This window comes from Rhopalosiphum padi, chromosome 4 (assembly GCF_020882245.1).
Source record: "Rhopalosiphum padi isolate XX-2018 chromosome 4, ASM2088224v1, whole genome shotgun sequence".
NCBI classification, from domain to species: domain Eukaryota; kingdom Metazoa; phylum Arthropoda; class Insecta; order Hemiptera; family Aphididae; genus Rhopalosiphum; species Rhopalosiphum padi.
This window is the reverse complement of record NC_083600.1, coordinates 49,841,657-49,902,261: the sequence shown is the minus strand read 5'-3', so window position 1 is coordinate 49,902,261 and position 60,605 is coordinate 49,841,657. Positions and strand designations below refer to the sequence as shown.

The window sequence follows — 60,605 nt, the reverse complement described above, 5'->3', positions numbered from 1 at the left end:
AATATTATATATTAGACAAACACGATTTGCAATTATTTGGTGGTATTTTGAAATCGACTGGTACAGTGTACATGTTTTGTAATATTATTTATATTATATTATCGTCATCTCTCTATACAGAAACATAGGTATATTAATATAATAATATTATAAAGGTTCGAGAGAGAGGTCAATGCCCAGATTTACACAAATTTAGTTTGTGCACCAGTGGCCCCAAAATAGGGCACGTGATTTTTTATTCTTATTGTTATTTTATAAATGATTTTTTGTTGACTTATTAATTTAATTTAATTTGTTCTTAATTATTATGTTTATATATTTTTTCTTGTTCTTTAAAATCAATAGAACAATATCTGACCAATAGTGATTTTTTCGCATGTGCTTGTATACAATCTTTATAACTATACTGTACTGTCTATATTCTGGAAACATAAATACATAATTTACATTTTTGTAGTTGCTGTGGCCCTGTGGTAATGCACTAATGCGTTACACTTACACATAATATACATTTATGAAATATTAGATATTTATTCATATGTATTATTGTAATTGGATGTAACTTTTAATTGCAATTATTGAAAATGTAAGTTATAAAATAATACATCACGAATTTAGTAGGTACGAAAAATATTACGTATCTTATTCTTACAAAAACTATGATACGTTTTTAATTTTGTCTGTTACCAATTTTTTATCTATTTTTATCAAATGAATTAGCACCGAAGAATGGCTACAGGCTACAAGTTAAGGATAATAATATTTTAACTAGATAAATGATTAGGTAGCTGATCTGGCAATGCTTTTCCGCTCTTCGATTTATTTAAAATGTAACTGCTTCTTGTAAATTGTCTATTTTTAAAGGTTGTGATGACTTTTTCTATCATGCTTAAGGCATTAATCAATTTTTCATTGTATTTAAAAATAATCCATCATGTTGAAATTATAATTGGTTTTAGAAATTTTTAGTTTTAATGATTTTATATATTAATTATTAAGTACTATTATAGTAAATAGTAAATACTTAATAGTTAATACAGTAAATATACGGTTTTGAATAAAAATAATCTAATACTATAATAATAGTAACAACTAATAACACTATAGTCTATAATAAATTCCTGTTATATTTTTATGAAATAATATTACCTAAATATAGATAGGTACAAGGTACTCTTCATATGATACATGTTTTTTAAATTGAGTAGATATGTACAATGTTTATAAAGTGAGTTAAGATAATGGTTTTAAACATTACGAGTTATTTGTTAACTATTAATTTCTTATTTAACAACCTCGTGTTCACTTAATTTGAATTAATTATTTCGATTAACTTGTGTCCATCTCAGTATATTTGGATGTAATACAAGTTTACGGGTGGCACTAAATATAGTAGTATTGTAGAATGGCTATATATTGTTTTCACAATCGTTAAATTTTTCTCATTATAACATTTTGCACGTCTCGTCAGTTGTTTATTATTTCTTACATATCATCAGATGGTTATTTCATTATTTGCCTTAAAATATTTTCCCAAAAATATCTTCAGTGTCTACTTGAATATTTGTTTATTTAAAATACTTCATCATGTCAACAACTATGTTTTACATTTCATATTTGACATATATATATTGTAATATAGCACTCTTTGCACACTGTTAACATTTTCATTAAAAACATTAAAATGTATTTCTATAATAATTGGTACTTAGCGTATATAAATAGATAATAATATGTCTTTGAAATACCTGAAACCAATAATTTAAAAAATAACCTATTGGCTCATGGTTGTCTAGTAAAAATATGAAAATAATGAATTTATGTATTATTAGATATACATCATAATATTGTCAATAATAAAATTAAAATAATAAAATTAGTAATCTTGTGAATTGAAAACTTTTGTAAATAGTAATACAATAGCTTATCAGTTATAAGTAAAAATGTAATATAATCAAAATATGCATGTATACTTAAAAAGTATAATATAATCAAGTTGCATTAATACTTAAAAAATATTGTCACATTTAATATGCATTTTAATTTGTTTTATAATATATACATTTCCAAATGTCATATTAAACACAAGAAAAAATATGTTACACTTTATATTTTTCTCATGTTATGTTTTCAGTTTTAACACTAGTCATATATATATATATATATATATATATCTAAAAAAATACAATAATGAAACATTTTATTAAAATAACCAGTTAAATTAATAAGAAATATTGTGGTGAGAAAATCATTGAATTTAATACAATAAAATATTTAAATACTTATATGTAAGGCATACAATTTTTAGTTAATTTATCAAATATTAATAGGATTATAAAGCTATCAATTTAGTTAAATATAATAAAAAAAATTATATTAAATTTACCGTCTATTTTGATATCGATTATTTTGACCACGATTGAATCGATTGTTCCTATTATTTTCTCTAGACGTTCCTTGGTATGAGTCAGAATAAGTATTATTACTTTTATATGGATTTTTACCTTTATAATAATTGGAAGAATTTTGATGGTATTTATTATAAGAATCCTGTTGTTGCCCTTGATAATAATTATTACTTCGATTTTGTGAGTAAGGATCATTGTAATTATCTACTTGGTTAGCTGAATATGGATCAGGTTTTTCTGGAGATGTATTGTATTCATTAGATTGCTCTTCAGAAGTATGATATTCATTAGATTCCTCTTGAGATATATTATATTTATTTTGCGAGTCTTGAGATGCACTGTATTTATTGGATGGGTCTTGAGACAAATATTGATTAGATGAATCTTGAGATACATTGTATTTATTGGGTGGCTCTTGTGATATATTGTAGGTATTAGGTTGTTCTTGTGGTATATTGTATTTACTGGGTTGTTCTTGTGGTATATTGTATGTACTGGGTTGTTCTTGATTTTTATTGTATTTTTTAAGCTGATCTTGTGGTTGACTGTATTTATTAGGCTGTTCTTGTGGTTGACTGTATTTATTAGGCTGTTCTTGTGGTTTATCGTATTTATTAGGCTTTTCTTGAGTATTGTATTTATCAGTTTGGTCTATTAAAAATGTAGTGGATGTAGATGGCTGTGGAGAATAATTAGTGTCATTTTTTTTAGCTGAATATGGATCTAAGGAATATGAAGTGGTATGAGGTTCATTGTTAGGATTTTTGTAAAATGATTGGTCAGGAGTGGTTTGCTTTGTATTGGTAGGTTCTAACCCATAATCAGATTTTATTTCTGGTAAAAATTGTTTTAAACTACTTAAAAGTTTCTGTTGCTCTTCAGTGATTTCAAAATTAACAGTCATGTTTTTCACGTCTTCATCTTTCTGTTCACTAACTTTTTCTTTAACAGCCTTACAAACGTCTGATAGTTCATAATTATCATCGTCTTCATCATCTTTAAACATAGAAGTAACTTCTTGTAAGTTAGATGGTCCCATATCAATGTACTTTCTCAATTTTTTCACTTCTTCTGGTTTTTTTTCTCCTAATTTTTTTAAATAAGTTATAAGTCCATCTTGTTCATCAGAATTCAAATCTCTGAAATTTTTTAATAAGTTAATTATATCACCCTGTGATAGTTGATCTAAATTCATTTTGTCAACTTCTTCTTTCTTATCAACTTCTTCATAAGCAGTTTTCAATACATCTCCGCCGTTATTTATGTTTGCTAATAAGTTCTTAGCTCCTTGAATATTATCTCCAGACTGTGCCATACCCACAACAGCATTTATGAGAGTTTCTAAATCATTTTGTGATACATCCACTTTACCTTGTGCTAGTAATGCTTGAGTTATTTGCTGAGCAATAGCCATTTTATCAATAACACCAACTCCAGGAACTACAATTGGAGCAGTTTTAGGTGTAGATGTAGGTGTAAGTATAGGAGTGGATATAGGTATGGATGTAGGTGTAGAATTTAACATGCTTGATGTAGGTATAAACTTGGGTGCTAACTGCATCAATTTTTCAATGTTGCGAATAGAAAACATGGTAGCATTTACTAAACTCCTTTTAACAACTCCTGCTAAAAGTTGTCCTTTAAGTTTTTCCTTTACTGTTTCAAACATTACACAGTTGTCTGGAGTTAGCAGTTTAATTGAAGATTTTGGTTCTATTTTTTCCATTACAAGACCTTTAGATAACAAATCAACTATTTTAGGTGCTAATAAACCTAATTGACTTTCCAATACGCTCAGTTGTCTCAACACAGTAATAACATTTAATGGATTTTCAATTTTAATTTTTTCCCTAGGTTTATTGTGATCATTGATTTCATTTATTGAATCCTCTGAATCTGAATTAATAGGAGATGCCCCAGCAACTCTAGGCTTTCTATCGTTAGACGATTTGTTAACTACAATATCAGAGTCTCTTTCTAATACTTCGGATCCTGGAATATTATGCCAACTATGTTTTAAATCTATTGATGACTTTTTATCTTTTAAGGGAGGAGAATCTCTGGAAGGAGATTCTGAAGAACTTTTATCCATATTAATATCACCTAGTATTTTATTTTTCAGTTTTTCCATCTTTTCATTAACTTCTTCATCATGCATTTCCTGTGTGCGTTTACTCCATGAAAGGATCCACTCAGGTTTAAAATCATAAGTATTTGGATCTTTGCCCTCCATTTGCAATTCTTTAAAACGTCGATTCCAAAACTTTTTCCATTCATCTGGATATAATGGATGTTTTTCAGGGTTTTTTTCATGATAACTTAACTTTTTCTCCATTTCAATTTTCATTTCTTCCACAGCTTTTTCATATTCTTGTATCAATCTTTTTCTTTTACTAGTATTCCTAAAAATCAAAACTAATTATAAACATGTATTTATATTGTAATACTAACAAATTAATTTTATTGTAAATATAATTTATATTTATATCAGTTTTATTCTAACCTTTCTTTTTGTGTATGATATTCAGCTGAATACATATCTGGAGAGTAGAACCTAGGTCTACTAGCCGGAGGGAATCTCATAAATGGTCTAGGGAAAGACATATAAGGTGCAGCATAAAACATTCTAGGATGTGGATGTCCTGAGACATAACCCGACATAGAGTGCATAGAATGCACATTTGGTGGAGGGGAAAGTTGTCTTCTGTAAGATTCATCTCTTTCTCTACTTCTGCTTCTATAACGCCTTCTGGTATAAGACATAAATAAATATATACTAACAAATGCTTTTTTTTTTTTTTTATTTGTAATAAATTACCGATGACTAGAATATTTATTATTACGGTTGTAGTAAGGTGAACGAGATCTTGATCGAGAATGTGAACGAGATCTCTGTCTTATCATTACAGGAGTTTTTGAACGGGTACGAGATTTATGACGATATGGACTCCTAGAACGGTGATGTCTTCTAGGTGGTGATCTACGTCTTCTATCTTTAGATTCTCTACCTACAAATGAACAATAATTTATTAGAACTTGAAATATTTTATATTAATTAATTATTTTATAATAATTGACAAATTTACTTGATACACGTTTTCTTGGTCTAGATTCAGTATTTGTTTTAATATCAACAAATTCTATATCAGAATCACTTTCTTCTTTATCATTTTTTGGGCGTAGTTGGGATTTATTTACAGCAATTCTTGGATTTTTATTAAATGATCTAAAATATATACATTTTTGGAATATTAATCAATAAAGAATAATTGAAAGATGTAAAAATTATTTAATACAATTTTACTTACGTTTCAGCTTTAATAGCCTTTTGTTTTTCTTCTTCGTCACGTTTATTTTTCTCAGTTATTTTTTTTAAAGGAACTTAAAATAAGTAATTCAAAATTAAAATATTAAACATTTGAAATGAAAATAATAAAGTTATGCTTAATGCTCAAATAATGATATTAAGATTATTAAACATAAAAAATTACTTACATTTTTCTTGTAATAATGAAGGATTTTCAACAAATTCTGATTTTATCATATCTAACATCCATAGATCTTCTGGATTTTCCCTGTGTTAAAGATAAACATAATGTACTAAAAATATTCAACATTTTTTGAATTTTTCTTAAGTCCCTGTATATGTGTTTTTTAAATTGTGTAGCTTACAGTTGTTTTATTTTAAGTTTGACAGATAAATTTTAATTTTAAAATTTTATTATTAAGAAATTAATGATTGTCTCAAAGTATTTATTTACAAAAATGGTAGCAAAATAATGTTTATTTTTCAACTTATTTATACATGACCTATTACTGTTGATTATAGGTATATTGTTATACCTATAGGACCTGCTGAAATCACAGATATACAATATATAAAAAAATGATATGCTCATGTGAGTAGCAATGTACACAAGAATAATTAAGGTTCATAAAATTGATCATGATAAAGGAGTTTGGTAGATAATGATATTAAAGACAATAGATTAGTAAATAATAAAAAATAAAAACTCTCTAGTACCATATAAAATTGAATACATTTTGTTTATGGTAGTAGTTGTGATGAAAACAATTTCAAAGTTATAATGGCACATTACAATATTACATTCGAAATAATTTAATGATTAGAAATCGACATTTGTGAATTCTAAATAGCAATATTATACTGATAAATAATATTAAAATTAAAGAAAAATATTCAGCATGATTTATTTAAAAAATTGTATTTTAGTGTTGCACAAAATAGTTGCAACACAGCCAAATAGTTTTTAAAAAGGTTTAAATGTATTACATATACAAGTGGTAGTAAATTATACATATTATTTTTATATTTTTTGTAACATTAGAATAAGACAATAATATTATTATATATATTTTTAAACAGGTTTATTATTAAAACTTACTAACTATTATCTATATAATAAACCTTAAACAGTTCAACATATCTAATATTTACCTAAATTACTAAAATTTACTTACATGATATGTTTTCCATTATTTACTTGTCTTAAGATTTTTATTTTTTCAGTAGATACATCAAATAGACTTGCATCAATCACTATTGGTTTCATACGGCCATATGTTTCTTCTATTTTCCCAATAACATGAAACACTAATTCTTGAAATCCTTTAGAAGATACTTTGTTTAATTTTTCCAGTGCGCTGGCTAATGTTCTAAAATATCTTCGCTATGGTTTAAAATGAAAAATTTCATCTTTACATAATGAATATTGATAATTTATAAAAATAGTATTTACCAAATATGCCATATGGTGATTAAAGCTTCGCAAATGATTAGGGAAAGTTCGTGGATCACCTCGTTTATCACACAATGCACACATATACCTAGGTTCTTCAGTTGGTTCAGATGGCAATAATTCTAAAATAAATTCTATACCTATTAATGGTATAAAAATTGAATCCAATGTAGCTTGAATACGGGCCAACACATTATCTACTTCATCTTCCATTCCTGGTGGTATTGGTTCACCCGATACCATTGACGGCATACCAACACTTATTCCGGCTATTTCAATATCACCATATATATTTAAAACACAGTACGAGGAATGCTTAACTATATCATTAGTACAAAAAAAAAAACATATTTACTTTCTGAACATGCTCTGATAAAGTTTTTTGCTGGAAAACAAGATTTTCCCATTTCTAATAAATGCATTTTGTTGGTTAAATGCTCTTCGAGCAATGACAAAGTTGGAACTTTGAAAGGATAACAAGCGTGACATGACCATGATCCTGTTGTTTTATTTAAAGTTATTAAATAGCCAGTTGTACCGTTATCCAAGTGAACAACTGTGGATAACAACTGTTCTTCCCGAGAAAGACCAGTAGGTGCCTAAAAAATTTAAAACTTTAAAATATATTTGTTATAATTTTTATAAAAATTAACTGATTAAATGCAACTACTGCTTGATTTTATCACTTTATTTTAACCATTTTTATCATTGATAAAACTAAATTCCCCGCATTGTAAGGTTGTTAATCTTAATTTAATTTATATCGAAACAACAATTATGAATTGTATATTTTTTAATAGCTTTCTATATTATACAATTATAGCTCAATAATTACAAATAAATAATTAAGCGTAAATACATTAGGTAAAACAATTTTAAATTGTTTATCTGTATAACTAATAATTCAAACATTTTATTTTGAAATCAATTAAAAATGTTAACAACAGATAATAAAAATTCTTTCTGACATATTAATACAATAAAATCATATTCTATTTATTTTTCTAAATAACAATTATCTCAAGTAAAGTTTGTATACAACAATATAATAATACCATACAGAGTATATCACAATGATCTGACACATTCATACGTAATTTTAATGTAAAATGGTCATATCTTCACGATATATTGTTTACATGTTCAAAAATGCATTAAATAAAAAGCACAATTCAAATATAACTTAAATAAGACATATTATAAAAGAAGAGGGTAAGATCAGACAAAAAGAAATTTTTGATAAAGCCATTTATTAAATTATAGATAATAATTACCATAACAAATTTATCATAGGACTGAAGAGGATTAAATTTAATTTCTCTATTACAGAATTAGCTTTCTTGGTTAACATTTTTATATAATATCTGATGATTCTGATCAATAAAGGTAAAAATCCCTTTTCAATAGGAATATAGAAAATATAATTTTGTATGCTATACCAAAGTCACAGATAGTATCAACTTCAGGTAGACTAGGTAGAGAATTTATATCAATATAGTATATTGAATTAATTTTGTTATAATAATGAAAGAATGACACTTCAATGTATTTAGAAACATTTAGGTCTAATTATTATAAATATAACAATTTAATGCACAATATTATCATATTGCGATTGTAGTTAAAAACGTACTCCATTAACAATACAGCAAGATTTGATTGATCTAAATAAAAAGATATTCATATTTGAATCAAACTCAATCCATTTGTCTTCAAAAAGAATATTGCAGGAGCAGTGGCACAAATAGGAATAATGTTTAGAAGGGGCTCAAGCCTTATTAAGAATATTATATATTTCATTAAAGTATTAAATATAACTGACATTTTTAATAAAAAAATAATTTAGTCACAGAAAAAAAAAATAATTGTAACAATTAAAAAAAAAAATTATTCTTGAATCTTGAAAATTTGTTAATTTTATGTTTTAATTGCAGGTTTCAATGTTTGTTAATATTACTGTTTTCACTGCTGTCAAAAAATATAGAAGATATTCCCTTATTACGTCACAATTTCTTCAGTTTGAGTAGATTAGTTCAATAATATTAGTAATATAGATGCTTTTACTTTCAATTTCAATATGGCTTGAATATTCTAAGGTACTTCATTCCATCTATTGTTTAGAACTAATATGTTATCATTGTTTATAAACAATCAGTATTTATAATCAATGATATTAAGTTTGAAAATTTAAGTATATAAAATAACTAACAATTTAGTTTAAGGTATTTTTTTAATATTATTCCAGATTATAAATGAAATAACTAAAACTTCCTTAAAAATGTTATTGTGAGGTAAATTTTCTTATTATAAATAAATATTAGTAAAATGCTATTGATAACTATTATCATTTATATTTTTAAATATACTTAAAATAAATCTAATATAGTTAAAAGTATAATTGTTATTAATTTAAATCATACAGTTAATTAATAAAATATATATGTATATTAGATACAATATCAGAAACAATATTATCCTTTAGCGAAACAAATGGGTACAGATGAAATAGTAAATACACAATTAGGCTAAATGTATTTTAATGATTAATTTTTGATATATTTCTTTAAGCAACCAAAAATTATTACAATGGTTATTAATAATATTATTCACACTCAGAATTATATATAATAAGTCTATTAAATTAAATTTATTAAACAAATCAATTTTTTAGTAATTATTCTAAGCTAATAAATATATAAGGGAAATTCATAAAATAGAATTCATAAACTTGTATGATAATTTATTCGAAATAAGATTTTAAATTAATTACTAAATTAATTTTATCTAATCATTACTAAAAAATACTTTTTGAATGATATAACATAACGAGTATGTAAAAAATTGAATACATAAATTACATTTAAAGTACAATAAACAGATTTAAAAGTATAAATAATAATAATATTTTAAGTGAAATATTATTATATTATTTACTAAATTTATAAAAATAACAATTCTGAAATAATAATAGTAAAATAAAAAATTTAATGTTATGAAATGCCAAACTAAATACATCAATATTTTATGTAGAAAGTATACACGCAACTAATTTAAATAAACAAACATTATTACCTTAAATGTTGAACGTACTGGTGGCGGAGATGCTGCTTTTGGAGGTTTGACAGGAATAAAAGGTTTATCGATGACAACATTCTCATCTTCTTGGAAACTTGACTCAATATCAAAATCATTAAAATTTTGATAATGCATTGAAACAGCAAAATTGTAAAATAAACACTTGATAAAAAACAAAATGTACCCTCAAAAATAAAATAATTTAGGTAATCTAACACTGCACTCAAGATCAAATTTTATTAGAACGCGTGCTCTTCTAGTCACTTCAATGGAAGGATGTTTCTTATGTGGCTGATTTTAGATAACTGAAAAATAACAATATATTTTACTATTTATAATTTAATAAGAATTTAATAACTTATAATTTAACATTTAATCCATTCAAGCGGATAAAACCTTTTATTATATAAACATACAGGTTTATGGATCAGATTAATTTTTTGATTTTCAATAAAATAATTGTTATTAGTTTGAAGAATTTATAAAATTACTAGGTATACAAAAAAAAAAAAATCAATTTTTAGTGTTTTTAAATGGTAACCTATTATCTTAAATTAATATTCTAGAACTAGATACTTTCCTAAATATTTTAAAGTATAAATATAAAACAAAAAATACTTTATTTTGATTCATAAATAAATACCAATTGATTAAAAATTCAATGTTTTAATATTAACATTTTTAAAAAAATTAATTTTTGAGAATATGAAATTACATTGCAAGGTTATTATTTAAAAAAATATATGCATTTACCATAATAAAAAAAAGAAAAAATATTTGATATTGTTTTTCTAAATTTTATAAATACTTCAAGCTAAATGAAATCATAAAAATTACCGAGATAATTAGGGCATTATTAATTATATCACTTTTTACATATACATAATTAAAATTAAATTAATAAATAATATTTAATAAAAATAGTATTAAAACTATAAAATTAGCATGGCTGTCCTCAGAAAGTCAGAACTAATTTACCTTAACTCTCTCATTTTCTCCTTCATAGGTATGACATTAATAAGCAATACTTATTTTAAATGATATTTAAGACTTAATTTAATTCATACAATATGCATTACAGTGTACAATGACAAATTCATAAAACTCTACATGTTAAATAAATTATGTTATTTTTATTATTAAAAAAGACAAGTGAATGTAATACAAATTTAATTATTTAGATTTAATATTTAAAAAACTTTAAGAATGGAATTTTTTTTTTATGCATTAATGTATAGGATTAAATATATTTTAATTCTCAAATTAACTTTATAGTTAATGTCTCGAAAAAAGAATTTAAAAAAAACAAAATTAAAATTTACACTATTTTAACACAAAATATTTAACAATTTATTATTTTTAATTGGACACAGAACATAAAATACAAATTCACAATGTTTCTAAAAATATATACTATATATACATTGATAAATTAATGTTTTGTGTCTTTTTCATACTTACCTTTCCTTAATATCCAAAGTGATATAATGTGTTGTATTGTAAGGATATTTAATAAGTTTAAATCACTTCAATTTTTATTTTTATTAAAATCATAGTATTTAATATAAAAACATATTAAATAAAATTAGTACATAATATACTCAACAATTAATAATAATGGATAAAATAAACCCTGGAGTAATAAATTATACAAAGGTAACTATATACAATCTTATATTAATCATATGGTATCGTTAAAGACGTTTAAGTACATTAATATAATCAATGTAAATTGAAATCACAAAATAATCTCTTCATAAATACCTACAGCTACGTGCCAAATTTCCACCAATAAAATAATAAAATATTTTATAATAAATTAAAAAACCTAATAACACGTTAATTGCAGAAGAAACCAAACGGTATCAATTAACATTGTTTGCATATACTAAATATATATATACGCCAATTGGCATCATGTACTTTGTTATTAAATGCATTATAATGGTTAGCGTTAAATTTAGACTATTAGATTTTGTTAGTGCCCTTTAAAGTATTTTTATGGGTATTATTATATAAGTATGTGCATTACATAATACATTTTTATACATTGATATTTTAATATTTAATATTTTTCAGGATCAAGACAAATATATTTAAGTATGATGCAGCTAACACGATAAGTCATCCCATAAGTATAATATAATTTTTCTTCCTCGCAATATTCAACTAAAATTAAAACTCAACCAGTCAAGGAATTTACTTTACATACACGAAAAAAAAAAAATAAATAAATAATAAATATAAAAAATAAATGTCAAGGTTATGTAAGTGAATTGTGAGATGAATAATATTTAAATTTATGTTAATTGTATTAATAGTTTATACTTGTATCAATTTTGCTCAATATTTAAAAAAATAGATCAAAAATAATATCATTGATTATAAATACTATAATCAACAAAGAAGGTTAGAAATTATAGCTTAGAAAAATAGAAAATATTTTAAAATCTACATTGATAAAAATAATAATATCAATGATAAAGTTGTTGAATAGTAATGAGGAAAGAATGATGGCAAATAAAAATTGTTGAAAAAAATATTAATCCTAAAGCTTACATATTATCCAATGATGATAATTTATTTTTGATACGTGGATAACTACACTACTGTAGATAATACTAATAATTTTAAATAAATATGTCATACATTTTAATTTATAGTGTTTTAATAAAATAACAACACAAAGAACAATACCATTCCCTATATAATATACAAAAAATAATATTATATTGTACAGAAAATTTAAATCTAACACTGTTAATAAATTTAATTATAATGGGCATTATTTAGCTATAGTAATTTAAATACACAAGTACCCATTAAATTTGTTTTTAATTTTAATAAATTTAAAAAGGTACATCAAATAATTTTAGTACATACATTCATATTGTTCCAAGATATATTAAAATTAACCATATAGTCAAAATGTAATAAACTAGATTTACTCTATGTTGTACCTGATAGTATGAATTAACCGTTTACTTACCTTACAGGAGGTTGATCTTCAAAACTTCTTTACTACCAATTATTAACTGATAATTTCCAAAAATCTTGATAAAAATAATTTTTAAAAAAACAAAGTTACCAAATACTTTTCTGGTTTAAGAATAACATTTTTATTTTTTAAATACATCATTAGTACCAATAATTATATTTATCTTTGTAAAATTTTACTTCAAAATATAATAAGATATAATAATATCTGCATCTAATTTTCAAGTTAACATTTATCTTTATTGTTACACAGAATTAAAAAAAAGTTATTATTTTATAAAAGAAACTGATTTATACAATTTCATTTATAAATAAATTTCACATAATTGACCATAATTATAAAAATAATTTATATACCAAGTAAAAATATGAAATAACCAAAGTTATTTTAATAAAAATGTATGAACAAATAATATTAAAACTTTATACAATAAATTTAAACGAGATCATTTATTTATTAGAAATACTGAATAATATGAAATTCTTAGTTTTTTGGTTATGATACAGATAAACCTACATAATATATAAAAATTTGTGTAGGTATTCTATATTCAAAAGTAAGAAAATGTGAATACAAAAATATATTCATAAAGAGTCAAAAATGTGTAATTATTAATTGTATAATTATAAATCACAACTGACAAATTGTTGATGTCACACTCATGGAAATATGGAATTTAGTGAAAATCAATCTAAGACAGTAATTGCCAAATTTAAAAATAATAAAGAGGGTGAATTTTATGGATAATGTATAATGTAAAATACAGAGAAACCTCTAAATATTAGACACTTTCGATCGCTCAAATTTTGTATGCTTTTTGGGGGTGTCTGATATTCAGAAGGAGGGGGGAATTGTACATTAATTAATAAATATGCATAACAATTATTCTATATAATAATAATATACATAATAGAATTATTTTACATATTTGTGTTATTAATTATTTAAAAATGTATGAAAAAATTCAGTTAATTTATTTTGTTTAAGACTGACACAAAGTAAATGAAGTACAGTTCTATATATCAATAGAAGAAATGTGTTTGCGTATACCTTTCACCGTTACCAATTTTATTCTAAATTTATGATAAAAATGATAATGTTAAAATACTATAGAAATTCTCATTATTTCAAGGTTTTATTATAGATAAGTAATAAGAATGTCTATTAATTGGCAGTATTCACTTTTTATAAGTGTTTGTTAAGAAAGGTATCATTTTATATAATAAAAATAACCGTATATTATTTAATCTATAATATGACTAATAATTTATTGATTATATGACTCTGGGTAGTGTTGCTAATGATACATAATAATATACTTATATCATATAGCTTCAATATGTTGTATTTTGTTTTCTATAGGTCGGGAACCAAGCTTTTATATAAATACATAAAATATAAAATTTCATAATAACCCTAAAGCATTTGGTTTAAGACCTACCAAGACAACACCTATTCCTGAACTAATAAATTTACATATAAATTGACAATAGGTATCATAATGTGTTAAGATAGACATAAATTACCTAGGGTGAAATAGCTACAGTAAAATTTCTTTTTAATTGTGTAGGTATATATTACATTGTTCACATGCTACCATTTCAATCAGGTAACATGTTTATTTTAAATTTATACCTACCGAAACTGAATGGCTGAAATTTTTTTAGGTAAATTAACCAACCGTTACCTTACACTTTACAATATTTTAAACCAATATAACAGTGTTTGAAACAAACTATTCAATGTCTAAAACGTATTTCATCTCACCTGATTGAAAGAAAATATAATAAGTTTTACTTACTTTGCAAGTTAAGTTTACTTCTGGTCGAAAAATATGTAAACACAATAGTTTTCACGTTTTAACTTTAAATCTACACATTGTTACCCACGACTATGTAACATTTAAAAATAACAGACATCAGAAAAAAATCCTCAAATCGGTCGTGTTTGTTTATTGTCTACCCGCAAAAAATAAAGGATTTTTCATGATGAACAATTGAAATCAATTAATCAAGACACATAAGCACAACAAAATATTATTATACTTGAATTATTTTGATAAACAACAAATTGTAAAACATTAAAATTCCTTTACTCTATGCGTTGTGTCATATTTTACTGTAGGTAAGCAATAAGCATTTCATGGTAAACGCCAAATGGTAATATCGAAGAACTGCATTATATTCACAGATAAGTATAATATTGTATATTATTGTAATTATCTGTGATATATCAAATATCAATCATGGCACGAGTGATCTAACGAAAAGTGATAAACGTTTCGGCAGCTCATACCAACCGCAGTTTAAAACAAATACAATATTTAGAAGTTGGTATAGCTTATCAAAACGACCATCACGATTATCAGTTTTCGGCGGGATAATATTATTTTTTATTTTCGACGATTTCAATATCCATTTTCCACCCGACTACCCGTGAATCGGAGAATTCCAGGCCAGACCGGCTTGATGTACTGATCGGGCTGTGTGCACCTCATGCTCTTATCATGGCTGGGTAAACTTTTTTAGGGTTTGTAATTGATTAATAAATTATATTATTTTGATACTGATACAAAGCTTTACTAATATTATTACTGTACAGGAGTCGTGCTAGTCTTGTTTTTCCAAATTTTCACACGTAATTTCAGCTGTTTCTGAAAGTCAACAATTCAACATGTTAAAGGCTTTGTCAGTTTGTCACAGGTTATATGATATAATTATAATTTATAACCCTATACGGCTAGGCTCCTGTAGCCTTATACTTACTAGATTCTAAAGTACACTTTATTATCGAAGTCTGAAGAGTAATAAACCAAAAACATACGGTTATGTCATTATGCGCCATTGAAACGGTTGCTACACACTACACAGTACACTCACAAAACTAGGAAATAAGTAACGAATAATTTATCATAACTCTATTCAATCGTTGCTTGTTGGGATTTATACTATTCATAGAGCAAGAGTATATTATCTTGTTTCTTGTCCATCTTAATTTGTACTTACATACTTAAGTTGTGATTCTTGACGAGAGGGGTGAGATTGTGGTTTTTTTATCAACAACTAGCAATCTAAAGATAGATCTAACCATAGACTAATAGACATTATAGACATACAATTAATGGATTTAACTTGCACAGTAATGTTGTGTATGATACCACAGAATAGATTAAATGATACTATCACAATGATAATATGATAACAGCTGAATAACACTTACAAGTTACAACCAAATAACTAATAAGAATTTTAAAATTGGTTTTTTTAAGTGTTTTGAGTAATTTAGTTTAAAAATTAATTTTTTAAGTTCATTTTGTATTTTAGTTTTTATAGGTAAATTGTAACTAAGAAACTTATCACCAAAATGTCTTATGATTTCAAGAAAGAAGACGATGTTAAAGAATATATTAAAAACTTAGGAATTGAATATAGATTTGGTTGTTTCAGTGAAAAAGATGCACAAAGTAAATTTAGAAATTGGTATTTTATTATTATTATTTTATTTTTATGTAAATTTGAATTTGTTTTATTAAATGATTTGTAGCATGTCAGTTACTTGGTGATTACTTAGAAACTATAGAAAACAACCCGGATAAGGCAGCCAAAATATATAAAGAAAATTGCGATGAACGAAACTTTGGTCGCAGTTGTTATAAGTATGCTTCATACATAGAAAAAAATAACTTGAAAAATCTCAAACCAGTACTTCCTGAGGTATTGAGAATATTTATTATAGTGAATAATATTATAAAACTATCCAATAAAAGTTTTTCTTGATGTTCCATTTGCTATTCAACATTATAGCTGTGAAAATATAACTTCTTATTTTTATAGATGATAAGATATTTTAAGAAAGGCTGTGAATATAACTGGTCTGATGGATGTTTTGCCGCAGGAATGAAACTCCGTTATCATAGTGACTCAATTACTGATGTTGACGAAAGAACAAAAAGTTTACTTGAAGCAAGTTTTTTAAGCAATACTTAATTGAAATTAAATTTTTTAAATAACAAAATCTGTCTATTTTAGAGTCTGCAATACTTAGAAAAAGCATGTAACAACAAGCATTCAGAAGCATGTTATGTAGCCAGTAATATTCATTTTGCTGGAATTGAGGAAATTGGATTGGCACCTAATATGTCCAAAGTCTTAGAATTTTCAATAAAAGCTTGTGATCAAAATGAATTAAAAGGTTGTGTTAATGCATCAATTATATATAATAAAGGAGATGGTGTACCTAAAGATTTGAATCTTGCTCAGAAGTATAAAGAACGAGCATTAGATATACAAAAACAAATCAAAGAAGAAAAAGGTGTGAAGTTTAGTTAAATGATTTTTTTTATAATTGTTGTTAGTTGTCATTAAAATTCAAAAATGTTGAGTTATATATTTTATTATGACATTGATTATTGTTATTCATATTAAAAAAACGGTTTATCTACTGTTTATTAAATATTATTTTCGAAGAAAATGTCAATTTAATTAGAACGAATACTTAATGTATTTAATTAATTTTATGACAGAAAATATCTATCAAAATGTAATAACTATACATTTATTTTTTAAATTTTATGATTGTATTAGAAAGTCAATCATAATAAATGTATTTTTATAAAATTTATTCTGTCACAAATATCTTCAACAATTAAAAGAGGAATAAGTAGATAACAATTTACTCTGCTATGCAGTATATTTGTCATAATTGATTAAATCACTGTTATTTGTTATATTTAAATTTAATAAATAATGGTATACAAAAAAAGGTTTTTGAGTAAATTAAGATATATCAGTCTATATTACAATATGTTTATATTGTTATTATAGAATAGGTTTGTGGTAAAAATAGGCAATAGCACTAAATCAGTGACGGTTTACTTGTAAGATTTTTTTTTTTGAGGGGGTGTCAACATTTTTTTAATTAAGTTTGTTAACAAAATTTAGATTTTAATGTTAGGCCTCATAAATATAACACAACTGCCACTATACTAAATTAATCGAAATGCTTTAAAAACTTCCTTGTGTATATAAAATATTACAATTAATAATATTTGTAAGTTTTAAATCCCCACTGAAAATATTTTTGATACAACACAAAATATGTAACTAAAACTGTTATTCTTTGTTTAAATCTTTAATTTAATTTTGTTTGAATTTGAATTTAAAATCTTTATAAAAAAAATTGTATGTATATTTTTTAACACTTATAAAATTAATATATTCACGCCTATCTATAAACTTATTAAAACTTAATAACAAGTCATAGTTTATTAAATCATAACTTCCATAATAAATTAAGTGTTATTCGTTCATACAGAAATATATTAATGTAGTATTTAAAGTTAAAACAATATAAACAGATTATAAAACAACTTGTCAAATATAATGAAAATTAGTTAAACAAATTCTTCATTGCTGTAATTTATATTATTTATAAAATAGTTAAATCTGTACAAGTTAAAACTAATTAACATTCAATTATTTACAAAAAAAAGTATACATATTTAACATAGTAATTTTGATGATTGTCATGATAATAACAAAAAAAACAAAAAATAAAAACATTGCTAACAGTTTTTATTTATCTCTTATTCTTCCTTCTATTAATAATATTGGGCCTTGATGAAGATTGTTCAATTTCAGCAGACTTCATTTTCTCATCAAATTCCTTACAGATATCATTAAACATTTCACCATTTTTAGTAGCCATCATAACAATGTGTTTCTCAAAAGCTTTGGGTACTAATGTTTTCAAAATCTTTAAGTCTTCATTGCTCACTTCACCACGATCCAATCCTAAAGTAAAACCCATAGTTTTTAAAATTTCAGTGTCATCAACCATACTGAATTTATCATTGAAACTCATTTCATATTGTTTTTGGTCTTCTGATATTTCTATTTCAACAGATGTATCTTCATTTGCACTAATAGCCATAAAAGGTAGATTGACAAATGTGTTATGAGGTGGAGGACCAAATTCATTTTCCACATCCTGATTACGTTTTACTAAACGTTTAATAGCTACTTCTTGCATAATGATCTCTTGAAGAGCTAAAAGTTTTCTTTTTACACTATTAAGGCGGTTTTCTTTTTCTTGAACAAGATATACACTGTTTTGTATGGATCCAGTTGGTAACCCTTTCCAGGTTATATCTTTTTTATTCTTAGCAATTATATCTAAAGCCATCAATACATTCAAGGCATCATATACTCTGCGTCTAATATTTTTTTGATCATATAAAAAAGTTGGGCTATCTCTATTGCCAACACATTCAGCAACTAATTCATCGGCTACTTCTTTATATGTGGTAACCATTTTAGTCTTGACTTTATCACACACCCTTTTGGAGAAATGTCTCAAGCCTTTGTTAGCTTTTATAGGCCTAACTTTAAATGGGCTTTTTTCGTTAGTGTATGTTGAACGAAATTCATTTGGAGTTAGTTGCATGGGTAAATAAGAAATCTTGGTAGAATCTAGAAGTTTTTTAGTAGTTTTGGTCATACGTCCTTCTAATAAATCATTTAAAATGTCTGTTCTCACAACAACATCGGAAGAATTGACATCATTATGAAATTTACTTTTACTGGGTTCTTCATGTCTCATGTCTTCTATGAATTCTAAATCGCTACCACTAGATTGATCTAAATCATCACCACAGACAACAATAACCTCTGGATCATCTTGGTATTCACAATTTACTTCCAAATCATCATAACTTGAATCTGACATAAGTTCATCTTTTATTTCTGATGAACTGTCATCTAAGAACTCAGGAGAAACAGTGATGATTTCAGTATTGTTTTCTTTTAAATCACTCATTCTAATAATTTTTCTCATTGGCTTCTGTTGTTTTTCAATAAGATCTTTCACTTCTGGTTTTCTATAGCCACCATATACACGTTTTCTAGTTGGTAAACGAATAATTTGAGAGTTATTACTTGGGTTTTTTATCATATACTTTTCTGTGTTTGACATATTGTCAATTTGACTGAATAAAATATCTGTAAAAAAAATGTAAAATAATTAAATAACATAAATAACATTTTTAAATTTAGTCTAACTCTAAAGTATAATTTTTGATTTTGAATTCTCATTAAGTATAAAAGCTTACAATATGCTTGACAGAGATATAATACAATTGTATATAACAGAATTAATTGTGAGGTTTAATGTTGGACAATTTCAGTGTTTGACAAAAACTGCAGATGAATGATGTCTGTAACATGTTGGTGGTGACTATGGTTCTATATAGCTTATTTAGGGTATATTAATATCGTGCATGCCAATAAAGTCGTGAAAGTTGTCTATATATATATGTATGAAAAACCACCCGGTTTGAGCCCCTACAAATACATGAAGCGGCTAATTATCGCAGGGACGACTGTAAATCTGGGAGAATCAGCGACTCTAAGGCTTAGGCGGGATGGGCCCAACAGACGTGACAATTGAATTCGAAAAAAAGCACGCGATCAGTCCACCCCAAGACGATGTCAAGCACCGGTTTCGACTTACTTGGATGCGATGTGACGGCTCGACTGCATAGCCCAGGCGCACATTGACTCTGGCCGGCATTCAAACACACCTGTGCCGTTGCGTGTTGCGACGGATCGGCGATGACAGGTCAGGACTGTCGTCAAAACTCGGAGTATCGACACGGAAGTCGGATCATATCCCGGACCCGGACGGCGGCGAATTACGAACGTGCAAACAAATTTCCTCGCATTTCATGGAACAGTAAAACCGGTAACCACGACGGGCGCATACAACTGTTATCACACGTAGTCCGGGACGGACGATATTCTATTATCAGCTATCATGGTCCGGGGAGGCCCCGCCGTTATCAGCCAGCCGAAAAATAATAATATCACGATGCCGCGCGAGTGGTCGTCGATGTTGTTGTTGTTGTTGTTGTTGTTTACGCCGCGCGCCGCCAACTTTTCACGCGCACGCACAGCCACCGTCCGACCTACGACGGGGGAGGGGGAACGGGCGCTACCAGTACGCCGCCTGCCACATAAAACCGAAACCTAAAATGGCCGACCGCCGTACGGTCATAACGATTCCGCAGTCGCCTTTTTCGTCGGAACATTACGCACCGTGAGCTTTGCACGCCGTTCGGACAGCACAAGGAGCACCGATCACGAAGTCCCGGCACAGTGGTGAGTACAGCCTGTTCGCGACCGCGTCCACCGTTTTCCGGTCACCGGCGTTATTTTTTGGTTGGTATGGGGACCGGGCGGCCGTCGGCCAACACTGGGACGACAATGCTGTACGGGCAAATGTTTTTTCATATTGGCAACTTTGGTTCCGACCGTTACAGGTTGTCCATTTTTCGGCAGACACGGACGGACGTTATTTTTTCTCGCCTGCGCCACTACAATATAATCGCGCTTGTTAATACTAAATGTGAATTTCGTAATTCGCTCGGTGTCGGCCGACCGCGCCAACTGCCAAGTGACCTAAGCTTTCCCGGGCAACCGGGCCGTCGCGATTCCAGACGATTATTTTTCCAGCTGAACGCGACGTCTCCGATGCCCGACGATTTTCGGGTTTGTTTTCCCTCGGGATGTCTATGCATTTGTATAATTAATTATTATTTACTATTAATTCCCGCCGACGACTTGGGTGGGTTGTGTTCGGCGACAATACGCGCTACGTGAAGTCGAACTGTTGGTGTCTCGGCAGCGTATTTTTGGACAATATTAGTAATTCGTTTAAGGGTTTTTAGACAAACCGGACTACCTATTGGTCTCCTGAGCTTTTAGGTTTATTTTTGCGATTCTCGTCACTTCGAGGAAGGTGTAATATTTGTTTTATATTATATTATGTGTGGTTAATGGAATAAATGATACTGTCCTAATTATACGGTTGTTTTTTGTATTTCTCGTAGGTAGTTGATACGTATTCGATCGATTTATAGAACCCAATCTAACATTTTTAAATGATTAACTATAAAAAATAATATTATCATGCGATAAAGTATAAACGATCTCATGCAATTTCTTCCAATGATATAATCAAAAAAGTCCGCTTGGCGTTTACTGTCGGTGACTAGTGATTAATAATAGTTGTCCAGTTTTTTCCCTCCAAAAATTTATTTATTGGAATATTATTTTGGAAAAATGACAATTATAATTTGTTAAAATTTGTTTTTAACCCCTAATAATATTATATTATGTATGAAAATAAGAGCAAATAGATATGAGTTAATAATACTTACATTGTATCAAATTTACATGAATCTATGTCATTTAGATTTTAAATAATTTAAATTACTATTTAGGTACCAAAACTAATTGCATTTTATTTTTTATGATTGCCTAATCAGAACAGTATAGCTTACTTGTTTTTATCATCTTAAATTCATTAAATTATTGAATTAAAGGTTAGTTTATGGTGATTAATTAATTGAATTTTTGAAATTTTTTTTTAGAAACTAATTTGCAAGTTATTATGGCAACTGATCTAGAACATGACAGATCTTCAACAACGACATCAAATACTTGTTTAATTTGTGATGGTAGCACAGGAGTGTCAGCTCGAAATGCTATCTCTATATTTCAGCACCGTGTATCATCTTCAGATCGTACTGTAGTTAAGGTTATTGATGGTGTCCTTGGTATAGTCCTCTCTTCTGAAGATGTACACTCTATTGTTGTGTGTCGTCGATGTTTCAAAAGTTTGAATGAAGTTGATGAACTTGAAGATCGGTTAGCTGACATAAAATTAGAGCTTACCTCTCAATATCAACGTACACTCAAGTAATGAAAAGGAAAATAATATTTTTATTTTTTTTATTTTAATATATCTTCTATAGTAAACAATTTTTTTCTTCTAGGAGTAAATCTGAGGGTGTAGATATACATACTATAGACACTATTGATACAGAACATGAAATTGACACACCAAAACCAGTTAAAAAACGAGGACGGCGTCCTAAGATTAAGGAAGAATCTATTGATGTCCATATTTCTAACGAAGACACATTACAAGATAATATTGATATCAAAGAGATGGAAAAGCAGCAAAAGTGTTCATCAGTAGATAATTTAATAGAGATGTTAGAAGATGATTGTAAAGACAATAATGATGTTTCAATTGATATTGAAGAAGAGTGCTCTCAAAAACTGATTCAGCCTGCCGATATAAAACAGGAAGCTATAATTGGAGATTTAGAAAATATTGATGAAGATGATGATCTAGATGATAGTGCAATACTTGATGACGATGATTCAGATTATGAAGGAAATGATGATTGTAAAAATGATGGTGCCGAATCTAGTAGTCCAAAAAAACAAAAAATGACTAAAAATACCCTAAAGAAAAAAACTCCTGAAATTCTTATACCGCAAATGGTAAGTTTATATGTGCATTTCTTTTATGGAAAGATTAACTATCTATGTTTTATTCTTATAGTTGGTTCATCACGATGGAGAAGTTTACACTTGCCTGTTGTGCAGTGTAGATAATAAATTTACTGCAGATGCTAGAGGTATTGTGGTTCATGCAAAAAATGTGCATCAGATTAAGTTATTTATTTGCGATATTTGTGGTCAAGAGTTCCTTAAAAGGTAATTAAGAAATACATAATAGTAATTAATAATTATACAGGATTACATAATAGGATTATTAATAATAGTTATTATGTTTTATATGCCTTATATTACAATTTAATGTTTTGTTATATTTTTTTTTATATGTTGAGTGTTTTGTTCTAGACCTGAACTGATGAAACATCTTGAACATCATGCAAATAGTGAAGATGGTAACTTTGTTTGTGACATTTGCAGTCGGGTATTTACCAATGTGCGTATGTTCAGGGTACATAAAAAAATGCATATGCCACAATCTAAAAATCATACTTGTGAAACTTGTGGCCGACAATTTGCGTAAGTAAAACTTATTGGTTATATTTTTTATTTCCCACAATCTATGTAAAAATTAATTATTTTACAGATCTCGGAACACATTAGAAGAACATAATAATACACATACAGGAGTGCGTCCATATCGTTGTGAGATATGTGGTAAAGATTTTACTTCCAAGTATACATTCAAAGCACATGAAAAGGTACATACCAATCGTGAGAGAAACTTTACTTGTATAAATTGTGGTAAAGCTTTTCTTACTGAGCAAAATCTGATACATCATGAGCGAACACATTCAGGGCTTAAAAATTATGTATGCCAAAAATGTGGTAAGTGTGCAATACAATTAAGTATATATTTATTTTTTTATGCATAAATAAAACTCATCAAAAGATAATGATTATCAATTTTAAGTATATCTTAAATATATAATTTTATTTCAATAGTAAGTTTTAATAATTATGACTAATATTTTTTTTTTCTATTCTAGGCAAAGCTTTTGGTACTGCACGAAATTTAGAAGTGCATTATGTTGTACATACTGGGTACAAACCATTTATTTGTCGTATGTGTGGCAAAGCATTTGCTAGGAAAGCTGAGATTAGGGATCATGAGCGTATTCATACTGGTGAAAAACCATACCAGTGTGAATTTTGTGGAGCAACATTCAGGTATAATTTTTTAATAATGAAATATTTCTTATCAAACAATATTTATATTTTATTTTTCATGTATATAGTCAAAGAAGTAACTTGCAATCTCATAAACGAGCTACCCATTATGATGATAAGCGTTATAAATGTACAGATTGTGGTAAAGGATTTAAGAGACGTCGCTTATTAGATTATCACATGAAGGCTGCACACACTGGAGAAAGGCCATTTAAATGTGAAGTTTGCCAAGCATCATTTATCTACCCAGAACACTTTAAAAAACATGCACGTATTCATACAGGAGAAAAACCTTATTTATGCGAAGTAAGAAATTGAAACTAGAGTAAAACATATTTCTATTCAAATTACTTTATTGATATTTCTTAATTTAATTTATCAAATTAAGGTTTGTGGTAAAGCGTTCAACAGTAGAGATAACAGAAATGCTCATCGTTTTGTACATAGTGACAAAAAGCCCTACGAATGTTTAGTTTGTGGTGCTGGATTTATGCGAAAACCATTGCTTTATAATCATATGACTCAAGCAGGACATTTGAATGATACTATTGTCGTTAATCAACCACGGCTAGCATCTAGTCCTGTAACCATACAAGAAATTCAAGAAGACATTCAAATGCCAGGTACAGATTCTGAAATGGAATTGGCTATGGTGGTTGATTCTGATGGAAACCAAACAGCATTGGTTAGTATTAAAATTAATAAACCAATTTAATAAAATAACTATAACTAATAATTTAATGTAACAAAAATAAAAATTTAGCGTGACATGACTGAAGAAGAAAGAAAATTGTTTGCGGGAGAATTAAAAGAGCACATACTTTTGCCAGGAAAACAAGAAGACCTTGGAAATGATTTAAATTCTGTTGAGCAAATACTTGTTGATAATAAATTTCAAGTAATTAACCATTTGCTATTCAAGTTTTTGTTGTTTTAATAATTTATCTTTTATTAATATCTTATTTTATAGATCCAATACACAACGACTGACCAACATGGTGATGTTCATACGATGTTGAACATGGATCATCATGGGGATGACGGTGATGTGGATGTTGGACACATGGAGACTGTTACTGTTAGTGTTGGTGGACAAGAACATCGTCAATTAATAGTGCCAGCCACTCGCCACATTACATTGAATGAAAGTGATGCTGCAGCATTTGCTGAACATGCTACTATTAATGGCGAAAATGTTCAAATAGTACAGATTCAAATACAGGACGATGATGGAGAAGACCAAAAACATTGGTTTAATATTATTCAACCACAACAAGGATAACAAAAAAAATTCTAAATACTATAAAAATTTAATTATTTAAGACTATGGTTAAGTATGTATTTTAATTATATTACAGATATATATATATAAACAATGATGGACAGAAAAATAATTTTTCAAGTCTTTATATTTATCTTCATTTTAACTAAGTTTTAGCCTATGCAATATAATGATTTTTATTTTATGTTCATACTGTTAACAGTAAATACGTTTTCTGTATTTATGAATTTAATCTGTTAATCATTATATAATGGGATTATAGTTGGTTAACTTTAAGTTCATTTTAAGATTTTATGTTATTTTAAGATGAACTTGACTTACTGTTGCACTTAAGATTACCCTTTTGTGATATAACCTCCTGTACTTTCCTTATTTTTAATTGTAATGTAACTTAAATGATTTAGAAATAAAGTTATTTTGTTCAATTTTATACTAATAATATTTTTTATTTATTTATAATTTATATTACTTATTATTTTTTGTATTAGCACCTGCAATTGTATGTTTAATATTAATTGTAAATTAAAAAGAAAAAAACTATTAAATTAAAAATTGTTTTAATTTAGATAAAACATTAATAATCAATATATTATACATTTGATCTAGTAATTATATGCTAATCATGTAATCTTTTGAGAAATAAAATATATTTAAATTTGGTTATTGTCATTTTAATTACAGTTCTTTAAGACTTAAATTTTATAAAATTGTGTATTTGTGTTACTAATATAATGATTGAATGCTGTACCTATACTGCTTTAGAATAAAATAATATGAATACAGAGAACATAAAAATTATTGTTCAATTTCAGCTATTTCAAGTATATTGCATAAAAGAATATAATTTATTGGATATTGATAGTCTTCACCTCAAGTTATTGATGTTAAAACATCTTTATACACTCACTACCAAACCAATTGTGGTTCTAGGATTTTGTGCAAACAAAAACGAGTTACAGTAATGAAAAATAGTTTTGTCAAATAATCAGTGCTCGACTTGTCAAAATTAAAGTAGGGGGACTCTGTTAACTTTTAAAAAAAGAGCGTCCCCATCACTTGTTAAACGTTACTAAGCCGTGGGGGCTACGCCCCCACACCCCCTATACCACTCTTTAAATCATATGAAAAATATTTATAAATAATCAAACTAAAAAAAATGACTATAAATATTATATTTTATATTTTAATAACTATTATTTGTTTATAACAAACTCAAAAAAGTAACTAAATAAAAACCAGTTGATGATAATTATTTATTTAAATAATTCCATAAATTATCATAAGACGTATCTTTCTTATCTTCCAATTTTAATCTTTTTGCACAATAGTTTTCTGCTGCATCTCTTTTACCTTTTAGTATCCAAGATTTTACGTAGCTAATTGGTATAAAACTATTAGTGGGTGGACCTACACATTGTATTAATAACAATGATGATAATGACAATAATGAAAAATATTCATACAACAAATATACAACAATATAACAAATATCCATCGGAACAAATATAATGTGGAACAATTTGTAATGATGATTTAAGATAATTAGTTAAATATCTTAATAATTATTAAATCTAAGGTAAGAAAAATTATTATAATGTTATCACGTGCATTTTGATAAAAAATCAGAATGATGCAGCGTCCCCTGCGTTCCCCTTAAAAATAAAAGTAGGGGTACGCTAAAATTTCTCAAAAATTAGTTGGGGTACTCCGTCCCCCTGCGCCCACCCCCCAAGTCGAGCACTGCAAATAATAATGACATTGGATAACAATAATGAGTATGAAGGGACAAAATGTTAAACAATACACAATTTGTGTAGGGTTTACCTATAGAGTTTTGACACGGGGAATATGACGAAACGCGTTTTTCAGATATTGCAATTCGTAATGTGTTTGTTATAAGTTATAAACATCCTTGAAAGAACGCGTTTAAAGTGTAACTAGACACTAACCCGCAAAGATCTGGTTAACTATTAATAATTTTTAAAAAAAAATTGAGCTTATATTTTATGCATAACGTGGTCAGCGGCGCTAAATTAGTTCGCGACTTTAATTTATAATATTCTGTAAGTTATGCCAGATATAATGATAGATATAATCTACAAAACATATTATAAGTACCTATAATAAATATAAGGCATAGCTGATACATAATAATATACCTATTTTCAATATTTTCATTATCCTGCAATTACCTAAAACATTTTGCAGCAGACAAAAATCACAGTAGATATAAGCATAGATTAAATATACTAGTATATTTAATCTATGATATAAGTAACTAAAGACTACTTAATAGATCTATGGACCATGGTCGTAACGACTAACGTCTAACAATATATTATTATATTGTATTATATATACTTCTATCGATATACACTCGATAAATTTTATAGATACCGACGTATCGTAAATAATATGTTGGACGTTGGTGCCTTGATGATGGAGGAAGGGTTGATATTTCTCCATCACTATTTTTCATTGCATAAAACACAAAAATATTTAACCAAACATAATATACCAATACCAATATATAAATATATAATTTAGGTTCATAAATTTATCTCTGGAAAGTTTTGAATATGTTACTGGAATCAACGAACCAACGTATGGACTATGGCTTCGTTAGCGACTGTGAATATGCATTGCAACTGATTCCGCTTTTCTATAATTGATGCTATTAATAAGGGGGCCGGGGGGATTGCATTACTATAGAGTATAGAGTACCATTGACCAACTAAACTCTGGACTATGAATTCTTCAATCAGTATTCAGTACTAACAAGTAACACTATTGTCCGGCTGTTTTTAATTTTACTCATGAAGGCTATAATAAAATGTCATATAATATATAAAAATAATCAGGGGTAAATAGTAGGATTGGTATACCTACTATTTTTGTTACAGATTTTATAGGACAAAGATCCACATATTAAGCTGAAATGGTTATTACTTATTAGCTGTTATTGTATGAATCAAACAGCGACGATCGAACATGTCTATAAATGTCGAATGATCTTATTTTACTGATTAACTAGCTGAAATAATGAAGATAGATAATTGAAAATGTTCTGCATTAAACGATTATTTTCAGAAATTAAATTCAACTGTTTAAAATAAAAAAAAATTGTATACCTAATAGTATGCATAAATGCCATAAATAAACAAAATTAAAGATAAAAATATAAATTAATATACTTATGTAGAGATAGAGTTCAACCGATTAATCTCGATTACAAAATACATAATAATACATAAAAATAAAATAAAATCGTTTTGTATTTCTCGCTTACTATTTACAAATTACTACTATAGCACACATTTTAACCGAATACTACGTACGCTGGTTCTAACTGTACCTATATAACAACGACCTACCAGTCAAGCACGTATTCATGATCAAATTTCGAGGGGGGGGAGTTAACATATTTATAATACATGAATTAAAAATACGTTACAAACTTTATAGTTAGTTTGTTTCTAGGTACTTTAAGAATTTCTGAGGGGTTTGAACAATTGGATATTGAATCGACGATGATCGAACAAATGAAAACGGGTTTTAAATGTTTTAATACAATTAGGTAGGTACCTACTAAGCAGTAAGCGGAGAATATCTGATTAACTGTTAATTTTTTTGTTAATATGTTTGTATTTTAAATTTTATATTTAATTAATTTTAATTTTAAGGATCGACATTTTCAAATCTGGTTTGGATTCTCAGTCTCCAAAATCGAGAACATTAATAACATTTTCGCTGGAGTTCCCCAGTTTCTCCCTTTCTGTTTAATATTTATATTTTATACTATTATACTTCAGACCAGCCTATTTTCGTATGTTTAATCTGAATATCACTGTTATACAGGTCTTAATATTTTATAAATAATAAAACTCAGTGTCTCGTTAGGATAAAGTACCTAATATAATAAAAATGTAATAGTAGGTACCTACTATATTATTATATTATACTCAACAGTATAAGTGTAATTGTAATTCCATCTGTTTCAACGAAATATAAAGGCACCTATACTTAGAAGAGAATATTGTGATAGGTATGTTTGGATACAATATTATTAGCTTTTAGTTTTAATTTTATGTATTAAATAATAAAATTAAGTATTGTCCATACGAATGTATTTCTTATACATACGAATTTGGATAAATTAATCTAATATCTAATATCTTACAATATACCTACATAAACGAGGCTATTAACCTAATATTAAATGAAACATAAAAATTTAAAAAAAATTTAATAATTACATATTTTGGCGATCAGTGATAATCGATAGTGTGATTTGTTATTTATTCCAAGCCGAGCGAATATAATATTTTTCTTTTATGATACCGATTTCAACCGTTTTTCTTTTCATCATAACATTCATAACTATAGACATATGAATCATATTATGTCTGTGATCACAAATTCACCACCCACCGTGCAGCAAAGAATTACGTCTGGTTAGTGTTTACCGTACATATTATTTAATATATTATATTACAGCAGCAGAATGGCTTATATTCGCGACTTTAGACACTTTAGTGGGCTGCGGCCCTGTGGACACGTTTCTAGACTCCAGAGGCCCGACTCATTTGTAGACTCGACAACATATTGTCTTATTGTTACTAGACAATAGTTAATACTAATATTTTTTTTTTTTTTCAATTTGTCTCTATTTTGAAATATTACGATCTATACACAGTTTGCACAATGAGTATTATATTTATATTATTAACCTCGGTTAGGTAGCGCAGACGCGCAAGATTATGATTGTTAATTGTTACAGTTTTCGTGTGTATGCTGAGGTTTAAAGTTTGAAGTGTTTGAATGTTTCCGATGTCAATGTAATTTCTACCACTAAACAAAATAGATCGATAGTCAATTACAACGAATATCGAAAAGTACGATAGTCGATTACAACGATAATCGCGTGGGAACCATTTTAAATCGCGGTGGTTATATTATTTTGTTTCCCACCACTACCTTATATTGTGTATTTGTACATTATATTCTGTGGTGCTACTACTGCGAATGCCTCGTGAGTAAGTTAGCGTGATGTTAAGTGATAACGATAAGTGATCACCCATTTACCAATTTTGTTTTGTAACTGTACGGCGCACGTTGCTATATAGTTTTACTACGTTAATTAATAGTTTTGCTGTCCAGCGTTCCTCATTGTTAACCGCGGAATTATAATTTTTAGTCGTTGACTTATAAATTTATATAATATAATTTCAAAGTGATTTAGTTGGATCCATATTGCATCATGTCATATGGGAATGAAGAAAAGTTTGATTCAATGCTTCTGGCATTGGCTCAGCAGCACGAGAAAGGAGTAGAACAAGTAATTAAAAATAAAATAATAAATTTAATAATTTGGTAACTTTTCTTTTTAATTGGGTTGCTTTTGTTGCTGTGAAAAAAAATCAATTTATTTACAATAGCAAATAAAGTTATTAAATTTGATAATATTATATTTTAAAAAGTACCAAGTCAAATGTTTTTGTTAATTTAACTTGGATAATTGTACTATATAGTATTTCTTTTCATATGAATTTGTGACGATGAAACTTCTTTACTTAAATTTATATTTTTGTTTCATTACTCGGGTATAATATTCTATTATTGATTTTTCTATTGTTAATTCAATACTGTTGTTGCTATAGTAACATATTTTAAATAGTTAAATTGATAATTAAAAAAACATTTCCAAATTATATCCATAATTTATATTTATATTTATTATTTATACAATTTATCAAACAATATATTATTCATATTGATGAAAAAATAAATAGGTATTTACTAGGTGAGGGTAGTAGTAGATTAATATTTTGTGAGGTAGGGGGGTTCCACTTAATTAACCAACACTTTAGAAACACTTAAAACTTAAAAAATACTTGTCCAAATTACAATTTTTATGCATCGATATAATCCAAGAGTTAGGTTTCTAAAATGTTTTATTTAAAATTGTTCATTATATTATTCTATTAATAAATCTTTATGTAAATTATTTTTTTATTTTGTTTTAGCTTTTGGATACATTTTTCAGTTTTCTAGGTCGGAAAACTGATTTCTTTATTGGAAGTCCAGATGAAAACGCTTCCGAACAAGTACCTACATATATTTCTAAAAAAAGCATTAAATTTAAAATTAAAATAACTATCAAAATGTATACTATGTTGATGTTTTAGATGTTAATGTCAGTATTTAATAGACATCGTGATATTGCTTTAAAAGAAAAAACGCGCACTGGACGAAAAACGAAAATTGGAAGCATTAAAAAGATTACAAAAATCACAAAAGGAGAAAGAATTAGAGACTAAGCCAAAATTAAAAGAATTAACTGATGAAGAAGCTGAACAACTCCAAAAAGAGTTAGATTTGGTAAGAAACTTAAAAAAAAATACATGCAAATATCATATTATGCATATCTATACTCTATTTCAAACAAGTCTGGAAAAATGTACAACGATAATGTGTCTGGTTTCGCGCTGGTATGTCATGTAATCTGCCGGTGGTCTAACCGCCAACCCATCATAAGTGCTAATAACTGTAGCCAATGACAGCAGACCTGCCTGTGCGATTTTTTCCTGGCATTTGGAATAGACTATATATTACATTTTATTTTATATTTTTCTAAAACTTCAGATACTATTTCATTTATTTTTTATACCTAATAATAACCAGAATTTTTATGGTTTTAATAATATGCATATTGTATATCATTCATATTTTATATTCTTCCAAACAGCAGAAATCTATTCTTCTTACTTCTTAGCAGGGGCGCCCGCAGAAAATCAGCTCAGTGTGTGCAAATTGAAATGCATATTATATATTTTACATATATTTACATTATTATATAAACATAACTCAAAATTTAATGAAAAAAATTATGAAAATTATGAATCAAATAGTAATGATAAACGTCTGACATTTAGTCCAAAATGATTCATAACATCAGTTTTGTGATTTTCAAAAAATAATGTATCGTCAAATCTATTTTTGTGAATGTGAATTAGTGCTAAACTGCTTAACCTCATATTGGACATTGTAGATCTTACCCATGTCTTGATACAACGCAAAGCACTAAAATAGATAATAATTATAATCAATATTAAATAATTAATATAAAATATGATTTATAATAATATGTTAGGTCTTAGGTACCTAAAGGTTCTTTCAACTGAACAGGAAATTGCTGGTAATGTAAATGGCTATTTGTAAAGCTGTATTTACAGCAGGATAGTATTTAGATTCTTCTAGTAAATCAATTATTTGTGTAATTGGATCACATGGTTTTTTTAGCCATATTCATACCAAGTTATTGCTTCTTCTTCAAAATTATCAAGAAGAGGTCCATATAAGTTATTGATAGATTTAACTACTTCACTGAACTCTTCAATATTCATTTTTTATATTTAAAATTAGGTTTTGTGACCCTACTGTCTCGTATGATTCTCTTTGTGGCAAAGGAACATCTGACTCAGGTAATGGTTTAATTTTTTTTGAAAAAAACTCAATATTAAGTCTTCTTTTCTTTTATTACCTACTCATAATGATAATAATTTTTGTAGCTGAATGACGAACTAATAACTATAACAACTATATTATAGTATTATTAATACCTCTTTAACTCGGTAATTTAAACTTAAAAACCTACTTTATTGTCAAATTGTCATAAGTCAACATTCAAGATGAATCGCAATAACTAGTAATGAACAATGAGTAATGAACTAGACGCTACGCTAGCTACGAATACGTATCGACGCATCATAATGCACGGGGAGGAGTAGGACTGAGGAGAGTGTTACTTGTTATCGAGTATTCTCGATTATCGAGCGTGGTAATTCCCGTATATTTTGTTCAGACATCTAAATATAAATAGATAGTCTAGATAGTAGATATAATAATTATTATACCATACACAGTGACACAGTGTATAAGAATATACTAAATATCGTCATAAGACATAAGGACATAATATTATTCTGTGAAAGTTTACCTTACATGATTTTTGGTTTTTAGAAAAAAAAATCAGAAAAAAAATTGAATATATTATAATATAATATAATAATTTTTTTGTTTATTAAAAAATCTCAGTGGGTGCAATGGCACCCATTGGCCCCTCTCTGCGGGCGCCCCTGCTTCTTAGTAATATTATCCAAAACATTCACAAAAACTGTTTATGGAAACTATTTTACTTATGCTGATTATCTAAGCCAATGCTTAGCCATAGATAATGTTCTTACTTTTAACTTTGATGATACTTCAATTTATTGTATTATTAAAGTTAAGAACACAATTGATGTGACTAATGCAAAATCAACAATAGACCACACACACACATGCATATATTACCAATTTGTGACCAATAATTTGTATTTTTAACCAAGAAGCTTGTAATTTTTATTTATTGTACCAATTACATTTATTGTACAAGTAATTTAAAAATTTGTTTATATGTATTAAATTTTTTATATGACTTATAATGTTTACTCAAGATTCATCATCCCACTTTTATTTTTTTTCAATTCATTTAATTTGTGTTAAAATATGCAGCAATGTTTTCATTTTAAAATAAAAACTGAGAGTAAATTAAGTGTCAACATTTAGAAAGAAAAGATAAACTTCAGATTTATAATTTTATCACTAATTTTATTGGTGTGATGGTCAAAAAGTTGGTATATTTTTGCTGAAAAAATAAATTAAATAATCTTTATTGAATTTCTCTTAGATAATACTATAAGTTATTTTATTCTATTATTATTAAAAAAAAAAATTAATATATTAATTATTAAATTCGAAAATGTTTCAGGAAGTGATATATTTATGATTTGGTAGCTATTATCTGTTTAAATGTAGTTATTGTAATTTAATCAATTTGTGGTTTTAAATAGTTTTATATTTATTTATTCATGTTTTATTTGTTGCAATTGGTTGTTTGAAATTGTAGTTTATATGTTATAGTAAAAGTATCTGAAATCATAATTTTTCTGGTTCCCATTTGAAAAATCACTTATATGAAGTATGTAAAACTTGATGTAAGAAACACCTATACAATTTATATTACTTAAGTTAAAAAAAAAAATTACAAAATGATAGTTGGTGTATGATATATGATATGAATCGATGTCAATACTAATTAAATAATCTTGATATAGTTATTGGCCTAGTTGTTCTAGGGCCCTAACAGTTTATTTTTTTTTCATTTAGTCAGTCGAGGAAAGTGTATTGATCCTAAAGCATCGATTTTGCAAAAAATATTGTAAAAGTGTTTAATAAACATTAAAATTACTTCTAATTAATATAAAATATTATCTGTCAACAACAAAATAAATTATTTAATTGTGTCTATTCAATTCATTCAAAGTTTCATATAATCGCTGTACTTTAATCAAAGTTACAACATCCTTAAAATTATTTAATAAATTGATTTTAATTATATTCTATGTTATGATAAGCAAGTAAATTTTAAAACATAATCATAAATTTAAATGTTTTCTTAAGTTGTCCCTGTTTACTATCGTTAAATTGTTCTTATTAAACTTTAATGGATTTTTTAATTTCTTTTGAATACAATGTGACATGGATGTAATATTGAATATAGTGGAATAATGTATTCATTTATTTATTTTTGTTACTGTTTTGTGAATATAGTCAAATTGGTATTAAAGAAGTGGGTATTTAAATTTTAAATAAAAGTATATAATTTATGTTCTTAAATTTAAAAATGTATCTATATAGTAATACGATAAACGATGTCCTACTTTAGTTATATATTTAGTGCTATTGTAACTGGCTTAGACATCCAAATCTTATAGTTGAAAAATAATATAAAAATAGTTTTGAAACAAAATAATGTATTCAATAAAAGCTACAATTTTTATCAATAAAGATATAATTTTTTATTCCTGTTTAATATATAAAATATGATTCAGTCATTCATAAAATGTAGGTTTTGATAATAAGTATGATGTTGTTGTAGACTTATTGTGTTGCACAAAATATAATTGATATAAAATGTATTTAAAAAAGTATTTTTCGATCAATATTTCTATTAATTGTATAAGTCTATAATTTTAATTTTAAGGTAGTCTGTCAAAATAATTATGTACACTTGATTTTTATCATTTCTTGATAAATTATAATCATTTTGTACTAACCTTGTACCAATTTTGTAACATTTAATGTATCTTGTTAATATTATTTTTTTAATTGTATGTTTCAGAAAAAAAATTTAAAAGCTGATAATTCAAAAAATTCTGTTGAAACAAATGAATTATCACAACCAATTGAAGAAGATGAAGATGATCCAAAAGAAAAAGGAAAATTGAAACCTAATGCAGGCAATGGTTGTGATTTGCCTAATTACAGATGGACTCAAACATTATCTGATATCGAAGTAAGTTTATTTTTTATTTTATTTTTTTAGTTGACTTGTTTAGTAGATAAATTCTTTTTTTCTTCTAAAATATTACATTAGAGGTTGTCATATTTCCCTAACTATTTATAGCTTAATCATAGTTATATTTTGAAAGTGTATATAAAATATCCATATTAATTATTTCATGCATATTTAATTTATTTATGATATAAGATGGTTTATACAGGAGATCATTTGTGTATTATATTATGATTATAAAAAACCAATTTTAAGATTTAATTCATATCAATTTATTTAATTCAATAATTTAAATAAAATCTTAAAGTAGATATATAATTAAACATACATTTATACTTCTTGTCTTCTTATATACTACACGATTTATAAATTATAATATTCCATTTTATTATATTAGTCCATATTTCTTTGGGATCTTTGTAATATTGATAAAGTGAATGACTTAGTTTTTAAGCAAAGTTGCTTGTAGAGTTTATTGCACGTCCTAAAAAAAAAAAAAAAAAATAATATATTATTCATTATTATCTTAATAGTAATATATAAATACAAAATGTTATTATCGATAATATAGCTGCAATATTATAGCTAATAGCAAATAATAATTATTTTAGGTATATAAATATTATTTTTAATAGTTGGATTTTATAATATGATGAGTTAAAACATTTATTAAAACAAATATAAATATAGTCTTCATGGTGGTATAAAATTAATCAAGAATAAAAAAATAAACAAACAAAAAGTATTTTTTTCTAAGATACTGTTAGAAGAAATAGTTGTTTTTTTATATATTTATACTAGAAGGGATAAATAATATACATAATATGTGGCTTATAATAACTGAATTCATGGTTAGTTTTTTTGAATTTGTGTTAGAAATGTATTAAATTTTTCTTTATTGATTAGCGTAAATATCATTAAAATATATATTAAATTATATTTCATAAAGCAAATACTTTTAATGCTCTGTATATTTTTAGCATAATATTTGTAATTCATTATAACTTACTGTGAACATAGTATATGCAGTATACAATTGTTAGGAAGAAAACTATTGTCATAGAAATGACCAATACAGTAAGCTGATGTCGTTCACAACAACATGTGGTAGGCTTTCTAGACTTATGACGATTATGTCCTATGCCATTAACAATTGTAAAATGATTCGATGATGCTACTGATAAAGTATCTGAATCATTGTTTCGATCAATGTATTTGTTATGAGCATCTAAGTTTTCAGCACATAGTAATAGCATTGAAGTTGTAGATGATTTACTCTATAATTAAAAATAAATTAGAATTATAAACATATATCAAATATCTAATTAAAAATAAAATATGTTTTATTTTTTTGATGACAAAATTCAGGAAAATCTATAGTTAAACAAAAATACATTTTGAATAATGTAAGTATAGGAAAAAATATTTTTAGTATGCTTTAAGAGTAAAGTATTTATATTTATCTAGTTAAAAAATTTAGTGCTTAAATTATTTATATTTTTTGTTTCAATAAATATAATATATATTATTATTTATTACAACATTGATAATTGAGATATAATGTTAACATTTATTAAAATTACCTATGTATTAGTAACCAAAATGTAAAACAAAAAAAAAATATTTATAAAACGATGAAAATAGTATATACATATTTTTATATTTTTATTATGTCAAAAATAAAGTTTATTTCAAATAATTTATTGACATTTTTTTAGTTTAGTTAGATAATATAATTAAATCAACTCTTTCGTTAATCATTTTTAAAACTTTGGAAGTGTTATAAAATTATTATTTTTAATATCAAAATAAATAGTTAAATGAAATAATTTTTCATATTTGTAAAATAATTCTAAATAATAAATCTTGTTTAAAATATGAAGCTACTTTTCTTTTTTGATTTGCTACGTTTTTATAAAATTTCAATAATCAAAATGAGAATAGATTCAAATGCTTAACCATATTTTGATATATAAAATATAATTTTCCAAAGGTTATAACTTATAATGAATGATGTGATGTAACATTATAAGGTAATTATTTTTTTAAATCAAGTATTTCCAAACTTAATGCATTCAAAGTGGAATTAATAATAGTTTTTATGATCATTAAATATTTATATTTAAAATAGTAAAAAAATTTTAAAAAAATAAGTTGATTTTTGTTGACGAATTTCAATAATTATAAAAATGTTATAAAATTATTATTATATTTTTTTTATTGAGTTTTGAACTATTTCGACAGCATTGGCCATTATAGTTTTTAGTTAAATTTAAGCACGAGTTATTAAATAAAACGTATACGATTTTCTGTAGATAATTCAGTCATGTATGGTTAGTTTACCTTTATGCTTAGTTGATTAGGCGATGTGGATGAGTCTGGTTGCGATTTGTCACTGGAATTATCTTGTCTTGATGACGAAAACGATGGTCTTGGTATAGACCATCTATACACCTACATGGTATAATAGAGCACTAATTAATATACTATGTTATTTTATTGTATATAAAAATATAGTAACTACTGCCTATGTACAAACTACAGATATAATTTTATGATTATTGAAGATCAAGGTTATTGATGGGCGTCGTCTAAAACAATACACCTCGTCGCGATACCTACCTATAGGGTATTTGTAATAAGTAATAAAGCTTAGATGCGGGTTATGTAATTTTTGAACCGGATTTTTTTCAGTCAAGTTTCAAGGTCCGGGTCATGTATTGCAATTTTCAGGACTATGTAATCTATTTTTTTAACGCCTTCGGGTATAGAGTTATCCGGTTTTAATGTTATTTTCTGATAACGTGCAAAAAAATATTTCTATTATTAAATTTTTTTGATACATAAATATAAATTGTACCTATACTAGTAACACGTAAGGAATTTCATTAATTACTTAGTTATATCTTTAGTCAACTAGTATTGTTTTTTAATTACGATAGTTCGTTTATAAATAAAATAAATACGTACAATATTGTCGTAATTTATGATTTTAGTATTTTTTCTTTTTAAACAGTGCTTAAATGAGCATTTTATTTTAACTTATTTTTTGGTTTAACTCATTAAATACTGTACTTAAGAGTAATTAAAGATTATCTTTTTTAAATATCGGATATTAGTAATTTTTCAAAAAACTATTAAAATTTCATATTATATTTTATAATATTACAAAATGAATAACTGCAGTTATATTTCATGAAATTTAATTATTACCTATTAATTAAAAAATTGCAAATTTACAAATTAAATTATTTATATTCTTTGGTTTTTTTTTTACCATAAATGCTTGATATATACTGATATATTTATTTATTAGAAATATTTTAGGATTGCATACCTATTATAAAAATATAATATATTGTAAAAGGTTTAATCTTCTGAAAAATTATAATTTTTAGGCATGGATACTCACTCAATTGACGATTGTCCACTAATTTGTAAAACAGTTAATAATACCTACTATTACTAATAACAAAAATATGTCTATAAATAGTTATGTTTACTTGTTATAAATAATTAATATGTTGTACAATGTAATGTTGAGTTGTGATTAACAGTTATCATACAGGTTTATGTTTACAATATATACCGACGATTCACTGGAGGCAATGTCATTAATGAGTTGTTTATATAACAATATTGTAGATAGATAACAACACTGTTATAGAATGAAAGGGGTTTATTTGACCATTGTCTTTGTGAAATGAGGATAATTCAAATAATGTTTCATTGCCAATGGTTGTCATTTATTTTTAACAAATGAACATATATAAGATTATTGTCTTGTTGATTCTATTAGATCATTTATGATTATATATTTAGTATAATATATAAATATAATATGTATAATACAAAAGATTTAATAAAATAAATTATTGAACAGAAAAATTTAGAAATCTCACATTTTATTTTATCTTTATGCATTTTAATTATCTATTTACATAGGTGTCTATCATATATTTTGTGTTCAATCTCTCTTAAAAGTACCATATTTTATTATTGAATTATAATTTTGAGACAATTATTAATAATGTAAATAATGTTATTAATAGGTCTACTTAAAAGATACATTAACTATTTTGTCGATGATCATATTTATTTCATTTTTTATAATAGTTTTTTCTTTGTTAATCATTAAAAAACTTATTTTGTTTACGATTTATGTAATACATCATCGAATTTTTTAGTATTTAGAAACTATTTAATAATATAGGTGTAGAATGAAGAGTACCTATATGATTAGATTTTATTCGGAAATTGTATATAAATGCTCTGAGGTTATTATATTACTTACGAAAATGTTGATGTGTGTTGTAAAAATATTTAGACAATATTTTAAGGGGATTAGGAGGAAAGACGAATTTGACAAGAAATCATTATCCTTATGTATACGGCCATGATTAAGATTACGTATATTATACTACACTGTTTTGTATAATAATACACTTAATAATATATTACATTTAAGTTTAATATTTATACCTGAATAAATACATTATTATTAGAATAGTGGGTGGGATATGATATATATTGTATGTATATAATAGTCATGAAAATGTGTGCATCTACGTAATTTATACGTCGTACCCTGGAGTCATGTCATGCAGTCTTGAAATATGCAAAATTGTCTACAGGTACACGCCACATGGTATATATGGTTATTTAGGCTCTAAGAACACGGATACAAATCCGGATACGAAGGCGGATCAATAGAGTTCAAGAGATCTGGTTTCGGGGCAAGGTCATTTATTTTTAAACTTTTATTATTTTTTGTAATAATATATTTACGCAATTTATTCACTAAAATCATGTCAATTTAGACATAAGTGCTCGGTCATTATTATTATTATTATTACAACTAGGTACTACACCACTGATCTTAATTGAAAATTGAATTTTTTGTAATTTTGTATTTCAATACAATATATGGATCATTTCTTGGTGAATGATTTCTTGTACATAATTTTATAAAAGTCGTGGTACATGTGGTATCAAGGTTTTCTCAGTCATGCGTAAATGAATATGTACGTAAGTTTTATTTTTAAAAATATATTAAAATTAAATTATTCTAAGACGTGTACTTAATGTAGTACTATTAGGTTTTTAAATTATAGCTTAAAGCAATTTTTCTATAGTATTTGTAAAATTCCAAAACCAATACTAGTCAGTTATTTGTTAATTAAATCAATTTTTTTTTTAAATAACAGTTATTTCAAGTGAATTGAGTATATTATGTGCAGCTTGTACATTATTGTAGTTTTAAAGAAAAAAATATTCAATTACACAGAATTTGATCTATAAGGATAATTTAAGTGTTCAACTGTTGATTTAATTATTTATAAATATTCTTCTATAATATAATTTTAATAATTAACTGTTGTATCTTGTATATATATATATGTAAAATGTACTTGTATATAAGCAAGTATAACATAAATTTATAGCTAGACATTAAAAATGTTAATAATATTATTATGTGCTTTGAGCTGAGTAAGTTTGGTACATTACTTTCAATATGTGTATATAATTTAATTTAAGAATTTAAATTAAAAAACTCCTTTGTCGACAATTATAGAAACAATGTAATATTATCACTTTATCACTGTTTAGGAGTACAAAATGAAATGAAATTATTTTTAAATTCAGTAATCGTTAAATAGTATTTTTTAAACAAATTATTTTAAAAGTTGAAATATGTCTAAAATATATTCTATATATCTATAAAATCAAAACAAGTGATATTACTTATTCCATATCGGAAATTTATGATTGAATTCTTAATTAGCTAATGGTATAATTAGCCGGTGTCTTTAATATTGTTATAGTTATTCTTTTATTAGAATATTAAAATCTCAAATATTGTACGAATGTAATTAATTATTAATACATGTAAAATAGTAAAGTAATTATTTTAAAATTTAAAATTTTTTTGTTTAGGTTTATTTTAATTATTCATAGTTTTTAAATTATAATTAAATTACGTTTTTAAGTATAATTTATCTTGTAGTAGATAAATTGAATTGTAAGTATAATTTTTTTACTAAAGAAAATCTTGTACAATTTTGTATCATTCATTAAGAGTGATAAATGTATATTGGTTTAATTTAACGAACAGTATGAAAATATTTAAAAGAAGTGTACTTACATCAATAATAGTGTTGTCGATATCAATTACGCTATCTAATTTTGGACTCATAGTTATTCGAAAAAGAAAACTTCCTGCCTCTTAGGGTGGCGGTCTTTTCTTTTTAAAATAAACTACGCTCGCGCATCACTAGATACTCGTGATGTTGATAATTTCTTGTGGCCGGCGAAACATCACATGCACCGCTTAATACAACGCACGAGTATTTTATATGACTGCCATAAAGATAATAACCAAGTCATCTTGGTAGAGTGGGAATATTAGTTGATCTCGTTATTGAACTTCAAATTCTCGAGCTCTCGGTGTTCTATACGACCGCAAATATTTGCTAGAAGTGTGTACCATTGTACCTTAAATATTGTGTTGAATTATATAAAATATAAATAGTAAATACATACATTTCAATTTCATGTTTTTTCCCTAATAAATCGCTTAAAATTATACAAAATGTGAATTTGCTTTTATTAAAAAGGTTTGGGCGTGGCGTCATTAGGTAGATCATCGTATACATTTTATTCAAAAAATAATTCTGGGGTAAGCAAACAGGTACATTAGTAACTATTTCTAGGGTATAATTAGTATATTATATTTTAATACTAATTATATTTATATGTATTAATTCGGTAAGTTCTATTAGTTTTTTCGACAAAAATCACATAAGTTCAATTGATGTACGTTCCATATAATGATGATGAATAAATTCTCATTATAAATAGTTTAAAATATTAATTTTAAATAGTAAATGTCGTATAGGAAATAATAATTTATGTCATTGTAAAACGCAAAAAAAATATGTCTATGATTATTATTTTTAACTATTGTAAAAACAATTTTAAAAGAACTTTGAACCTACCAAATGTCAAGCTTTTTGACCAAAAACCAATTATTTTATCAACATTAATCTAAAACAAACTAAAAAAGTAAACCATTTTAAATGTCTATAAATAGAAACATTACCTAACATTAGCAAAATCTTGGTATTGTGTAAATCTTATTTAAAATATTTATCTATGAAGTTGTTTAGAATTTTTTGCTAATTAAACAATGATTTTTTTATTCAAATTCTAATTTTTGAGTTAAAGACCATATATTTTCAAATTTTTAAATTTTCTAGTTAAGGAGTATCCTGTATTGATACGAGCTTTTGATTTGATAATGTAGTCTAAGTATACCTATTAAAAATTCTAAAAATTAGGTTTCTAATAACTAAATTATTGATGTGAAAAGAGGAGATGAACATGATTGGTAAATAAATATAAAATTTATTTCATTTTAATTAAATGTGTTTTTATATAGCCCATTCTAGTCTAGTATTACAGCATAAGTCGTTGCCCATCGTGCTACAGAACATTTAGCATCATAACTCATGTTATAAAAACGAATTTTATCGTGTATGTAATTTGAAATAATGTTTAAATCGTTTAAGGCAGTGTTTACTAACATTTAAATTAATCTTATTAAATTTGCGCTTCTGTATACCATATTAAATAATGTAGTCAATCATAAAAATTAGGATTTAAAATAAGTGATTCACTAAACCAGCGTATCCCAAACATTTAGGACCACTGAACCCTTGAGAAATAATTTAAAATAATCATTTTTAGTAATTTAAATAATCCAAATACCTTTAAAAAAAAAATAATTTTCTCAAGAATCACATACATCTGGCGGAACTCTTGAGATTATCTTATGGAACCTTAAGGTTCTGCGGAACACACTTAGGGAAACATTGCTCTAAACAGTAAATAATAATTATTATTATTAATTAAGAGTATTAATGTTGTAAAATAAATTATTTTTAAAAACGTTAATACTTTTTAAGATAATTGGTTTTAAGTGTTAAAAATTATTTTTTATATGTAAATAAAGGAAAAAAATATTTATTTATTAATGGATTAAAACTGGTTTGAACAATAAAATATAAAAAAAACATTTGAAGTGTCAAACTATTATTTGAAATCAAGATAAAATCTATTTTTTATTATTATTATTTTATATCTTTTAAAATATTACAGGATTCACTGGTAATTTTCATAGATTTGTATATTAGATTTAAAAAATTTTTTATTAACATAGTATTATTATGAGATGAACATGTTTGCGTATATATTTATTTATTTAATTTTAAATGAGTTTTTAGATGTTATTTAGGTAAATGATACTAATCGTGTTAAAGAAGAAATTTTATTTATTGTGTGATAATTTTATTAAAATTATGAATAGGTAGGTACTGATGACTATCTTATTAAAAATTTAAATCATCAATATATAATTTGGAAATATTGTTATCATTAATTTCGGTGATGGTTTAAAAATAAAAATTCAATTATTTTAATTTTTAATTAATAACCACGATTTAGTTTTATAGGTAATTATTTAAACACAATTAATTTCTATAATATTTTTTAAACAACTAATACTAAGTAATATCATTGATTATAAATACCTGTATTAATAATATTAATAGTATTTATAATCAATGGTAATATATATTATTTAAAATGTAATATATATATCACACTTTTTAAAATTTACCATACTACTTTCCTTCTTTAATGAATCAAATTTTGCATTATACCGATTTAATATGTAAAAATGTGATTCAAGACTAGAGATAATTTAAAATAATAAAGAATTTAATAAAAAAGACAGGTATAATTTATACCACTTGTATGTATTATAGGTACTATTTATATATTATATTGTATAGATAATAAATTTACTGTTTTATTAATAAAAAAAACTTATAAGTTAATAGTTTAATACGTTTTGTAAACCACACCCAACATGGCCGACTGCTTATGCTGAGGGTTTCGTTAAATTAAATTTTTTTTATATATTTTACAATTAGGTATTTGTTTTTGTTTGAGAATTATACAAATTTGGTAAAAGTGCCATATAGTGCCATGTAGCTTCTATATAATAGATAAATATTTTAATTAATAAAAGATATTTATATAATTCTCAATATTATAATTTACGAGAAAACTGTTAAAATTATTGACGTAGATTTTTTTGTTTCAAAAGATTTAGCTGTGAATTTTTCTTCATTGTAATATTTTAACCTATTTTCATGAAAATTATCAACAAAGGGCAAGACTTTTTATAAATTTATCACAATATCTAAGTTAATTAAGGGTATTGAATAAATATGTTTGTGTAATTCAAACTAAAGACTAAGTTTCTTTAAAATGCGCATGAAAAACTTCCAAAACTATTCAATGCATTCATGTAAACAATTCATATTTTCTATAAACGATTAGGAAAATCATTTTTTCTAAATTGTATTATTATATGTATATAAAGTATTGTAATTATATTTCGCCAAGTTTTTGCACGTCAAAAGAACGTGATCCAAAAGGGGAACGTGACATTTATGGATAGACGGGTTTTTGTTTGTTTAGGATCGTTTGTTTTTTGTAATTATCAAACTCTGGTCACGTTATTAATTTTAGCTGGTCGTTCATTTTCACCAATCGGGTTTTGTTTTTCAAAGGAACTCATAAAGTTTATCTTTTATTGATTTGGTTGCTGCAGATATTAAAAAAAAAAAACCATTTATTTATATTGTTTATATACACATTTTAAGTATTATAGACATTTTTGTCTTATAATTATAATATACATGTTACATAGTACGTATAATAACACAATTTATAGAAAGAGATACTCATCGGAACCGTCTTGGGTGTGATGATCACCTTGTAGATATATAGAGGGATATACATGTTATATCGTAGTTCTTATTTGGTTACACCTCTTTGTTGATAAACGAAATTGTTTTATAATACGACCAATCTTTAATAATTAATAATATTATTTTTGTACCGGTCTGTGGTCGGTATTATTATTACATAGATTATTGATTATTCGATTACTTGCCCCTCAATCTGCTATAATAATATCAAACTATATTTTATGCATAAAATGTCCTTGTAATAATGCTGTACCCGAAATAAATCATAGTTAACGTTAAGGTTTTAGTTATTAGTTAATTATCAATAGTGTGACAATTCATAATTAATAAATTACAAATAATGTCAAATACTTGAATGCTTAATTTATTTTATTTTAATATCCGACACGCGTTTCATAGATCGTGTTTATATTTTATTAATATAAAATGAATATTTACCCATTTACCTGTGTGATGTTAAAACTATATTATGAGTGAAAAGTTAAGTCGGGAATTTTAGGTACATTATGTTATAGGTATATTGTGTTGTTTGTCATTCATCGGTCTTACAGTTAATCGTCTATGGATTTTTCATGATCGTTATGGAAATCCCTAATCTTAACCAAGGTCGCGAGAAAACTGTCAAGACGTTTGTTGCTATCTTTCAAAAATACATTCTTTATTGGTCACGACTTTTTTTATTTTGGTAGTGACGTTGGGTTTAGAAAAACTTCATTTGGGAATGCCAGATCTCAACATTGTGATCTTCAATGGATGTACAATTAATATATGTTTAATAACTCATTATAAAAGATTATTTATTTAAAAAATTATGTAAATAATATTTTATGAATTGTGAATTATAATAATAATAATTCTATACAAAAGTTATTTTATTTTAAATTTTAATATAATTTTATTAAAAAAAAATATAATAGCTAATAGCATTATAAAATCAATGCTAATAGGCATTTTGTTTAAAATCGAATGATTTATCCATATTATTATTTATTTAACGTGCAGGTTATATATAATATAAAATATTTATAATGTACAGATTTCGTATCAAATACTATTTACAAATTATCTGATGTCGAACTAACTAGTTATTTTAAATATCTAAATAGGTATCTTACGTTTGATTGGTAACTGATTACTAACTGGATCTTAAAAATAATTGTTATGTTCGTGTTAATATTTGATTTATTTTTAGGTTATTATAAACATCTACTTTTTACAGTTATAATTATCAATTCATGTTTGTTTGATAATAATTACAAAATATCAAACTGTACTGATTTTTAGTGTTTCCTTGTATTTTTAAGTATTGCATTTATCATAATATTTATATTAATAATGTTTTATTATGTAAATTTCATAAAATATAATATTTAAATTTTTGTGAATTAATTTAAGTGCGCCTTAATTTAATAATTTATAATATACAATGTTACATATTATTTGATTATAAAATTATCTTACACGAAGATTCTTTGACTAGTTTAATAATTTAGAGTGAAAATAATTTATTTGGTAATTATTTTAAATGCACTTTCAAGCTACCTACATTGGTAAAATATAAATAGTTAGTCAATAGCTTGTAATTATAATTTTAATAGCTAATAATTAATTATAACTTGAAATAGTTATAGGTACTAGAATAAATATTGAAGACTGAATGTGGATAATATTATTGCTGAGCCTCTCCTAAATTACGCTAATGATTTAACAATTTGTATTAATTTCGCTTTTAAAAAGTTTTTTTTTGTGTTAAATTATAAGCACAATTATAAATTCATATGTTTATAGGTTAGTTAGATTAATTGTGGTCTATATTTTCAACTAGAAATGTATTCATCATAGTTATTGGATACATAATAATAATAAATACTTAAAAATTTACACTCACAAGAAAATAAAAAGCAGTTATAAGTACATAAAATTAATTTTGAGTTTAGTATAAATTATATCTTATTTTTTTTTTTATCAAGTTATGTCTTGTACAACTCTTATTTAGAAATTAATTAAATTTTACTTAATGCCCATCAGTACCTATCTTATAGTATTATATATTATGTTTTATTATTATTATTATTATTTTGTTTTACGGAAAAATGTCTAATTATTATATTATTTTATTTATTATTCACATTACTGAGTCTAAAGCTTCTTGATGAAAGGAAAATAGCATTTGTCTTTAGGTACTTCATATTTAAGCATTAAAATCTAATGCATTTAATTGAAAATGTTCGCGCGTCTTGAATATTGAATATTGACTCGCAAAAATAAAAAAAATAATAACATTTACTACGAAAAGCGTTGGATATTGTTGTACACAAAGGACAATGTTGTGATTTCTTAAGATTAGGTGCTTACTATTTTAAGTTTAATATTGTTTTGTCCAACGCATTCGTGTAAGAATTAAACTTTAAATTAAATTCTAATATTTTTTCTTATCAAATCTCTATAGTCATTAGTCATTACTGATTAATGATCATGTATATATATCATGTGTTGCGTAACGATGACGAAGATACATTTGTAATATAGGCACCTATATAATAAATATAACATTATGTTCTATATATTAACCTTGAAATGTTCTACTAGAGTCATATCATCTATATTATACATTATATTATTAATAATTAGAGACACAGTCACTTTAATGTCATTTTTTTTTCTCACAGCTTAAAATTCCATCTAAAGCTGCATTCAAGTTGAGACCACGTGATGTTATTGTGAATTTAAAAAAAAAACACATTTTCGTTGGTATTAAGGGACAACCCCCAATATTGGACGACGAACTACAGCATGAAATTAAACTCGAAGAAACCACGTGGCTACTTGAAGACGGAAAAACATTCCTTATTAACATTGAAAAGGTAAAAAAAAATTATAATATTATTAAAATGTTTATTGAATTATTAAAGTGCTTCCTATAACGGACTTAATTTTCTATCCGAAAATTGGAAATTGTCTATTTCTAATTCATTACTGTGGTATGTGTTATTCCCATTTTGTCACTCCACCCCCTCTAACACTAAAGAAAATTATGGATTATTTTTACATTTAACTCCCCTTCCCCCAAGTACTAACTAGATCTAATTTGGAACCAAAAACCACACTCAAAGTTAAAGACTGAAGCACTTTTTCTAATAAAAAATTATTCTCATTATATACAAAGAAAAACGCTATTAAAAACCCAATACATTCATCCGTTCAGATTCTAAAATTGAATTTAAATTAATTATACTTTTTTGTGTAATCATCAATTTGAATGTAGGTTTATTACTAATAGTTTATTTTACAAAAATGAAAATATATCCAGTATAGTATAATTATTATCAAATAGTAGCATACAGGAAAATGTTAGATTTGAACCTCTATTATTTAAAAATATTTAAGTTCACATATTATTTTGTATGAGTAATTAATATTATTATAAGTCAATTTTTATACTATTTAAATGTGTAAATATTTTAACCTGTGTGTTTTGTTTAATATCTTGATAATATATTAACAATAAAATATCATTGAAATTATACCTGTATATTTTAAGTAGACCAGTAGACGTATACTGTATTTCAAATAAGTTAGGAAAAACTCGCGCATGTATCGTTACTCGTTTTCTTTGCCAGCCGCGTGACTTCATCAGCGTGAACTTCGACGTGTTTTTGTCCACATTCTTTCCAAACTTATTTGGAATAGAGTATAGAAGAGTATTCCGATATTGGGAGTTAAATAGTTATGATTTTTATTGAAATAGAGTTTATTGTAATTGACGTTTTAATTTTAACTTACGTCTCAAATTACATTTTGATCACCTGTATGTAAGTAGGTATGCGCTTACATATTTTCTTAATCTTGTTTTTATTTAATGAAATATATTATATAGCTTTTACTGAGTTCATCTCATAATAACTCTTTGATTGGGATAATTTATTATTGATTTCAAATTAAATATTAAAACGCACCATTATCTGGCAATGATTTTAAAGCAAAACGAATACCTAAAACTTAGTTTACTTTGCCTAACGGTTTTATTTTTCATATAAATTTCTAAGTTATAGGTTTGACGGAATAATTATTACCATCTTATTTGTGGTGCTGATTATCTATTTGAATTTAACTAGAACTAATATTAAGTTTATATATATTATCCTAGCACACATGTCCTCGTGCACACTTCGTTGTCCGTGGATTTATTCCATCTTCTCTCTTCAATTCTCTTAAATTTAAACTATACAGATATTTAGTCCATTTTAGCGCAAATACAACAAGTATAAATTCAAGTTTCGCATGTGTACATTTTTAAAAGTAATTTTACTACCTAATTAATTTAACTAATTTTATATATATATTATGTTAATTATTTACATATTTTATACTAATTATAGTAATATGATCTGTAACCAACGGCAATTATTTAAATAAACAATAAATATTCTATTATATAAGTCGAAATCAAATTCATGATTACTATATTACTCTATAGGGGCAGAAAAGCTACAAATAACTTATAAGTTTTATGGATTCTATTGATATAACTTTTATTAAAACGGTCTAGTAGTTTTTGAATCTATTAATTTCAGATATACTAACCTCCATTTATACATATTATGTATATAGATTATATCCATTGAATTAATTTTTTTAATTTTAATTTTTTTTTTTTTGGTCTAGCGAGCACAATTATTTATTAATACTTAAAAGCTGTGTTTTGATATATTTTTTAAATAGTTAAATTTACTTATTCAAGAAGTCTTATCAAGCTTATAGCTAGTGTTTTATAATTATTATGTGATAAATAAATTCAGTGGCCTAAAGGGACTTTTCATAAACTTTCTTTAAATGAGATGATGCATTATAATATTATTAATAAAAATGGTTAATAAAAAACTTAACTTTTAAATTATACGATTATGGTAGTAGAGATAGGAATACATTTTTGAAACGATAAAAAATTTTTGTTCTTCAGAATACATGTAGGTTTTTAATTAAGCTGAGATTATAGAACTTGGAAGTTGACACAGAATTTTGTAAACTATAATCCACCAGCAGGTTTTAAGCAAATAATATATATTATATAACTATATAGGTACAATGCCCACACTATACACTTATAATTGGATAATCCAATATCTTATTTTTATAGTAGAAACGTCCAATTTTAGTTCCGAAGACTTTACATTTGAATAGGAGGTTTATCATATTATATATTTAAATAGAGAATTTCTATTCTAAGTAGCTTGGAACCCTCATTCCATAATCTTTATATTATAGGTTAACCCTCAAAATGTTTAGCTAAAACATTTTATTCATTTCTGTAAAATATAAATATAAATTTCGTTTGTAGTTTATAAAATTATATTATATATAGTAATCAAATTAGTATGAATTAAAAATGCATTTATTACTATATTGCTTGGTTAATTTGATAAAGAATAGGTAAAGAACAAATAAAAAATACATAAAACTACTATATGTAACCACATTTTTAAAATTATTCGAATAAACATTATTATTATTAAATGTTAATTTCTTAGATCTTATATATTGCGTTATCATTGATTATTTAGATTTTAGATACCATTTAACTTGATATTGTGAATTAAGATTTTTGGGAAATTTTTGTGAATTATAATTTATAGGACACAAAGGAACCTTGTGAAAAGTATCAATAATCTTTTATACAAATTGTATTATCGAAAAGTGTCAAGAGTACAGTATTTTCAATACCTATCTAATAATTTCGTATTATATTAAAAACAATATCCAAGTTAGCATTTTCTAAATATAATTTATTATTTATTTATAACTAGGTATGTACAACATTAATGTACATAATAATACATCGTACCTATTCGATGTTTAATCGTTATTTTGTATTTAAATACCAATATTGTAATAAAATTCACGTTTATAAATGCATTGGTTTTTGTGGATTATGCTTTATAAGTTTAGTGTTTATAGTTTTAATATTATTATATTATAATATTTAATATGTCTAATGATTTTATTAGTATATTTAAAATGTGTAAATTAAATTATTAATTTATATTTAAATTAATTTAAAATTAATGTTACTTAATTAGTGCTACTTAATATAGTCATAATGATTTAAAAATATTAGTATAATATTTTTTAATGAATATTAATGACATGATATTGCAATAATAACCAGTTTTGATTTTTAAAAATATCCATTACATTTTAACAAAGAATTTATTAGTTTTATAATGTGATGGTTTTGTTAGAATTATTTCTTTTTTTCTTTTATTTAGTTTTATTTGTTTTACATTTTGCTTAATAGGAGGATAAGTATAAAGCATACATTTATCTACAGACTTAAAATTGATTAATATATGATATATATTATTAACCATTTATCTACCCCCTAATTAAGAGAGATTATTTTTTGATTTTTTGAATAGTTTCCTTAAGTAGGAATAACTACTGAACAAATATTGTGACATTTGCGGTATACTAGGTTTTAACGAACTTGATTTAGGTTAAATCTTACCAAGGTAGTTGTATAATACTAAAATTTAAAATTTATGCCAATTATTTATTTCAGTATTTAACTATGTGAAATAATTTTCAAAAAATATTCTCTATGTTGTGTTAACATAAATATTGTGCAAATGCACAATATCAATTTACCTACCTATGCTTCCTCAGTTCTTATAAGAACTTGTTTCTTTTTTATTAAATTTAATATGTCACATGGTTTTGTTATGTGGGCGTACAGATTACTGAAAAAATTTCATGTTCGTTTAGTGTAAAGTTATCTATATTGTATAATTACGATATGTACCTAATGTGTAAAAAATGAAATTTTGTTTCGTGAATTTCTTATTGTACTTCATTGGTTACGCATTCGGGATTTAAAATATCAGTTTCTTAAAATGTAAGTGTTGCTTTATGAAAATATGTAGGTATAATCTATTCATTCAATTGGATAAACTCGAGAAATTTGTTAAGAAATCATGTGAATAAATAAATTAATAATAATTAATTACACAATAATAATAGTAGGTAATATTTTATTGAAATGAAATCCCATTCAAGTATGTAGCATTGTATGTACCTCGTATCTAAACATACATTTATTATGCCGAAGTAGATTTATATTATTATAATAAAAATTTATAAAATAAAATATTAATAACAACAGATCAAATATAATACTCATGTGTTTTCTTTTGTAGTTGGTATTATAATAAGACTTGCGAATTCACGCAGTTTAATTGATGTAGTTTATTTTATTACAACTATTAGAGAGTAAAACAGTCATTTAAATGTTGTACACGTATCTCACGTAGTCATTTCAAAATTTAAACGATTTACGAAGTCATTAATAATATTTATCACACTCGATTTTGTTTTGGAATCAAAAAGAGTATACTACATAAACTATTGGCACTGGATCTTCGTCTTGAAGAGTTCTCTTTAATACAATCTAGTGGACACAGGTGTATTCTAATTTTTATTTTTATTATATATTTGAACTATATCATTCGAAAAACGATTTGAGCGTAGTTTAGCTCACTAAATATTATTTTTAAATCGTAATTGCACATAACAAAATTATGATTATATATACTGATCATATTATGAATAGTAATGATGTAATTCATGTATACTATATAAATTATAAGTAACCTTGTACTAAAACATCAACTCAAACCTACAAATTGCATTATATTTATTTATAAATTATCAAGTTATCAAGTTATCAATATAATATTATGTGTTATAGATTTTGTTAGAATATGATACTAATCTTATATTTTTTTTATAATTTAATTTTAATTGTACCAATAAAAATATGAACAATGACATTTTAAAATTCGTAAAATTGAATGTGTTGCGATAATTTAAGCTTCAATGGTTATAAAAAAATATGTTTTGTGTTCTGGGCTAATTTTAGAGTGTTGATATGAGAACGTGTTTTTCTTATTTTTCTCAGCTATTAACTATATTAGTGAAGTAAAAATGTTTAGGTTTTCAATAAAGTGGGTAATTTATAGTAATAGATTGGATCAGATTGATACTTTAGACCAATTTGAAGTTTTTACATATATTCTTTTTTACTAAACGTAATAACATTTTTAAATTATTTAGATTGGTTTTAAGCTATTACCAATTAATTGTAGTCTATGTACAACTGATAGTAATATAAATAAAACAATTATATGATATTAATAATATGAATATATGATAAAATATACTAAGTAATATTGATTGACAGAAGGACTTTGCTTAGGATCGTTTGTTGTAGCCAATGAAGCCAATGATGTCAATGATATATCCTAAAATCGTTGAATTCAAATTTAACACATCCATTGCAGTAACCTACCCAATGAGAAGATTTCACTCAGCTCCCATTGTACAGCAGAGTGTTAATCTAATCTATACTTGTCCTCTTTTTTAGGGTTGAAATTACAAGTATTTAATTTCCGTGTATTTTATAGGTGAATAAAATGGAATGGTGGTCCAAACTGGTGGTTTCAGATACCGATATATCTACCAAAAAGATCAACCCAGAACCATCTAAACTTTCCGACCTAGAGGGCGAAACCAGGTCCATGGTGGAGAAAATGATGTACGATCAACAACAAAAGAATATGGGATTACCTACGTCGGACGAGCAGAAAAAACAGAACGTTCTCCAAAAGTAAGTTTATTTTATGTTTTTACTTTCGTTGTTTTAACTGTTAATATTTTTACAGGTTTATGGAACAACATCCTGAGATGGACTTTTCCAAGTGTAAATTCAATTAAACCCGCTCAAAACCAAGAAAATAAAATATATATATAAAGAACAGCATTAAATGAGAATTGAAATAATAAAAATAATGTTATCACTTACATTTTCTTTAGATGAATTCAAAAGTTTTTGGATTAAAATAAAAGTATTGTAAATTTAATTGTGTTTTTGTGTTTTTCAACTGAATTCTTCAATTTTGTGCTACCTGATTGCTGCATTATATTAAATCATTCGACGTTATCTGTCAGCCACCCGGATCAGCAAAAAGCGTTTTGGTATTATACTATGCATTAGTATTATTGGTAATATAATTTCAAATTAATCTTAAATTAATTGATTACGTGTATCATATTTTCTTTCGTAGCTAAATATTTTTCATTTCATCATTTGAGTTTATTAATTTAATGATAAAAAAATGAAGAATTATTTAGGTATGATTTCGAATATAGTATGTAAAATATTTTCAATATTGGTCATTCATTAAATAATACACTTAAAAAGGAGATAACTTAGTAGTTTCAAGTATTCGAAAAAAAAGGTTATTAATATGAAATTCTCAAATGCTTATTGAAAAATAAATAACATGAAATATTGTCATCTATAAATATCATATATTTGTCATTTTGAATAAGAATTTATTTTTCGTGTTAGGTAATATAAGTAAAAAAAAAAAAGAAATATTGAATAATATCTATTTATCTTGAATAGATTTTTTAAAATTGTTCACTTGTTATAAATAAAAAAATATGTAACTACTTTTAAAACATTTTTAGAATATATTTATTATTAATTGCTAAAAATGGTTTTTAGGTACAAGAAAAAAATGTCGATAAGAAGTAAGAACAAAATTATAGATATTACGTTTCCTGTTTACTTGTATTCGGAAATTGCTTTATGAAGCTAAGATAGACCGCTATTGAGCGTATGAGATTTTTAATTGAAACTTAACGCTGCAGGTTCCGGTTCGATAGTGCGTGGTGTCTCTGTGTCCATGCATTACTTACGACGTGAATTCTGTGCTTAAGAAATTAACGTATCTACCGGCATAGTTATAATGTCAATGTGTTGGGACTCTGGGGACTAAAAGCTTAATTTGTTTGAAAATTACACAGCTGCGGCGTTCTATACATAATACTTGGAATTTATTTGGTCAAATTATATCAACGCTAATGAACACATTTATCACTGATTGCGTAAAATGATTGACAAAGTGATCTAAAAATTTAAAACGCTGCGTTATGTGAATAAATTAGATATGTACGTAGATGGATCGAGTCGGATAAATATGGAAATTGCGTAAAATTAGGTATTCATTATCGAGATAAATAACGTAAACGCTTAACCTAACAAAATCTCGACATTCCACAAGGTTAAACTTATATCGTTTGACTATTTAATACCATTAATTATCAATTAGATATCATACCTATATTTATTGTCAATGATTATAGTAGGTCGTTGCAGTATTTCGCTAATCCGATATTCTGATCACGAACACACGGCTATATCCATAAAGATTATGATATTCTTTAAACTGTAAGTCGTAAACGCCTGGAGATCGTGCGAATTGTCTTTTTATTCAAAAAACGAAACGTGTTTTAATTTGTCTTACAGCGAAAGTGTAATGCAGTGTACATTTAATAAAGTCATAAAAATAAAAAAATTACGCCCGAAGACGAGATGAACAACATAATAATATTCTATAGGTACTATGTTTTTGACAGCTACAAACGGAAAATCATTAACAGAATATTGTATTCTACCGAAAACGTAACATTTCTATAAACGGGATAATAATAATGTTTACTGCAAAGATTATTGTCTACTTTGATGATATGTCGATATGATTTCACGAAAGAGATGCCTGCTATAAGGCAATACGTCGCACGCATACACATTCGTATATTATGTTATTAGCTATCTATACTGATCTATAAATGAGTCTATACCTATAATGTACTGAATATTGTCTACTATAGTCTACACTATATCGTTAATCGTTATATGTGTAGTATATAGAACATTAATAAATGTAGATTGAGTTAGTACGTCAACGGCGAACACAACAATACAATAAATAACTCGTTTGTATAACGTTATTATTGCTATTATATATTTTTTATCCCGTTTATGGAAGTACTATGCGTAGGTATCAGGTCCATCAATGGTGTCTATACGATATGAAATCACGCGCCTACAATCGAGTTGTGTTCAGTTATGCGTCATACTATATACACGTGAAAAATGTATGACAACATAAAAAAACGGAAATCTGAAATTGTTGTTTTTATTATTTACGAGCACACATTATTATATCCGCCTGACGCACTAATGGAAAAATCACTAAACCAATCAACGAAATATGGTATTTTGACGGATATCAATTGGGTATCGAAATCGCGGCGGTAGATTATTACGTCTATATTGTTATAAATGTTATAATATTAGTTACTACTAACATCGTGTATGCTGTTAAAAATGTCATGAATATTTGGAATATATGATATCTCATGTATCTATATCTCGCAGCTATCGGTAAAAAAACATAGTTTTTAGATTTTTCTGTGTTGTTTTGGTTAAACTTGACTTATTTTTTTTTTTTCTGGTTCTACTTGAAAGATTATTTTTAAAAATTTTCGTTTTTATATTTTTTTTATGTAAGTTATGTATTGTATATACATTTATTGCGCAATTACGATTTTGAGGCATCTGTGCAAAAATAATAAAATATTTTTGACGCACTTGCCACGTCGATATTGGCACAGATAGTATATGTGGCTTAGTTCCCGCCAAATATTATTCGTCGTCAATAATTTTTGTAGATAAATTTCGAAAATCGTTGACAGATTAAACTTAGTAAAGTTAAATAAGAACTATAGTTGTATATTGCATACTGTACCTACTGATATAATGATATAGGTACCTTATTGAACATAACAAATCTAATATTAGTATAATAGATGTTTCGAGTTTTTAAACGATTAATTAACTATAATTAAAACTAATGTCGTTGTAACATTTTGAATTTGGTAATTTAAATATTTAATTTATTCAAAAATTAGATTTCGAACTTTTTTGGAATATAGACGTCATGCTTGATAAATTTAAATAATTTAATAAGAGAATGCGAGTATTCTTTAATTAAAATTTCAATTCGTAGTATACCTAAATTAACTCACCTGTTATATACATCTGTTATTAACTTTAAAAGTAATTATTGTTGAAGTTTTCAAAAGCGTTAAAAATAATCAGATGATATTAGTACACATGTATTAAGTAGAAGAAGATCGATTGATAATATTCAATAATCAGGTCTGTTGTCACCTTTTTGAACAGAAAAATACGGCAACCTTCAATTTCAATATCTTTTCTGTAAGTGAATCTATATTTTTGGCTCTTTGGGAGAATGGGATCCAAGAGCTTTTAACCAAATATAATCTATAAACTATAGTCTATAGGTAATAATATTATTTACTATTTATAAATTAGCTAATTAGTGATAATTTAAAATATATTAAAAGAATACAACAAAATACGAATGTTTATACCTAATTATAAACTTACGTTAAATAACGGATGTATATATTATGCTTTACGAGTTCTATAGTTTTAAAATGACCATTAATCATAGTTTAATTAAAAATACTTTTATTGGGGAGACTTTGGGCCCAGGTCCTGTCCTTATAGAGTCACGTTCCTGCGTATCGCGTTATTGTTTTACGCATTTGTTCCGATTGTTCCGAATGTAACGCTAAACGTGGCTGTGTTTTAAAATATTTGAAAATGTATCATTGTTCAACACACCTATACACACTACACTCGAAAAGGAAAGGGAAGACGATAGAACACATATTATATGTCGCCATGTGTGACATGTATATATATAGGTAACAGCTGTATACATAATGTAGAGCGTAGAAAATATCGATTTTCGATGGCAATATTTGAGTCGCGGCGGACCGCTCCGTACGCGTCGCTCCACCGGCACACGGATGTGAGAAGAATCGTTGTGGGAGTAGCGAGAAATCCGACTTGACAGCTAACACGTTAAGGTGGTATAATAATAATAATAATAATAATAATAATAATATGTACGCATGCGCATGTTTTTAGGGTTTTCCCTTGCTTTTAGTGTGAGCTTACAGCGGGCTCAACATCGGGAAATGGCTGACAAGGCGAATCCGCACGTGTCCGCCTTTACGGAAAAATGCGATTTTGTGTCTTTAGCGTGTGTATATCGTATAACATTATGCGGCGTATAACTATATTATTAGTGCAGCTGGCGTGGCATTGCGGACGCGTCGTACGCGGAAACATTTCAACAGACGTCAACAAACTGGGCGGCCGTCGCAGCTGCGAGCTGCAGGCAGCAGGCACATAGTGCGATTTTCCGATGCGATCGAGTAAATCGTAACAAATTGCCGGTATCCTAGTACGACAAGAATTAATATTATTCGAAGAATTAAGTGCCAATGCGCGTAGATAGGTACGATGTATAAATGTATCAATATGTAAGGTATTTCGAGTTTAATACGAAAGACGAAGGGTTTAAATTTTAAAATATATGTTTGTCGGACTGGATTACATTGGGGACCGGTCGTACACAGCGAATGGACCTGAAAGTACTTGGCGGGGTTTTCGGAATGAAAAAATGACTGAATCACATTTAGGTCAGATTTTTTATTAGCTAGCGAGCTTGCCATAGAGAAAATAATATAATATTAAATGAGTTGGGAGGTAGGTATAATATTACATATATATTATAGGTTTGTCGCTTGTAATAATATTGTCGTTGCGTAGTAAATCAGTCTAACGGAAAAATGTGTTTAATACGATATTACAAATATTAGTTAAGCCAGTAAAATATCAAATATACTAAAGTATACCCCAATAGTCCAATAGTCCAATATCATATAAATTAATAATTATTCCCGTAGAAAATCAATTTATTTAAGTGCAGAATTTTCAACAGTAACCCATAAATAAATACAATATTTAATTGTACATATATATTTCAAAAACCAATAATTATTGTGAAATTTGAAATTTAAACTAAGTAAATTTTTTAAAAATTGGCAATTGTTTGTCAACTATAAATAGTATATAAATCCAAAATAGGTAATTAATTATTCTATATTTTAATAACAAAATATTATTTTTAAAAACATAAAAAAGATAACATTATTGTTAAATGTTTAATTAATTTACTTACTTTTTTTTTTCTTCATAAAAATAAGATTAAAAGAATGCTTTTAGTATTATTAATAATCAATTGCACAACCGTTTTTAATTTTTTTTTTTTAATGCACGCCATTAATTATTTTAGGATGTTGTTTTAGATTATTGTTGAAAAAATCACATTTATGATTTATACATACTGATATTTTCCAAGAAGATACTTCACGGAGCTTTTGCAGGACACTGTTTACAAAACATAGATAAACATGCACGTATTTATGATTTTATATACGCCCTCCATCCCTCTTCGACAGATTAAACTGAAAATCGTGTTTTGTAATTTAGAAGAAGATGCGACCGAACGTATTATA

At 25.9% G+C, this 60,605-nt stretch overlaps 6 protein-coding genes across 20 annotated transcripts; 3 read left to right on the top strand and 3 right to left on the bottom strand.

The window, feature by feature from the left end:
* Positions 1 to 1,551: 1,551 nt before the first annotated feature.
* LOC132929547 (uncharacterized protein CG7065-like) lies at positions 1,552 to 15,597 on the bottom strand. 4 transcript variants are annotated; one of them, XM_060994960.1, is made up of 12 exons: positions 15,043 to 15,597; positions 13,233 to 13,296; positions 10,241 to 10,548; positions 7,524 to 7,767; positions 7,169 to 7,437; positions 6,891 to 7,099; positions 5,904 to 5,983; positions 5,717 to 5,789; positions 5,495 to 5,634; positions 5,227 to 5,416; positions 4,912 to 5,157; positions 1,552 to 4,810 (listed from the first exon to the last, which is right to left on the bottom strand). In XM_060994960.1, exons 3-12 carry the CDS (start codon positions 10,376 to 10,378, stop codon positions 2,383 to 2,385), a joined length of 4,017 nt encoding a protein of 1,338 aa, XP_060850943.1. In that variant the 5' UTR covers positions 10,379 to 10,548; positions 13,233 to 13,296; positions 15,043 to 15,597; the 3' UTR covers positions 1,552 to 2,382. The 4 variants fall into 4 exon arrangements, with proteins under 4 accessions (XP_060850943.1, XP_060850942.1, XP_060850944.1 ...); XM_060994959.1 differs by lacking the exon at positions 13,233 to 13,296; XM_060994961.1 differs by lacking the exon at positions 13,233 to 13,296 and having other exon boundaries at positions 4,912 to 5,154.
* Positions 15,598 to 15,628: 31 nt separating this feature from the next.
* On the top strand, positions 15,629 to 17,711 carry LOC132929550 (cytochrome c oxidase assembly factor 7 homolog). 10 transcript variants are annotated; one of them, XM_060994971.1, is made up of 6 exons: positions 15,631 to 15,770; positions 15,843 to 15,943; positions 16,574 to 16,704; positions 16,785 to 16,954; positions 17,075 to 17,203; positions 17,270 to 17,711. In XM_060994971.1, the coding sequence occupies exons 3-6, from the start codon at positions 16,605 to 16,607 to the stop codon at positions 17,567 to 17,569; spliced, it is 699 nt and encodes a 232-aa protein (XP_060850954.1). In that variant the 5' UTR covers positions 15,631 to 15,770; positions 15,843 to 15,943; positions 16,574 to 16,604; the 3' UTR covers positions 17,570 to 17,711. The 10 variants fall into 10 exon arrangements, with proteins under 10 accessions (XP_060850955.1, XP_060850954.1, XP_060850952.1 ...); XM_060994969.1 differs by having other exon boundaries at positions 16,565 to 16,704; XM_060994973.1 differs by having other exon boundaries at positions 15,647 to 15,755; positions 16,565 to 16,704.
* A 200-nt stretch (positions 17,712 to 17,911) lies between these two features.
* Positions 17,912 to 21,056, bottom strand: LOC132929549 (transcription factor Dp-1-like). The gene is made up of 2 exons (XM_060994967.1): positions 20,751 to 21,056; positions 17,912 to 20,239 (listed from the first exon to the last, which is right to left on the bottom strand). Exon 2 carries the CDS (start codon positions 20,211 to 20,213, stop codon positions 18,819 to 18,821), a length of 1,395 nt encoding a protein of 464 aa, XP_060850950.1. The 5' UTR covers positions 20,214 to 20,239; positions 20,751 to 21,056; the 3' UTR covers positions 17,912 to 18,818.
* Positions 21,057 to 21,245: 189 nt separating this feature from the next.
* On the top strand, positions 21,246 to 26,729 carry LOC132929548 (zinc finger and SCAN domain-containing protein 2-like). 3 transcript variants are annotated; one of them, XM_060994963.1, is made up of 11 exons: positions 21,246 to 21,397; positions 22,672 to 22,999; positions 23,077 to 23,593; positions 23,655 to 23,809; positions 23,957 to 24,127; positions 24,195 to 24,436; positions 24,598 to 24,778; positions 24,847 to 25,084; positions 25,167 to 25,463; positions 25,542 to 25,676; positions 25,749 to 26,729. In XM_060994963.1, the coding sequence occupies exons 2-11, from the start codon at positions 22,692 to 22,694 to the stop codon at positions 26,058 to 26,060; spliced, it is 2,556 nt and encodes an 851-aa protein (XP_060850946.1). In that variant the 5' UTR covers positions 21,246 to 21,397; positions 22,672 to 22,691; the 3' UTR covers positions 26,061 to 26,729. The 3 variants fall into 3 exon arrangements, with proteins under 3 accessions (XP_060850946.1, XP_060850947.1, XP_060850948.1); XM_060994964.1 differs by lacking the exon at positions 21,246 to 21,397 and adding an exon at positions 21,648 to 21,787; XM_060994965.1 differs by lacking the exon at positions 21,246 to 21,397 and adding an exon at positions 21,816 to 22,037.
* A 4,324-nt stretch (positions 26,730 to 31,053) lies between these two features.
* On the top strand, positions 31,054 to 55,216 carry LOC132929890 (nuclear migration protein nudC). Its single transcript, XM_060995522.1, is given in 8 exon segments — positions 31,054 to 31,398; positions 32,087 to 32,167; positions 32,249 to 32,296; positions 32,298 to 32,441; positions 36,286 to 36,459; positions 48,971 to 49,165; positions 54,761 to 54,963; positions 55,019 to 55,216. Coding segments are annotated over 8 exon segments (975 nt in total). The 5' UTR covers positions 31,054 to 31,320; the 3' UTR covers positions 55,071 to 55,216.
* On the bottom strand, positions 36,716 to 42,810 carry LOC132929892 (uncharacterized). The gene is made up of 4 exons (XM_060995523.1): positions 42,605 to 42,810; positions 38,803 to 38,913; positions 37,469 to 37,736; positions 36,716 to 36,943 (listed from the first exon to the last, which is right to left on the bottom strand). The coding sequence occupies exons 1-4, from the start codon at positions 42,653 to 42,655 to the stop codon at positions 36,909 to 36,911; spliced, it is 465 nt and encodes a 154-aa protein (XP_060851506.1). The 5' UTR covers positions 42,656 to 42,810; the 3' UTR covers positions 36,716 to 36,908.
* Positions 55,217 to 60,605: the final 5,389 nt, after the last annotated feature.

Excerpts from the sequence above, each read along its gene's own strand:
- LOC132929548 (XM_060994963.1), top strand. The coding sequence starts at position 22,692 with ATGGCAACTGATCTAGAACATGACAGATCTTCAACAACGACATCAAAT. Across the intron at positions 23,594-23,654 it reads AAATTCTTATACCGCAAATG|TTGGTTCATCACGATGGAGA; the intron begins GTAAGTTTATAT and ends TTATTCTTATAG. Across the intron at positions 24,437-24,597 it reads TTATGTATGCCAAAAATGTG|GCAAAGCTTTTGGTACTGCA; the intron begins GTAAGTGTGCAA and ends TTTCTATTCTAG.
- LOC132929892 (XM_060995523.1), bottom strand. The coding sequence starts at position 42,655 with ATGAGTCCAAAATTAGATAGCGTAATTGATATCGACAACACTATTATT. Across the intron at positions 38,914-42,604 it reads TCGACAACACTATTATTGAT|GTGTATAGATGGTCTATACC; the intron begins GTAAGTACACTT and ends TATACCATGTAG. Across the intron at positions 36,944-37,468 it reads CTGCATATACTATGTTCACA|GACGTGCAATAAACTCTACA; the intron begins GTAAGTTATAAT and ends TTTTTTTTTTAG.
- LOC132929549 (XM_060994967.1), bottom strand. The coding sequence starts at position 20,213 with ATGTCAAACACAGAAAAGTATATGATAAAAAACCCAAGTAATAACTCT.
- LOC132929547 (XM_060994960.1), bottom strand. The coding sequence starts at position 10,378 with ATGCATTATCAAAATTTTAATGATTTTGATATTGAGTCAAGTTTCCAA. Across the intron at positions 5,635-5,716 it reads AAGGCTATTAAAGCTGAAAC|ATCATTTAATAAAAATCCAA; the intron begins GTAAGTAAAATT and ends TATATATTTTAG. Across the intron at positions 5,158-5,226 it reads AATAAATATTCTAGTCATCG|AAGGCGTTATAGAAGCAGAA; the intron begins GTAATTTATTAC and ends GTCTTATACCAG.
- LOC132929550 (XM_060994972.1), top strand. The coding sequence starts at position 16,605 with ATGTCTTATGATTTCAAGAAAGAAGACGATGTTAAAGAATATATTAAA. Across the intron at positions 16,705-16,784 it reads CAGTGAAAAAGATGCACAAA|CATGTCAGTTACTTGGTGAT; the intron begins GTAAATTTAGAA and ends AATGATTTGTAG. Across the intron at positions 16,955-17,074 it reads TCAAACCAGTACTTCCTGAG|ATGATAAGATATTTTAAGAA; the intron begins GTATTGAGAATA and ends TTATTTTTATAG.